General features: G+C 40.1%; 1 protein-coding gene across 1 annotated transcript; it reads left to right on the top strand.

Annotated features, from left to right (window-relative positions):
- The first annotated feature begins 16764 nt into the window (after window positions 1-16764).
- Window positions 16765-23583, top strand: LOC306643335 (serpin B4-like). The gene is made up of 8 exons (XM_079109393.1): window positions 16765-16846; window positions 17416-17602; window positions 18111-18167; window positions 19407-19535; window positions 20226-20343; window positions 21319-21461; window positions 21735-21890; window positions 22778-23583. Exons 2-8 carry the CDS (start codon window positions 17441-17443, stop codon window positions 23186-23188), a joined length of 1176 nt encoding a protein of 391 aa, XP_078965519.1. The 5' UTR covers window positions 16765-16846; window positions 17416-17440; the 3' UTR covers window positions 23189-23583.
- Window positions 23584-52836: the final 29253 nt, after the last annotated feature.

Below are 52836 nucleotides of genomic sequence, written 5' to 3'. Positions count from 1 at the left end.
CAGACCTACTAACTCATTACTTATGTTATATTTTTTTCATCTTTAAGTGTATGTTGTCATTGAATTCATGTTTACTACTTATTTTGCTTTAAAGTCCTTTTTGGTTCTGGAACCAAGGCTGTCTGATTACCTGCTTCTCACAGCACAGAGTCCAGAGCCTCTGAAAGGAGTCGCGGTGGTATTCACCAAGAAAGAGTCTACAAAGTGTTGGATTGCAAGATTCTGTAACTGTCCCGGGCACACATGTTGGAAGACTGGTCTGTTGCCTACCTGGTTGCTTCACAAGGAAGAGACAAGCTAGAATTTCTTCTTCCATTTACACAGCACAATGAACAGGGACAAGACAACGGCACTTGTAGTTCATGTTTGCACAAGTTATTAGAGAACAAAAGCTTGCAGATTAACTGGAGCTTGCTCATGGAGGCCAAGGAGTGCCGAGGCCTTGGGATTCATTGTGTTGAAACAATGGTGCCAGATTTCCTGGGCAGCTTCACAGACTAGTGCCAATATCTTACACTTTGAGTGGACACACATTCAATGCCTTGGCCTCTCAAGTTACTTATTCATGTTATTTAATGGGAATGTATTGGCAGACAGTGCTGAAGGAATGGTTGAACACCATGAAGGTAGACTCTGCCTCACTGTATTTTTTATGTTTTACAGAATACAATACCGGCACTGAGTAACTATGCCAAAACCAGAATTGGCTAGTGACAATAAACTAAATGAACTAATAAATTATTAATGAATAAATGAATCAGTAGTGGTTCCAGGGCACACAGATATACCAGACCTGGCCTCTCCTTCTGGTTTTCAACAACCCTAATTGCCTCAACAGCTGAGAGAAATTTCTGGAAGAAACCTGGCATATCCTTCTTACTTAGCTAAGTGTAACAAGAATACATTCCAGTTTGCTAAAGGAGTCCAAAGTTCATCTAGGCCAGACTACTCATTTTACAGAAGGAAAAAAACTGGAAACTTAGCGTAGACTAAATCCAATATATTGGTTAGGGATGGAGCTAAGACTGGAGCTAGTTCATACCTGATCTCCACCAGGCCCACTGGGTCCCTTTACCTTGGTATCTGAATCTTCTTTCATTCAGCAACTGTCTGTGTCCAATCAAACAAGACCTATAGAAAATTCCGAGGGTATGCTTTCTCATTTAAAACATTAACATCCTAAAAAGCAAAGAAATATCGTATATATTCTTTTATTTTGATTCATTGAACACAAAGGGGGTACAACTTTTGTTTCTCTGGTTGTACACAAAGTAAAGTCACACCATTTGTGTAATCATGCACATAGGGTAATGACGTCTGTCTTATTCTATTATCTTTTCTTCCCTCCACACCCTTCCTACCCCTCATTTCCTCTATACAATCCATTCTTCCTCTATTCTTGCCACCCTCCCCCATTATGTATCATCATTCACTTATCAGAGACATGATTCAGTCTTTGGTTTTGGGGGATCGGCTTATCTCACTTAGCATGATATTCTCCAACTCCATCCATTTACCTGCAAATACCATAATTTTATTCGTCTTTATGACTGAATAATATTCCATTGTGTATATATACCACAGTTTCTTTATCCATTCATCTATTGAAGGGCACCTAGGTTGGTTCCACAATCAAGCTATTGTGAATTGAATTGCTATAAACATTGATGTGGCTGTGTCGCTGTAGTATGCTAATTTTAAGTCCTTTGGGTATAGGCCAAGGAGTGGGATAGCTGGGTCAAATGGTGATTCCATTCCAAGTTTTCTAAGGAATCTCCACACTGCTTTCCAGAGTGGCTGCACCAATTTGCAACTCCACCAGCAATGTATGAGTGTACCTTTTTCCCCACATTCATGCCAACATCTATTATTGCTTGTATTACTGATAATTGCCATTCTAATTGGGGGTGAGATAGAAATTTAGGGTAGTTTTGATTTGCGTTTCTCTTATTACTAGAGATATTGAACCAGAATAGAGGGCACAGAGACAAACCCACATAAATACTGTAATCTCATACTAGACAAAGGTGCCAAAAACATACGATGGAGAAAAGATAGACTCTTCAACAAATACTGCTGGGACAACTGGAAATCCATATGTAGCAAAATGAAACTAAACCCCTATCTCTCACCCTGCACAAAACTCAACTAAAAATGGATCAACGACCTAGGAATTAGACCAGAGACCCTGCACCTAATAGAAGAAAAAGTAGGTCCAAATCTTCATCATGTCAGCTTAGGCCCAGACTTCTTTAACAGGACTCCCAAAGCATAAGAAATAAAAGCAGGAATCAATAAATGGGATAGATTCAAACTAAAAAGCTTTTTTTCAGCAAAGGAAACAATCAACAATGTGAAGAGAGAGCCTACAGAGTGGGAGAAAATCTTTGCCACATTTACTTCAGATAGAGCGCTAATCTCCAGGATTTATAAAGAACTGAAAAAAACTACACCAAGTTTACAAATAACCCAGTCAATAAATGGGCTAAGGAACTGAGCAGATACTTCACAGAAGAAGATCTACAAGCAATCAACAGATATATGAAAAAAAAAAAAAATGTTCAACATTGTATATTTAATACTTAAAAATGAAAGAGAGACTTGAGCCCAGACAAGATGGGGTGAACTTGTTTCTCCCCAGTCCTGATGCTAAGTAGAAATATAAGACCCAGAAATCACACAAGGAACAGCCTAGGGCATACTCTGAAAGACGCTGAGAAAAAGCCAGTTGGCTTGTGCCCCCATATCTGGAGGAACCACCCAGCAGCAGAGTGTCTTCTGTCCTCTCGCCCAACAGAAGGAGGGACCCAGACCCTGCGCTCCCTAGATGAGAACTTAACCCAGGTGGGCTCACTCCTCCCTCCTCCCCTGAAGGAGCAGAAGCACCTCTGTCAGCACCAGGTGGGCCACTGGCATGGGAGCAACTGGAAGTTCTGCTAATAATAATCAGCCAGGGATGTGCTGCCTCTCCTGAGACTCGACTGAGGTAGCCAGGCAGCACCAACAAGGTGCACCAACAAGGAGAACGATGGGAGGAGCTAAAATAGTACCATATACTGATTATTTACATTAAAGGTGCTTGGAAAACACCTGGGGCAAAAAGATCATTCTGACCTCCATGCTATTTCTTAAAAGCAGAAGATGAAATTCTTATGTAAAAGACAGCCGGCCTGTGGAAAAAGAAATAGCATCCTTAACCTCAAGGATGAGAAGCTGCCACCAAAGGAACTCTGCCCAGACCCTGTTAAAGCAATCTCACCTGTGAAACCCCTGCACACGATCTTTTTGCCTCTTCACAACCTACCATTCTTTGCTCAATGTGTTACATGAGTAACTAACTCCACCTGCTTCTTTGGGCCTTCATTCCTCTGTGATGGCTGCCATGCCAGGTAACGCTAGCGGTGGATTCATGCCTATGCTTTCCTCCTGTTCATCAATCTTGTGTCAATTTGATTCTCAGACCCAGCCAGGACCCTAATTGGATTGAGGTGGAGTTTAGAGTATTATCCAGTGAGAAAAGGAAAGGATTACTGACACCTGCAACAATTGAGATGAACCTTGAGGGAATACTGCTCAGTGGAAATCCCTGACCCCAAAGGTTACATATCGCATGATCCATCCATCAATTTTTATAACAGTGTTGAAATGGCAAAATTACAGAAATAGAAAATAGACTAATGGATGCCAGGGTTGAGGGACTGGAGGCAAGAGAAGAAGAGCAGAGTAGTTAGTTATAAGAGAAGTATGAAGTCTCCTTATGGTGATGGAACTGCTGTGTTTTCACAATCCTGGTGAATATTCAAACCTGCCCATGATGAATCGCAGAGAATGAAATGTGTATACACACCACACGTGCACATGCACAAACACACATAAAACTGAACAAGGTCAGTGGGTTGCATCAATGCCAACGTCCTGGTTGCGATACTGTACCATAATTTTACATCTTTAGCACTACCTTCTTTGCAAAGGGCACATGAATCTATAATTATCTATAATTATTTCAAAATAAAAACAACTTAGAAAAAGTGTGAAAACTGTTATATTTGTTTTCCTTTCAGCTTTTCTTGCACCCAAACCTGAACCTCTTCTGCTGTTAGAAAATTTCAAAGGAAGTAACTGGGAAACTTCTTCCTGCTTATCGCTCAAAGGATCAGGACTATTTCAGTATATTCAGATAATGTGAGCTTATACTGTCCTAGGCCAGCCTTTCAATCTTTTGGTTTAAAGATTCCTCTAAAAAAAAAAAAATGCATTGCCTCCAGATTCAATAGCTATAGAAAGAGGGTTAGAAAGACAAGCCCCAGGAAGTTTCCAGCTATTGGATATAGGTTGCCTGGACTTACCTCTGCTCTGGGTTTGACCATCCTCTGGGTGAGGTGTATGAGGTTTCGTGCAACTAAGCACCTTTGCCCTCAACCGTTGCTGGTTCTCACGTAGGAGAGCAGTAAATAGGTTCTGTTCCCTTTTACTGACCTTCCTCTTTCCTTCAGTCCCCTCTTTCCTGAACATCCATCTCTAGGCACCCTGTTATCCAGGATTTGGGGTTTCTTGTAGTTTTCAAGTCTGTCCTTTATATATTTAATCATGACATCAAGAGTGTTTTATGCATTTAATAAGTATGTTTACATAATAAATAATTTTATTAACTCTATTAGTTATCTAAATAAAAATACCGTTATCTGAAGTTGTTGAAGAGTTGAATCTTTTGTCTGTTCTGTTCACTAAATTTTTTGTTTGCTGCTTCCTAGTTCAACATTTCACAGCCCTAGGAAACCACCGCCTTGAGTGTTCTGTGATTTTGGATTTGTGAGCTCTTCTTCGAGGGAGAATTCAGTGCAGTCCAAGTTACCTGCCAGGACAGCTTTGTGCTTTCTTTTCCCAGAAACCCACTTTTTGTATGAGTTTTTCAGCCTGGTGGTTCTCAAGTTAATCCACTAATATAAATTCAAGTCTATAGAATAGCAGGTCAATGGTAATAATTTGCTATTGATTATTATTGTTATTTAGAACTTAGGCCAAGATAGTGATGCCTCCTTTAAATCTCTTTTCAGTGTAGTTAAATTATTTTCCTAATTCAACATCTCATCACTTATGGTTGCCCATTAAGGGGCTCTAGTTTGATGCAGTTTCTCAGTTCCAACAATTTTGAGTTTTGGTATAGTTTCAAAATATGATATCACAGTTAATTGAAAAGCCTATAAATATTCTTCAATTACACATGTGTGTGTGAGGCCAGATTTTCTTCATATACTTTAAACAACATACCCTAATTGATTGAATACTTGTGCAGAAATTTAAATCTAGGCAGACATCAGTTATACTGTCAACATGAAAGGGATCTGCAAAAGTGTAAATACAAATACCTCTTTTACCACTTTTTTGGGGGGTATTGGAAAACAGGTTCTTGAACAAAAAAATTGTATTAACATGCAATGGTTGCATTGTTACTTTAATGTTAAGATGTTATTTATATATTTAAGGTTTTTGGTTTAAATTTCTTATACAGTGAATATCATTAGAGAAATGCACAAAAACAAAAGTTCCTCAAGACCCTTAATTCTGAAGCCTGTGAAGGGACCCTGAGCCACAGTGTCTGGCACCGCCTTGCGGGACATTTCTTCCATTTCACAGGTGGCTCGTTCTCTCCTGTTGTCCCTTCTCACCTCTCTCAATGAATGACGCTAGCTCCTTTTCCTCTTTCCACCACTGGCTTCCTCCTAGTTTCCAACCTCCCCCCGCCCCCACTTAATTATTAGATCATGTCTTTCCTCAGCCATTCACATTGTTTTAACGACTTCCTGAATGACACCCAAATCTGATTACATCACCAGACTCTGTACCTGTAAAACCAGTCACCAGCACCTTTGATGTTTCTTGGAAAGCCAAATTCAAACATTCCCAAACTGAGTGTGCATAAATGGTACCATCATTAAATCCTGCCACCTAAGTCAGAAATTTGTGAGTCACCTAAATTCCTGTCTTTCTTCTACCGCCTCTGTCAGTCACCGAGACCTAAAGCTTTTCCTTCTTACGTATTTCTGGAATTTCTCTTCTTATCCATCTTTCCATCTATCGTATTTCTTCAAAACTTCTTGACCTAGATTACTACAAACCTTCCTAATGGGCTTCTTGCTGTTAATCCTTCAGCCTTCAAAAAATCCGTAGTTATCATTCTGAAATATAAATCCATGCAAGCTACCGGCTGCTTAAAACACTTCCATACCTCCCAGGACCTCCGCATAAAAACAAAACACAGCAAGAAAACATTAAAAACCCTCAGGCCTTCCATCATGACGCAGGAGGTGTCCTGGTCACCGGGCAATTTTTCCTTCCCGATCTTTCCATCTCATCTTCTACTCACGTGTCCCTTCCTGTATTTTGTTTGTTTTTGCTGTAACACATGGGAATCATTTTCTTTAACCAAACAGAATTATTTGTTTTTCTCTAACCCCCGTTTGCATCTCTGCTCCCTTCTCTGTGAGGCACCTCCCTCCCAGACTTACCGCTTGTTGAACTTCTATTCATCTTTTAAACTCTGAACAAAAAGTATTCTCTCTTCTTCCGAAAAGTCATTTGACCTGCACCATGGCCAGTGCCTGGCTTCTCTGTTTGTGCTCTAGTTATGCGAAATGTTACTATTCGGGAAAACTGGTGGAAGAGTACAGGGAACCTCCTGGTACAGTTTTTGGCAACTTCCTACAAATGTGTTATTTCAAAGTTTTAAAAAGATGCTTTATCTGTGTGCCCTTGAACCAGTTATTTATCCTCTCTGAACTTTTTAGCTTTCTTATCTAGATAACGAAAGCAATACTACCTGTTTTAGACAGGAAATTAGGGAAAGGTTCATTTTTTAAGAGTCTGGAGTGATATAGAGTGTTGATATTTCTAAAATGTGTACACACCATCAAACTCAAAGGGAAAAGATCATACTTTTTAAATCTGCACTGGGAAAACATAACTAATTGGCAAGGGAAATGAGAGATCTAGAGACAGTTTCTATAGCTAATAAAGAGCTCACATAAATCAACAAGTGAAGAACAATCATACAAACAAAATTATGAACAAGGAGCTCAGAGGGAAAAATGCTTGTGTCCAATACTATGGTCTGAATGTTTGCATCCCCCAACTTCTTATGTTGGGAGGTGAATAGCTCATGCGGGTTCCAGATTAGCACCCCTGTTGAATAGCCCAAGAGAGCTAGTTCACCTCTCCTATACAAGCACAGGCAAGAAGGCCCCATCTTTGAACCAGGAAAAATACCCATTCAGATCAAAAACTCCAAAGCTGGTGGCATTTTGCTGGTGGATTCCAATCTCTAGAACTGTGAAAAATAAGTGTCTGTTGTTAATAAGTCATTTAACCTATGGCATTTTGTTATGGCAGTTGAATTGAACAAAACAGTCAATAAACAAAAGAAAAATGTCAAAAAAAAAAGGTGCTTTATGTTTATCTTCCATTTTATCACACAAAGTATTTTAAAATGTACACTCAAAAGTTGAGCTTTAATAAAACTTAATTTCCATTGCTCCTTCAAGGACACTCCAAAGTGGAAGTGGCATCTTCCTGTACTGGATGTGTGACAGTCCAGCTGGGAGCCATGATCTGCTTCCTAATGAATTAACAGTGTCGTCCACCCTCTGACACCATCAGCACAAACCTCAAGAGTTTAAAGGCAAAGGATGTCTTGGTATTATCACGGAACTGTTTTGACTCTGTGGTCGCAGGAACCCGGAAGCACTGGCAGATAACACATGGAGAACCTTGATCAGCGATCCCATGCTGAACGTAAGGAAAAACAGAACCACCAACTGTTTGAGAAAGAAGCCAGATTGCAGGGGTGAAGAGTGAGGTTGCTGAGCCTGGGCTCCTTCAGAATTGGAATGATGACAGGAGAACGCCGTGGGATGGAGCAGCTGTAGAAATGGTTTGTTTGAGGACAGAAGAGTCTTCCAGCCGAAGCCAGGGAAAGACTCCCCCAGAGACAAGATTTATTTAGAAAACTTTGTAACTTGTGAAGTATGGTTGAGAAAGGGAAGAGAGGAATAATAGAACAGGAAGAAGAAAGAAGAGTGACGAGATGCTAAGCCTGTAGTTAAGGATTCAAAGTTCTGACTAATGCTCCTTTTGTTGTTGTTGTTGTTGTTGTGTTTTTTAATGAACTAGGAGGCAAGGGCGTCCACTAAAGTGACAGTGAAGTCATGGAACGAGTAGAGAATATGGAAGGGAAGAAAGTGTATAGAACCCTTGAAATAAATATAAAAGGGCATTGAACAATTAAATTTTTAAAAATCTGGAAACACCATTGAGAGAACAATGGAACATCAGACTACAGTGGCTGCAAATTAAGGCCATGTCCTTTTTCACAATCGGATGCAAGGGCATCACCCATCCCATCCCATCAGGGGATGATGTCATTCTCTCTCCAGGGATCCACCCTCTCCTAAGAACCCCAGGGGGTTGCCCCTAGGGTGCGGAGGGAAATGGCCATCCTGGCTCTTGCCTTAAAGAGGAAAAACCAAAGCTTATTTCCTGGCCAGGAAGTCTTGTTAGGTTTCTGCTGCAGCCCCAGCCACACAGTGTGACCAGCCCTGTGTCCTGCAGCATGCAGTAGTCACCAGCTCACAGCACCACCAAGGGGCAGGCTGGCTCCCGGAAGGATGTTCCTCAGATCCTCTGCTCAAGAACGCCTGTCGCTTTTGTTTTTTTAAGCAATGTGCTCCTTGCAAATTTCTAAGATGACATCTAAAATTTTGTTAATACTCCAAATAATTTCAAAAGACATCATTTCTGGCAAATTGCAAATGCTGCTGTTTCAAATTAAAGCAGTAATGAAACTAACCTAGGTGTCTTTCAACAGATGAATGGATAAAGAAAATGGAATATTACTCAGTTTTAAAGAAGAATAAAATCATGGCATTTTCTGGTAAATGGATGGATTTAGAGAATATCAGGCTAAGTGAAATAAACCAAACCCAAAACACCAAAGGTTGAATGATTTTTCTGATATACAGATGCTAATTCACAATGGGGAGGGGTAGGGAAGAATAAAGTTACTTTAGATTAGGTAGAAGGGAGTGAAGGGAGGTGAAGGGGTATAGGGTAGGAAGGAGAGTAGAGTGAAGTGTACCTCATGTACACATATGACTGCACAACCGACGTGATCCTACAATATGTACAATGAGAAATTATACAACATTTATGTGTGATCGACCAAAATGCATTCTACTGTCATGTACAACTAATTAGAACAAATTTAAAAATTTAAAAATTGTAAAAAATTAAAAGTTACATGCATCCAGCGGAGTATAAGCATGCAACCCCCACTATATCAAAAACAAATGAAAAGCCTCTTAAACAGTTGGATATTTTACATCATTCCTTTCTACCTTGAATTATATTTCCATTCGGCTTCCCCCAAAGAATTTTCTCCTAATTTAATATACTTTTATATTTGAAGGTCTTGTATTAACAACCCTGTTACATTCCTCTGCAGTAAAACTGTGTGTGTAAACATAAGATATGAAATATTCTTGTGTCTCTTGACCATATTATTCCCAATGTTCAGAGAGTTCTTCTGGATTGAATTAACACTACACTTGTTATTGGTATATGATTGCAAGCACATAGTAAATATATTTAGATTTTGGTTAATAATTTTTAAACACAAAATTTGGATTTTTACTGCAGCGTCATCTTTAATGTGATGAATGAGCACAAGCATTTTTTTCTGTGACAGTTCATTAAGGACATGGAAGGAAGTCCCCTCTCGTACTTTCCTACCTACATTTGTGCATTGTTTTAGCTTACTGTAGCAAGCATCTAGTATTTCAGTAATTAAAAAACTAACAATAACTTTTAAAGAAGCAAAGTTAACCATAGAGAATCATATTGTAAATCCAGGCAGAAAAGTTATCCTAGCTTCCACCTCCTCTTGTGTGTGGCTCTGTGAACATTTTAGTAGAAGAAATGTTGTCCTTTGGAACACGCTCTTTTAACCAATAGGGACAGATTTGTCTACCTGCATGAAATCTGGCCCCACTGGGAAGAGCTGATTGATGGACGCTGGGGTAGCTTTTCTGATGAGATAAGAAGGTATGGAGAAAAGTTTCACAGAGAATGTGTTGAAATAATGCAAAATACCCATCTAAAATGTGAAGTACTAATCCAAAACAAGTAGAAGGGAAGAGGTGAACTAAAGGAGCTAGAGATGGAAGATGTCCAAAAGGGATAGAGCACACAACAGGGAGAGAAGGAAGAGCAGAGGACGGAGCTCAGACATCAGCCGTGGAGCCTCCAGACAGAAGCCACTAGAGGGGACCAGACCGTCCCGCGATAATGAAGGAGGAAGAATGCCTGTGGTCATCGCTGTGCTGGGTGGCAGTGGACACAGTGGAGAACAGGAAGCCAGGGGTGTTTAGGAGAATAAGGACAAGTAGGAAGAGAGCCCAACACAGACAAACGCTTCAGAAATTTCAGTTAGGAACAGAGAAGGTCTTATCAGAAGGCTGTCGGTAAGTCACCCAAGGGCCTTTTTCATGATCATAGTAAAATACACATAACGAAGCTTCCCGTTTTCACTGGTTGGCTGTGCAGTTCAGCGACATTAAGTACATTCACATTTGGGCAACCGTCACCTACCCACCTCCACCACGTCTTCCTCGTCTCACACTGAAACCCTGGATCCGTCACACAACGTCTCGCCCCCCTCCAAGCCCCAGCCTTGCTGACCACTCTTCTACCTTCTGTTCCTATGAATTCAACTATTCTAGGTCCCTCAGGTGGAATTAAACAGTATTTGTCCTTTTGTTTCTGGCTCGTTTCCTTAGCAAAATGTCTTTGGTTCAGCCCTGTTTTATATCAGAAATTGCATCCCTTTTTAAGGCCTGATATTTCTATGTGTGTGTGTGTGTGTGTGTGTTACCTTGTGTATCCATTCACCATACACACAATACTCACATAGAACCAGGAGGCTGAGACAGGAGGATCACAAGTTCGAGGCCAGCCTTGGCAACCTCGCTTGATCCTGTCCCAAAATGAAATTTTTAGAAAAGGATTGGGGATGCAGTTCAGTGGTAAGGTATGCCTAAGTTCAATTCTCAGAACTGGAAAAAAATGCACACACATGTTTGGGCTATTTCCACTTTTTGATTATTGTGAATAATGCTGCTGTGTATATCAGTGTACATCTATATTCAAGATTCTGTTTTCAGATTCTTTGGGTATACACCTAAAAGCAGAATTGCTACCTCATTTTGTAATACTGTGTTTAAGGTTTTGAGGAAACACTGTATTGATTTCCACAGCTGTTGCATCAATTTACATTCCTACCAGCAATACATAAGGGTTCCAATTTCTTCACATACTCACCCTTCTTATTATTGTCAATTTTTTATAACAACCAACCTAATGGGCATTCATCGTGACTTTTTAATAGGTCAATATATACAGTGCATACTTTTTTAAGTTTTTAAACTGATTCATAAAAACATAAAAGTTGTACATGTTAATGGGTACCATATGATGTTCAATACAACGTATACATTGCAGGATGTTTAACCAGGTATGTGATTATCTTCTCAAGCATTTATTTTTTTCTTTATGGTGAAAACTTTAAAATTCCTTTCTTCTTTTTGAAACATCAGTACATTATTCTTATGTACAGTCACCACACTGTGCAACAGTGCCACACTGAGCTTATTGCTCTTGTCCAACTGAAACTCGGTTCGCATTGACCAACTTCCCCATCCCGTCTGTGGCCCCACTTCCTCCCCAGCCTCTGGTAACCACCCTTCTACCCTCAGCTTCTATTCAGGTCCTTCATCCATTTTTTTAGCCAGGTTATTTTGTTTGTCAAGTTGAGTTCCTTTTATATTCTGAAAATCAATCCCTTGTCAGATGAACAGTTTACAAGTATTTCCTCCCATTCTGTAGGTTTTCCTCTTCTTTCTTTTATTTCCTTTGCTACTGGTGCAGTTTCATTGGTTAGCTTCTGCTTCCATTGCCTGTGTTTTATCCACACCACTGTCCTGAAGTGTTTCCCCTACATTTTCCTCTAGTAGTTTCAAAGTTCTGAGTCTTACATGTAAGCCTTTCACCCATTTTGTGTTGATTTTTATATTTAGGAAGAGATAGGGGTCTAGTCTCTTTCTTCTGTCCATGGATACTACTTTCCCAGCACTGTTTATTGAAGGACCTTTCCTTTTTCTGATGTACATATTTTCTGTCTTTATTGAAAATCAGTTGGCTGTAAATATGCGGATTTATTTCTGGGTTTTCTATTATGTTCCACTGGTCCGTGTGCCTGATTTTACACCAGTACCATGCTATTTGTGTTATTGTAGCTTTGTAGTGTATTTTTAAGCTTCCACATATTCTTGAATTTTCCTGTTTTCTACTATTAATTTCCAGTTTCATTCCTCTGTGATCAGAAAAGATAGTTGATATTTCAAGTTGTTTTATAATTCACTAGGATTTTTGTGGTATAATATATAGTCTATCCTGAACTATATTGCATGTTCATTTGAGACACATGTACATTCTCTCTTTTGGGAAAGCATTCTCAACAGGTCTGTTTGGTCCAGTTGGTTTATAGAAAAAGCATATTCAAATACATAAGGAAATACCAGTATTCTCAAGAACAAAAAAGACAATTCACCAAAAGGAAACTGAACTGGAAAAGGGAAGTAAACATAAGAATGAGGTGCCATTTGTTATCAAGCAAACGAAAGCGTTGAAGTCACTCAGAATAGTGAAAGCAGTCAGATGAAAAGGAAAACCGGGGTGGGGCGGGGTAGGAAGGCAACTGACCACGGAGCGTGCGCGGGGGTTCCATGCGAGGCGGCGAGGAGTCCACGGCAAGGCCAGGAAACTAACAGCACAGGGAAAGGGAGGGGAGAGAAGAGTGGCCAGAGCCGGCCTGGGAATACAAGAGAAGACCACGTTTTCTGGATTCACGGTGGATGCACAGTGGGGTGAGCAGGTACTCATGAGAAAAGATCAAGGGAGATGCAGGCACGGGGGATCCATCTCAGACACAGAAAGAGCTCGGGGCAGTTCTAGAATAGGCTCCAAAGAAATCAGGGTGCCAAGAGGAATTGGGAAGGACTTATGAGAGATCAGTGAGGGGACAAGGTGAGATTTGCTTGAAAACGGAGAAAACAAGTCTGTCCTTTGTGTGGCTGGAGCCAGAAGAGAGGAGGGAGGGAGTGATGTAGTTTGATCCCTATTCCACCATCCGCTTCTCTCTGAGGCTCACTACCCAACTTCTTTTTTAAACTTACTGGAGTTATTTTTCCTCTGTGGAAACTGAAAGGAAAGCCCATTAATCTTGCTCTGAAGTTATTCAATACATACCTATCTATACCTATGCCTGCGGAGAGGTCCTAGGAAATACAGTCACCAGCACATACCCTATAATTTGACACCCGAAGAATCTTCCCATTCACCACTTCCCTGGAGAGAGGCCTGAGCACATCCTTGGGAAGAAGGAAGTAATAAAATGATCTCCCTGATTTATCTGCAACTTTACAATGTTGGGAATACTTCACACCCCTTCGCCAAGAAGTAAGGTTCTGGAAAAGCTAGGAGATATTTCTTCACCAGCCTGTCAAGGCATTAGTAATAGCAGGATGCTTCCTAAAAGAACAGTTTCCTGCGGGTTTTGTTTTGTTTTATTACTTGATTCCCAGAACCAATGAAATTGGCATGACTTCATTAAATATTGACAGACATAAGTTGGCAAGTGTTCACGTTGAAAACATTCTGAGGATTTCTGCATCTTCTTGACAATCCTATCACATGCCAGGAGCACTTTTTAAGAACAGAAGAAAAGAATGGAATGATTTTTTCATTTAAACTAACCCCAGCTCTGTCTATATTTAAGCAATCTCCTAGACATGATCAAGGAGTAACTTTTCTTCAAACTTAATCTCTTCAGAGCAAGACCCTCATCTCAGGAGAACTTAGATTTAGTCTGAAGTCATCTTCCAAAGATTGGCCACTTGGAACCTCAGCCTGTCTCAGTTTGATTTTCTACTCATTCCTTCCACCTCTAGGCTGAGCTTCTTATTTCTGTCCTACAGGGAAGCAAATCCCTTTCTCTAAGGAATTCAAGTGACCCCATCCTGCTCCATACAGAGGAAAAATCACTGTCATCTTGTGACCTTAGCCATGGATAAAGGCTCAGCGGAGGAGACCACAGTCTTGTGGGAAATTCTTCATCTTGATATCTTCTCGTTTCTTTTTCTTCTACCTTTGGACTAATCTTTAGTTCGTCAACACTCCATTAGACGATGCCCCAACTCAGCTCAGGGAACTGGTACTTCACAACCTCCTCAGGGATTCACACAGACACACTGATAAAGGAGACCCAAAAGCAGCATGCCTTGGTGTTCCCTCAAAATGTTAAGCAGAATTACCAAATAACCCAGTGATTCCATTTGTAGATATACATACCCAAGAGAAAGGAAGACATGCCACACCAAAGGCAAATGTCCATGAAAAATCAGAGCAGCATTAACAACCAAAAACTGAAAATAATTCACATTCCTATCAATGATGAATGGACAAAGAAAACATGCAAAGGAATATTATTCAGCCATAAATAGTAAGGAAGCACTGATCCATATCACAGCATGGATGAACCTTGAAAGCATGCTGAGTGGAAGAAGTCAGTCACAGGAGGACAAATATTGCATGATTCTATTTATGTGACATTTAAAGAAGGCAAATCACTAAAGGCAGGAGGTAGATCAGTGGTTTGCAGGGTCTGGAGAGAGGATAGAATGAAATGCAGGTTTTCTTTAAGAGATGATGAAACCACTGTGGAATGAGATTGTGGTGATGAGTCCTGACTTTTTTAATATACTAAAAATGAACTGCAGCCTAAAATGCTGAGTCTTACGGTATATGAGTTATATCTCAGTGAAAAATGGTTCCACAGAGCAAGCAGCCCTTCCCTGGTGTTCATGGAGCCAGATCTGCAGGGGACGATGATTCTCTCCCTAACCTCATACATCCTTCATTCCAGGGGAAACATTGTTTCTTTTACCCACCACTTTTCTCTCTCAGAAGTTCTCATTTCTTCTAAATTCCAAGTTGATAGAGCAGTTTTGGAAAAGAATCATTGGTGCTGTAATTCAGATGTTGAATGTCCCTCAAAAGATCCAGAAATAAAATGTTGGTCCCCATGTTGGTGGTATTGAGAGGTGCTATGGGTTTTTAACGCGTGGGACTTCATGGGAGGTCCTTAGATCATTGGTGACATGCTCTCAGCAGGATTGTGGGACCCCAGTCTCTTCCTCTTCTTTGCTTCCCAGCTCACAAGGTGAGTGATTTTCTCCAACACATGTTCCTATCATAATGTGCTGCCCTTTCCAGAGCTCCAAACAAATGTGCCACCTTACCTTGGACTTGAATCTTTAGAACTATAAGCCAAAAGAAACTCCCCCTTAGATCATAAGCAACCTGTGTCAAATATTTCTTTATAGTGATGAAAAGCGGATTAAAACAAGTGAGCCAGAATTAATTTTCTCTCTGAGCCCCACACTCAAAGAAAAATCACTTTTTCCATCACCACTCACTTCCGTACATGCCACATTCCTGGTTGTCTCAGGATGTCCCCCAGCCTTCTCTCCTAGCTTCTGTGTGATAGACAAATATTCAGGTTCCCCAGCCAGATGATCTGCCTTGAAATCTCACCTGTGCAATCCACTAGCTACGTAACCTAGTGTTTAACAGTTCTTGCCTCAGTTGGTCATTTGTGAAATGGGGATAACAACGATACCTACTTTCATGAGCTGTAAGGTGTAAGCAAAAATATTTTCCTACCCCATAAAGGCCAACCATTATCAATGTTAGTCTACGTGCAAGAACACCATGCATCTGCAGAGAACAAGTCTCCAGAGGAAAATGGATATAACAATGACATTCAAAGAACACCACCACCTTGTGCCAGTATATCTCATAAGTATTTGACCCTGGCGTCCAGTCAGTGTGCTAAATGGTGAGGTGACAGAGATAAAGTCTGACCCCAACACCTCGAGCAACTTATTTTTCTGCTTCATTTTATATGAGAAATTAGAAGACTACTGTTCAAAGTGGTCGCTTCCGATTGTTCTTATTGTTGCCAGCTTGTCACTGTAGCAAGGTAAATAACCGTCCCATTGACCTCAAGCAACAGAAAAGTTTGGGAGGTTGCTGGGGACGTGGGACAAGAAAGGGAGGCCCAGAGGCAAGACAGAGCCTGGAGGGAGGGAACCCCATTCTCTCAATGTCTCTTTGCACTGGAATAAGAAGTATTTTCCTAGTTACACGGAATAATTCCTACAGAAAACAGTAGGATGAACAAAGTCTTTCAGAACTGAAAAAATTACAAATATAAGTAAGCTTTTAAAGTTTTTAGTGTGTCCAAAGTGTGCTTTAAAAACAATTCAACATCACAAAAGAAAAAAAGATTTTTTTTTTTTAAGATTGGAGAAGTGTACAGAGGATGGAATGCAAGAGAATGAGGAAGTGGGAATGTTTAATGTATTGTCATTGGTCTTGGAAAAGCCACATTGCATATGTTCAAAATGAGTCAATGATTACCAAAGATTACAGATTCCTAACTGTCCCAACAACAAAAAGGAAATACAGCGGTAGGACAGTAGCCCTGTCTTTTCTCATAAATTGGCATGCTCAGGCAGTGTGGGCTAAGTGATTGAGAAATCTAAAGTTGATGTACTTGAAATGCTAACTGAAACGATGAGGCAGCAGCTGCAGGAGAGCTATATATCCCGGATCTCGCCCTCCACCACACACAGGCTCACAGGCTCCTTCCTCCTCCACTTCTCCAGGAACACAGGTAGGTGCTTCCAGCCACGACGGCTTCACAGGGATCATTTTTTGAGAATCAAAACAATGATGTGGTTTATATCATGCATATACTTTGCTTTGTCTTATTGTATTTTATTCTGCCGGGGAAAAAATTCAAGTACCTCCTTGACCTGATTTGGCCTTTACCTAAAAAAAATATATCTTAAAAAAAAAAAAAAGAATGCCCCCTTAAACAATCACCTAGGGAGAGTGTGTGGCAGCCTCAGATCTTCAAAGACAAGTCAGAGAGGTGCTTCTGGAGACCTGGCTGCGCCTGAGCCACAGAAAACTTTGTCTTGGCATTTGTAATAAAGCCCTTCTCCCCAGACCTAGCCCAGCCGACGATAAAGGAAAGACAAAGGTGTTCTATGACTTGTTTACAAGTCTTTTGTAAACAGTGCTTTAATTAGAAGATTAACACGTGTACCTTTAGAAGGCTTGAAAGTAAAAGGGGTAGAAACCTTAACTGCCAGAATTCCACAACCTAGATATGTCATTTTTAAAAGAAAAATTTCATTACGATAAAGTCGTTCTGAGACGGATCTAATGCTTTCCTAGGAGCTGCGGATCACGCCCGATCACCATGAGTTCACTCAGTGCAGCCAATGCCAAGTTCACCCTGGACCTGTTGCCGCACCTCGGGGAAGCGGCGGGCAACGTCTTCTACTCCCCGGTCAGCATCACCTCGGCGCTGGCCATGCTCTACCTCGGGGCCAAGGGAAACACTGCCCGGCAGATTGAGAAGGTAGGCGTCGGCTCCCCCCGGGCCCTGCTCAGCTCTCCTCTTCACTCTGCTCGCACGCATGGGTGCTCTGGTAGCTGCGGGGTAGCACAGGATGCCCAGCAGACTTGCCAGGGCTGTGTGATCACAGAGCTGTTGGAGGGACACCCCCGCCCCGACGGCGGCCCATCCGTTTCCTTGAAGACCGTCCACCACTGCCCAACGAGCAGAGATGAGCTTAACATGTGAAGACTCTGGATGAAGTCTAAATGAAACCCAAGGGACACATCACCAAAGGTCTCCTCAATGAAAAATGAAGGCACATTCTTCAAAGTAACAGAAGATAAACCAGCTTTTCTGTGGTTTTTCGAAGAACAAATTCATACCCTGATGTTTTGGGGTTGGGTGCTTTCAGAGTCTTTATGTTTGCTTGTTTCTTGCTTCTTTAAGGGTTTTGTTCTCCTTTTCTCTACTCTGAAGTAGGCAGATCTTTTGAGTTAAGTTGTCTTGACCCATTTCCTGTCTCTTCCAGGTCCTTCACTTCGATGAAATCACAGAGAAAGCAACAGGAAAATCTGCAGCCCTTCATGTAAGTCCCCGAGTACTTTGGTCCTAGGAGAGCTTCAGATATCTGAGAGGGTCATAGTTTAAACAGGGAATTTCACATAAACTGAGGAATATGGAAAATCTAAGATGAAAGAGATCAGGACACATGGAGCGGTTTCACATTTATTTTCATAATTATTATTTTTCAAGTTTTTGTTTTACTCAGAGAAGGTCAGCATTGTACTTAAGAACACAGGTCTGGCCCCAGAGAGACCAGGTACAAATTCCAGCCTGCTCTTCACAAATGTGAACATGAGCAAGACGCTACTACCCTGAGTCACACCAACCTCACCCCAGTCAATGAAAAAGAATCTGACCCAATATCTGCCAACACTGGCAACAGTGCCCAGCCTACTATAAATAAGAGGTCATAATAAATGGTAGCTATTACTATAAATAATAATGATCACACTCACAATAATGTTACTAAAATAACTGAGTGAATTAAAATTTTAACTGAGTTGTTAAAATATGAAGGAATAATCACAAGTTCAGTTGCATTTTGGAAAATGATGGCTAGCAGACATATTTATTTAGAACCTTGACAAGTGCAAAAGTCTTAGCTAGTAAATAGCAGTTTCCAGGTTCAGAGAGGCTTCGGTTGAAAACTGGGCTGTTAATTCTGTCTCTTAGGTTATCCAGTCACTGAGCTTTTTTACTTTCATGTCAGCTAGACTGAGACTGAAACGATCTGCGCAGTGTTCTTAACTAAGTACCAGGCGCAGGCTGTTCTTACATGCAGAGAATGACCGTCACGTGGGAGGCCACGGATCCCAGTCAACACATCTTAGAAGATGATCTCACCAAGGGGTGCAACAGGGCTTCACGTCACAACACTCAGAATATCCACACTTCAACCTGACTGTACACTTGATGGCTGTTAGAACTGAAATAAGGGTCTCGCCCTCAAGGAACTTGGAGTCTACCCGGGAAGAGAAACCTAATTATCTAAACTATTGAGAGGACACCCAATAGTACTGCACTTTAGCTCAGACGAGAACAGATGGGAGTATGTTAGAGCAGGAGGACAGAATTTCCTGGGAGAAGGTGAATGTAAGGTAAATTTTTAAGGGTATTTGAGAAAATACAGCAAATATCAGAGAATAAACCAAAGGTCATCTTTGAGATCACCGACGTTTAGGTACTGATCTAACAGATTTCTTGTGAGCTTAGTACATACCTTAACAGAGTGATTCAATTAGCATCTTTTTGCATGTTGAAGGCTGGAGAGTCAGGAAATGTGCATCAGCAGTTTCAAAAGTTCCTGACTGAATTAAATAAACCCAGTGACGCCTACAAGCTGGAGATCGCCAACAGGATCTATGGAGAAAAGAAGTTTCGGTTTCTTCAGGTAAATGCCACCTGCTCTCCACACCTTGAATCTGCATCCTGGGTCCTGTGTCTCTGAATGGCCAAAATGGGGGAAAGTGAGACAGGATCCCGGCTGACTCATGGGCAGGTCTGGCCCTCGGAGAGCCAGCTCCATGACAGCTTTGCCTACTGGGTCTCTCGTCCCTGATGAGGCACATCTGAAGCGTGGGTTAGGGGTCACCTTGTGAGGAAGGATAAGTCCTGAGAACAGGCACCGACTCCATCCCAAGGAGCACCCTTTGTGGGGAATGTATGACTAATAGGATGTTTCTGGAATGGGCAGGCTGGGATGAGTCCTGGAAGGAGCTGGGAAAGCACCAGGGAATACTGACTTCCCAGGATGGAAAATATACACCCAGATGAGAGGTGTAGCAGTAGGATTCACTGGTGAGAAGTCTCAGGGGCAGTTCACCTCCTTCAGTGTAACTTGCTCTGAAATTTGCAAACCACAGTCTCTTCTCCCCCTGACTTTTGCCAGATGGTACTGACCTTCAGGGACCTCCTGAACTCCCCTCTCATGTTGCCTACGTGGCACCTGTACACACACTCGCAGGTGCCGAAGACAGGGGGTTTGGCCAGGGTCTGGATGCAGCTTACTTAATTATAAGTAATTAAATTGGCAATGCATGAATTACTCTTAATTCCTTCTTTCTTCCTTCATTTCTCAAAGGAATATTTGGATGGCCTTAAGAAATTTTACCTGGCCAACGTGGAATCTCTTGACTTCCGAAATGCTCCAGAAGAAAGTCGAAAGAAGATTAATTCCTGGGTGGAAAGCCAAACAAATGGTAGAGTTTGGGAGGGCTACCCGCTGCAGAAACCTGTTCCATTACCCCATGAGGAAGCCCCAAACTTGACATGGCACGGAGTCCCGGGCAGGATGTTGAATGGGTTTGCAGAGAGGATGGAGGAGGCAGAGCAGCTGGTCCAAGTAAATGTGGAGCGACCCAGGGGAAGCAGGGGGAGAACAGGAGGTCAACTAGGTGGAAACACAGCTATGAAGTTCCTTGCACATGGCCCCGGATGACATGTCTTGGTGGAACCCAAGTTCCCACTCAGACCCATGTTGAGATTATATCCCTTTCTTGAAGTCGGAGCAGACTTTTGATCATGGATCTTTAGAAGAAAACATTAGACTGAGTTCCTTCTTCTTACTAATCTGGAAATGAGCAGCCCTCCTCCAGCCGGCACTGCCTGGCCCACCCTCCACCTGCCTCCTGTAGGGATTCTCCCAACTGTCTTCTCCGCCCATGGCAGAGAGCTTCGCGAAGCCTCCGTTCTGTGGACAGCTAGCTCCCTCCCACCTCACTACTGGCCACTCTTGCAGCAGCTCTGCCTGAGAATGAGGAGGAGGGGCGCGCCCAGGAGCAGCATCTGACAGCCCAGGACTGCCAGGGTGCAGCGCTCAAGCCATGGTCCTCAAGGACAACCAGGCCCGTTTCTCCCCACGATGAGCCCCAAATGGCAACACTTAGAAGGGGAGCAGAAGGAAGGAAAGAGACAGGTTGAGAAAATCAGTCCATCGTGTCCAGTAGACGGCCTGACCACCTTTCCCATCAGAGGAGGTGGATGGGGTCCCCACCCCCCGCAGTTCTGTGGGACTGGGACCAGGAGGAAGGCTGCACCTGGTAGGCGGTCAGCGAGTCCCTAAAGCCGTTGCGTATGAATAGAAAGGACCAGTTGCGAACTTTTGCAGAGCATCCTCCAGATAAAACCCTTGTACCTCGCATGATGACTTTTTTTGTTCCTTCTTCCTCCTACAGGAAAAATCAAGGACCTATTTCCTAGCGATACTCTTGGTGCAGACACTGTACTGGTTCTGGTGAATGCAGTCTATTTCAAAGGGCAGTGGGACCATGCATTTAATAAGGAACATACCACAGAAGCAAAGTTTCAGTTGAATAAGGTATTGTATGTGGAAAGTTAAATTTAGACCTATCTGAAGGAGTGGACCACTAAAGTAGAAAGTGGCGTGGCTATTGTTTTTTGTTGTTGTTGTTGTTGTTGTTTTGTTTTGTTTTGTAACTTTACTTAGGAATACCTGAAAAAAAACACTTCTGTCTTTACTTCACAAAATTCCTGAGTTATTTCTCCAAAAGAAAGGGGGTGTGTGTGGGTTCTCAGTAATATTATCTTTTTGTCTCACTTGGTATTTGTTTGACACCTTAATTTATTGCAGAATGTGAGCAAATCTGTGCAGATGATGAGAAAAAGCAGTTATTTTCATTTTGCCTTACTGGAGGATGTGCAGGCCAAGATCCTGGAAATACCATACAAAGGCAAAGATCTGAGCATGATTGTTCTGCTGCCAAATGAAGCAGACGGCCTGCAGAAGGTAAAACTCACATTTAAATTTCTTTCTTCTATTGCCTGATTTTTTTCCCCAAGATAACTTTGTATGTTTAAATAAGACAAAAACTTTGAGGCAAAAAATTCAGAACAAGGAACCCTGATTCAGTCACTGAATGATGATTCAGTGGTGCACACCTGTAATCAGCAACTCAGGAGGCTGAGACAGGAGGATGACAACTTTAAGGCCAGCCTCACCAACTTAGTGAGACCCTCAGCAATTTAGTGAGACCCTGTCTCAAAATAAAAAATAAAAAGTTCTGGGGATACAGCTCAGTGTTTAAGTGCCCCTGGGTTCAATCCCCAGTACCAAAAACAGAAAAAAGATGATTCACCCTAACACTATAAATATTTTAGCTTAGAGCCTGACACAGGCTTAATGAATTATTAAGTAGACCTGTACACACTAAATATCAATTTGATGGTAATAAGCAACAATTAAACCTAGAGAAATATATAGTGATGTGGAAAATGTTTAAAAATATGCCAAGCAAATCCAAGAGAAAAAATAGGTCACATACTATAACTGCAGTATGTAATAAATAATGTGGGCAAAAAAATAAAAAGTCTACAAAACGATGCATACAGTAGGTTGATGGCATAAGAAATAGTGATGTACAGTTCATTTTGTTCAAAATCATGTAATTCTATTTTTACATACATGTTTATATGTACACATGAACACATATAATCAAATAAATATTCATATATATTCATATATTTGCTTATTAGAATAATATCTAATACACTAAACCACCTGTGTATTGCATTTATTGCTGAACTCACAATTTCCCACATATTCAATTCATTGCTGAAGTATGCTAGAGTCCTAAAGTTAATCCTGCCAGTTCCTTTTTTTTTCCTTCTTTATAGCTGGAAGACAAACTCACTGCTGAGAAATTAATGGAGTGGAGCAGCCTAGACAGGATGAAGATGACCTATGTAGATTTATGCTTCCCTCGGTTCAAAGTGGAAGAGAGCTACAACCTGGAGGCCGTGTTGGGAGCCTTGGGGATGGAGGACGTCTTTCGTCCACTGAAGGCTGACCTCTCGGGCATGACAGGGAGCCAGGGCCTTTCCGTGTCCAAAGCTGTGCACAAGTCCTTTGTGGAAGTGAACGAAGAGGGAACGCAGGCTGCTGCTGCCTCCGGCATAGTCATTGAAGTCACATCCTCACCAGTGAGAGAAAGTTTCTGTTGTGACCACCCCTTCCTGTTCTTCATCCTGCAAAAGAAGACCAACAGCATCCTCTTCTTTGGCAGAGTCTCTTCCCCCGAAGCATGATCACTCTGTCTCTCTGTTGAGGACAGGTACACAGAGCGAAAAGTAAACTGAGCCTGGAAACAACAGGTCCTTTTTAATCCTTTTCCTTTTCGGCCTCAGTCACCACTAAGAAGTCAATGGCTGAACTGCCTGTCTCTCTTTTTCTCTCTTTCTGCACTTATGAACCAGGTTTTGAACCAGGTTTTTTTTTTTTTTTTTTCCTTATAAAAATTCCCTTGGGGAACAAAATGTTCAATATGAAGATTAAAAGACAATTCTATACCGTATCTTCTAAAATTTGACACATGATTGCTTGTGTGACCTATTCTAGATGAACCAAAGCAAATCACACTTTCTCTTCAAGCCCAACAACCTAGACACCCACTTTTCCTTCAATTTTGGTGATATTTGGGACCCTTCTTATATTTCTAAATTTTGTGATTCTGTAAAATACATTAGCAATAAAGTAATGACCTACTCCAATTATTTGTCACTTTAACCTTTTTTCTTTCCAACAAAGTGCAAGTGATCAACCACACTGAAGAAATAGGTCAGAAATATATCAGTCATATAGAAAGAAAAATTCAAAACTAGCTCAGGCAGGCTGAGTCTACAGTGGTAGGTAGATAAATTTCTATGGATGTTCATTTCGTAGTTCTTAAAACCAAGAAAAATTTATTTATCATTTGGTTGTTATCTTTTGAGGGCTTTTGTTTGTTTTCTTTTTGTTGTTGTCGTTTTTGTTTTTTACAGTCCTGGGGATCAATCACATCCAAGTGTTCTACCTCTGAGCTAAACTCCCAGTCCAAGAAAACTCTATGGTTCTACTTTATGACAAAATGGGCTTATTCCAACTATCCACATCTAAAAATACATTAATATAATTGACCATATTAACAGATTACAGTGAGAAATCTCTAAGACCTGCACTGTCCAATTCAGTAATCCTTAGCTACAGCGGCTGTTTAAGATTAACATTAAACAGAATTTAAAAGTACAGTTCTCTGTCTCACTAGCCACACATCACATACTCGACACCCACGTGTGGTTGGCAGATACCAGGTTGGACCACGCGATTGCTGAACACCATCAGACTCCATCATCACAGAGCACTTTATAGGGCAGCAATGCCCAGCACCCGGAACAGTATGTGACAAAATTAAACATGTGCTTTATGAGGGTTCTTAAAATAAAAACAGAAGGAGACTGATTCTTTAACATATTAAAATAAAGCTACCTGAATTTCAAATCCAAAACCAAGCTGAATCGGAAACAATGAAAGCATTGAATCCAAAGGGTAAAAAAGAAATCCAGTATTATCACTATTTCTGACACTCTCTGACAATGAATTAGTGAAAAAGGAAAAGGGGAGATCATTTTACACAGTATGATGCCATTTGTTTTTTTTTAAATAAAAATAAAAAATAATGAACTGCACACATGTGCTTGTGGGTAAACCCGTCCCTTGTCTCTGGAGGAATACATAAGTTGGATCATGTATTCTGGGGAGGGAACCCCATGGCTTTGGTGACATTGGGGGCAGAGACACTTTGAACTATTAACCCTTTTCTCCTTTTGTGTTTTGAATCATAAGACCATATCTCCTATTCAAAATATTAATAAAGTCTATATTTTTAAGAAGTCAACTGATCCTGATTTCTCTGTTTTACTCATAAATCAAGGTCTGGCTTTTAAAGTAATATAATATTTGCATTAAAACATGCCAAATCTCCATGAATACAGATTATTACAAAAATATTGCTACTGGAATAAGATATGACTCATAATAAACAAAACAGAATACTCTGTAATTATACTGTATTACTACTGTCTACACAGATTCAGTATTACACTGTATTTCTAATATGTGGTTTTGGCAACTACCATTTCCAAGAGGCGGTAAATCTAGTTCAAGATAATAAATAGCGATAAAGAAAACAATGTAATGAATTGAAATGAAATGAGAAATTGAAAATATATTAATGCCCACATTGGATTTCATAAATTTTTGATTGAAATATGACAGTTATGATAACAAGATTGTGGTTAATGGCTCTACTGTCAAATGATAACCCATGTCCATGTAACCTTTGCAAGAACAAATTCAAGTTAAAAATAAGAGGCTGGTGGAATGAGATGGACATTATTACCATATATACATGTATGATTACACTTCCTGTGTCACTCTACACCACGTTCAGCCAGTGGAAGGAGAAGTTGTGCTCCGTTTGTGTACAATGTGTCAAAACGCATTCTACCATCGTGTGTAAGTAATTAGAACAAAATAAAAAATAAAAAAACAGTAGGGTACTGACACAAAGACTGACATGTAGATCAATAAAATTTTAAAAAGCCCAAAAAACTCTTGCATATATGGTCAAATGATTTTCAACAAGGATTCCAAGACCATTCAGTGTGGAAAGGTCAGTCTTTTCAAAAAATGGTGTTGGGAAAACTGGATATATGCCTGCAAAAGAATGAAATTGGATTCTTATACCATGAAAAACTATGAACTCAAAGTAGATCAAAAACTTAAACATAAAATCTAAAACTTTAAAACTCTTTGAAGAAAATTTAGGAAAAAACTTGTGATATTGGAATTGGCAATAATATCTTGGATATGACATCGAAAATATAGAAAATAAAATAATGCATGGACAAATTCAGCTTCATTAAAATGAAAAGCTTTTGTGCACTAAAGAGCACTATAGAGTGAACCTCTAAATGGGAGAAAATACTTTCAAACATACATCTGATAAGGGATTAATATACAGAATATATAAGGACCTTCTATAATTGAATGACAGAAAAACAAACACTCCTAATTAAGAAGTGAGCAAAGCACTTGAACAGAAATTTCTCTAAATAAGATATACAGATGGTCAATAAGCACAGGAAAAGATGCTCACTCAGGGAAATGCAATCAAAGCCCCCATGAAATACCATGTCATATCTAATAGGATGGTTATTATCAAAATGCAACAAAACAACCAGAAAATGACAAATTGACCAGAATGAGGAGACTTTGGAATGCTTGTGCACTACTGGTGGGAATATAAAACGGTGGCATCCCTGTGGAAAACAGTGTGGTGGTACTTCTTCAAAAAATTAAAAATGGAATCATCATACGACCTAGCAGTTTTACTTCTGAGTATATACTAAAAAGATTCAAAGCATGGACTTGAATTTGTATATTCATGTTCAAGGTAGCAATATTCACAATTATCAAATGGTGAAAGCAACCCAAATAACAGTTGCTAGACAAATGGGTCAACAAAATGTAGTATATACATACTATGCTCTTTTAACCTTAAAAACAAAGGAAATTCTGATGTATGTTGCAACATGCATAACCATGAAGGCATTGTTCTAAGTGAAATAGGCCAGGCTCAAAAGGAAAAACACTCCATAATTTAATTTATATGAGCTAGTAGAGTGGTCACACTTACTGAGACAGGAAACAGAATGGTAGATGTCAGGAGCTGGTGGCAAGAGGGAAATGGAAGTTTGTTTGTGAGTACAGTTTCACTGTGAAGAGATGAGAAGCTTCTGGAGGTGGATGATGGTGGAAGTTCACAACAACATGAATGCACTTGAGGCCATTGAATGATACACTTAAACTAGTTTAAATGGTAAATTTTATGTCATGTGTATTTTACCACAAACATGCACAAAAAAAGCTAACTGCCAAAGTGTTTTGGGATATGGAGTTGCAGGAAAATGGCAAAACTTTAAAAATACTTGAGTATAATGCATATTGAAACAGAAAAATGAGTTATTGCAAGAGTTCTCTCTCTGGGCAAACCTCACACAACCAAATGTCATTTGTATTATTATTATTATTATTTTTGTCAAATATTCCACAGCCTGCTGATCAAGATTTCGACTTACAAGCACCTAGACAATTATCCATGGTAACTTTGGAACTGGAGTTTTGCATTCCTGCTGATTGGAAGCAAAGTCACTGGGCCTGAAAAGGTTTTGTAACAGTAGGTCGGTAAATAAAAACCTGTTACTGGGTTTTCAAGATGGCGGCCTAGAGGGTGGCTGCATTTCATGTTGCTCCAGGACTCAGGATTCAAAAGAGGAGATAATGAGACACTTGGGACCAACTCAAAGCAGCCGGGTGACTCTCACCCGTTGGGAAGGTGTCCCGGATGGGACGGTGGTCCCGGAACGCAGGAAACTTTGTGAAGTAGAGCTGCCGGCGAGACGCCCCTCCCCCCGCTGGAGCAGTGAACTCGGACAACTGGGAGCGGCATAAAGGAGGCCGCTCGGCACAGCGCTGGGACTCGGAGCAACCACTGGGGCTCTGGCGGCTGCCCAGGGGAGGAGTGGCGAGGAGAGCTGTGTGGACTCAGGACACTGGGGCCTGCCCTGAGGAGGAGGAGGAGGAACGTGGCCGCTTGGATTCGGAGTGACTGCACCAGAGCTACAGGCGGTTGCCAGAGGAGAAGCTCTGCGGCGAGCTGTTTGGACTCAGAACGACACTTCTGAACACCGGGGCCTGCCCTGAGGATGAGGAGGAGGAAGAGGAGCGCGGCCGCTTGGATTCAGAGTGACTAGACCAGAGCTACAGGCGGTTGCCAGAGGAGGGGCTGCATGGCGAGCTGTTTGGACTCAGACCACTTCTGAACCCCGGGGCCTGCCCGGAGGAGTAGGAGGAGGAGGAGGAGGAGCGCGGCGGGTCGTTTGGACTCGCAGTGACTGCATTAGCACTCCAGGAGGCTGCTCAGAGGAGAAGGCGAGTGGTGAGTTGTTTGGACTTAAAGTGACAGCTCCTGAACACAGGAGGGCTGTCTGGAGGAGAAGTGTGGTGGGTCACTTGGTCTTGAGTGGCCGCACCAGAGCTCCGGGCGGTTGCCCAGAGGACCCGTGCAGCGGGTCACGTGGATTCAGAGCCACTCAGAGCGACCGCTCCTGAACACCCGGGGGGTTATCTGGAGAAGGAGGAGGAACGGGGAGGGTCACTTTGACTAGGAGAGATTGATTGCTCAGGGCTACGGGTGGTTGGTGGGAGGAGGAGGCACGCAGTGAGTTTCTTGGACTCCTAGTGACCGCACCGGAATACTGGGCGGCTGTCTGGAGGAAGAGGCCTGTGGCGGGTCTCTGGGACTCAGAGCGATTGCACGGGGCCCCAGGTGGCTGCTCAGAGGAGGGGCCGCATAGCCAGGTGATTAGGTGCAGAGCAGGGTCCCAGGATCTAGGAGGCTTCTGGGTGGAAGAGCCGCACAGAGACAGGCTTAGGGCGGAGCGAAGGTTCCAGGCCTGCGGGCAGATTCTCTGAGGAGGGGCAGCCTAAGGAGATTCATCTGCGAAGGGTGAGGCTCCCAGGCCCAGGAGGTAGGGCCGGGCCCCTGGGAACTTTGCAGAGGAAGGCAGCCCAGCCCAAGCGGTAGCTGTAAATTGAGGGGAACCTCTAGGAGGGAACTGACCAGCGAGACCTCCCCACCGGGTGAGTCTTCCCTGCCGGGTGAGGTTTCCCCACAAGGACGGTAAAACCAGAGACTCAGGCCCAAACAGGCCTTGCCTCAGCCCGCAACCTAGGTCCCCTTTGGATGACCATTGGTCAACAAGTGGAGGCACCTCTGCCCACTAGCAGGGATTATACCCCACCTGAAGGCCACCACTCCTAGAGAGGCAGCTTCCTTGTGGAGCACCGCATTATCAACTTCCTCCAAGACTTCAGCCTACTGAAGGCTAAGGGGGGATATATATAGAAATCCTCAGGGACATTGTAAGTCAATAGAGGAAATCTGCAATATCTCAGCGGTCCACTGATACCTGAACAATATGAGAAAACAAGGAAAGAAAATGCCGCAAACAAATCTAGATGTTACATCAATAAAACCCAATGACAGCATGGCAGAAGAAATGACAGAAAAGGAGTTCAGAATGTACATAATTAAAATGATCAGAGAAGCAAACGATGAGATGAAAGAGCAAATGCATGCACTGAATGATGAGATGAAAGATCAAATGCAAGCATTGAATGATCGCACCAATCGACAGTTAAAAGAGCAAATACAGGAAGCAAAAGATCATTTCAATAAAGAGTTAGAGATATTGAAAAAAAACCAAACAGAAATCCTTGACATGAAGGAAACAATAAACCAAATTAAGAACTCCATAGAAAGCATATCCCATAAGATAGAACACCTGGAAGACAGAACCTCAGACATTGAAGACAAAATATTTAACCTTGAAAACAAAGTTGAACAAACAGAGAAGATGGTAAGAAATCATGAACAGAATCTACAAGAACTATGGGATATCATGAAAAGGCCAAATTTAAGAATTATTGGGATTGAGGAAGGCCTAGAGAAACAAGCCAAAGGAATGAACAATTTATTCAATGAAATAATATCAGAAAATTTCCCAAATCTGAAGAATGAAATGGAAAATCAAGTTCAAGAGGCTTATAGGACTCCAAATACACAAAATTACAACAGACCCACACCAAGGCACATTATAATGAAAATACCTAACATACAAAATAAAGACAGAATTTTAAAGGCTGTGAGAGAAAAGAACCAAATTACATTCAGGGGGAAACCAATACGGATATCAGCAGATTTTTCAATCCAGACCCTAAAAGCTAGAAGGGCCTGGAACAACATTTTTCAAGCCCTGAAAGAAAATGGATGCCAACCAAGAATCTTATACCCAGCAAAACTTACCTTCAAATTTGACGATGAAATAAAATCCTTCCATGATAAACAAAAGCTAAAAGAATTTACAAAAAGAAAGCCAGCATTACAGAACATTCTCAGCAAAATATTCCATGAGGAAGAGATGAAAAACAAAGAAGCAAATCAGCAAAGGGAGGAATTATCCTAAAGGAATTGTCAAATAAAGGAGAAAACGAGTTGTGTCAAACAAATAAATAAATAAAATTTAAAAAATGAACCAAATGACCGGGAAACCAAATCATATCTCTATAATAACCCTGAATATTAATGGCCTGAATTCATCAATCAAAAGACATAGACTGGCAGATTGGATCAAAAAGAAAGATCCAACAATATGTTGCCTGCAAGAGACTCACCTCATAGAAAAAGATGCCCATAGACTAAAGGTGAAAGGATGGGGAAAAACATACCATGCACATGGACTCAGCAAAAAAGCTGGAGTATCCATCCTCATTTCAGATAATGTGGACTTCAAGCCAAAGTTACTCAGAAGGGATAAAGAAGGTCATTTCATTCTGCTTAAGGGAAGCATAAATCAGCAAGATATAACAATCATAAACATCAATGCCCCAAACAGTGGCTCATCCATGTATGTCAAACAAATCCTTCTCAATTTCAGAAACCAAATAGACCATAACACAATAATACTAGGTGATTATAACATGCCTCTCTCACCACTGGACAGATCTTCCAGACAAAAATTGAACAAAGAAACCATAGATCTCAATAACACAATCAATAATTTAGACATAACGGACATTTATAGAATATACCATCCAACCAAGAGCGAATACACTTTCTTCTCAGCAGCACATGGATCCTTCTCTAAAATAGACCATATATTATGCCACAAAGGTAATGTTAGCAAATACAAGAAGATAGAGACACTACCATGTATTCTATCAGATTATAATGGATTGAAGTTAGAAATAAATGAAAGAGTAAAACACAGAAACTATTCCAACATCTGGAGATTAAACAATATGCTATTATATGATGAATGGATAACAGAAGATATTAGGAAGGAAATTAAAAAATTCTTAGAGGTAAATGAGAACAAAGAAACATCATATCAAAATCTCTGGGACACTATGAAAGCAGTACTTAGAGGGAAATTTATTTCATGGAGCGCATTTAATAAAAGAAGTAAAACTCAACAAATAAATGACCTAACACTACAGCTCAAAGCCCTAGAAAAAGAAGAACAGAACAGCACCAAAAGTAGTAGAAGACAGGAAATAGTTAAACTCAGAGCTGAAATCAATGAAATTGAAACAAAAGAAACAATACAAAAAATTGACAAAATAAATAGTTGGTTCTTCGAAAAAATAAACAAAATTGATAAACCTTTAGCCACACTAACAAAGAGAAGACGAGAGAAAACCCAAATCACTAAAATTCGGAATGAACAAGGAAATATCACAACAGACAGGATTGAAATACAAAACATAATTAGAAGCTATTTTGAAAATCTATACTCCAACAAAATAGAAAATTTCGAAGACATCAACAGGTTTCTAGAGACATATGAATTGCCTAAACTGAACAAGGAGGACATACACAATTTAAATAGACCAATTTCAAGTACTGAAATAGAAGAAGTCATCAAAAGCCTACCAACAAAGAATAGTCCGGGACCAGATGGGTTCTCAGCCGAGTTCTACAAAACCTTTAAAGAAGAGCTCATTCCAATACTTCTCAAAGTATTCCATCAAATAGAAGAGGAGGGAACCCTCCCAAACTCATTCTATGAAGCCAATATCACACTGATACCTAAACCAGACAGAGACTCATCAAGGAAAGAAAATTTCAGAAAAATATCTTTAATGAACATCGACGCAAAAATTCTCAACAAAATTTTAGCAAATCGCATACAAAAACATATTAAAAAGATAGTGCACCATGATCAAGTGGGTTTCATCCCAGGGATGCAAGGTTGGTTCAACATCAGGAAATCAATAAACGTAATTCACCATATTAATAGACTTAAAGTCAAGAATCACATGATTATTTCAATAGATGCAGAAAAAGCATTTGATAAATACAGCACCCCTTCATGCTCAAAACACTAGAAAAAATAGGGATAGTGGGAACATTCCTTAACATTGTAAAGGCCATTTATGCTAAGCCCATGGCTAATATCATTCTAAATGGTGAAAAACTGAAAGCATTCCCCCTAAAAACTGGAACAAGGCAGGGATGCCCTCTTTCACCACTTCTATTCAACATCGTTCTTGAGACTCTGGCCAGAGCAATTAGACAAACCAAAGAAATTAAAGGGATACGAATTGGAAAAGAAGAACTCAAACTATCCCTGTTCGCTGATGACATGATTATATATTTAGAGGAACCTGGAAATTCCACCAGAAAACTCTTAGAACTCATAAGTGAATTCAGTAAAGTAGCAGGTTACAAGATCAATGCCCATAAATCCAATGCATTTTTATACATAAGTGATGAATCTTCAGAAAGAGAAATTAGGAAAACTACCCCATTCACAATAGCCTCGAAAAAAATAAAATACTTGGGAATCAATCTCACAAAAGAGGTGAAAGACCTCTACAATGAGAACTATACAACACTAAAGAAAGAAATTAAAGAACACCTTAGAAGATGGAAAGATCTTCCATGTTCTTGGATAGGAAGAATTAATATTGTCAAAATGGCCATACTACCTAAAGTGCTATACAAATTCAATGCAATTCCAATTAAAATCCCAATGACGTACCTTACCAAAATAGAGCAAGCAATTATGAAATTCATCTGGAAGAATAAGAAACCCAGAATAGCTAAAGCAATCCTTAACAGGAAGAGTGAAACAGGGGGTATTGCAATACCAGATCTTCAACTCTACTACAAAGCAATAGTAACAAAAACGGCATGGTATTGGTACCAAAATAGAAAGGTAGATCAATGGTACAGAATAGAGGACATGGACACAAACCCAAATAAATACAATTTTCTCATACTAGACAAAGGTGCCAAAAATATGCAATGGAGAAAAGATAGCCTCTTCAACAAATGGTGCTGGGAGAATTGGAAATCCATATGCAACAGAATGAAACTAAACCCATATCTCTCACCATGCATGAAACTAAACTCAAAATGGATTAGGACCTCGGAATCAGACCAGAGACCCTGCAGATTATAGAAGGAAAAAGTAGGTCCAAATCTTCACCTTGTTGGTCTAGGATCAGACTTCCTTAACAGGACTCCCATAGCACAAGAAATAAAAGCTAGAATCAACCACTGGGATAGATTCAAACTAAAAAGCTTTCTCTCAGCAAAGGAAACTATCAGCAATGCGAAGAAAGAGCCTACAGAGTGGGAGAATATCTTCACCAATCATACTTCAGATAGAGCACTAATCTCCAGAATCTATAAAGAACTCAAAAAACTCTACTCCAAGAATTCAAATAATCCCATTGACAAATGGGCTAAGGAAATGAATAGACACTTCACAGAAGAAGATCTACAAGCAATCAACAAATATATGGAAAAATGTTCAACATCTCTAGTAATAAGAGAAATGCAAATCAAAACCACCCTAAGATTCCATCTCACCCCAATTAGAATGGCGATTATCAAGAATACGAGCAACAACAGGTGTTGGCGAGGATGTGGGGAGAAAGGTACACTCATACATTGCTGGTGGGGCTGCAAATTAGTGCAGTCACTCTGGAAAGCAGTGTGGAGATTCCTTAGAAAACTTGGAATGGACCCTCCATTTGACCCAGCTATCCCACTCCTTGGCCTATACCCAAAGGACTTAAAATCAGCATACTACAGAGATACAGCCACATCAATGTTCAGAGCTGCTCAATTCACAATAGCCAGACTGTGGAACCAACCTAGATGCCCTTCAATTGATGAGTGGATAAAGAAACTGTGGTATATATATACAATGGAATATTACTCAGCCATAAAGAATGATAAAATTATGGCACTTGCAGGCATATGGATGAAATTGGAGAATATCATGCTAAGTGAGATAAGCCAATCTCAAAAAGCCAAAGGATGAATGATATCGCTAATAAGTGGAGGATGACACATAATGGGGGGGAGGGAAGGGTTAGCGTTAGGGTTAGAGTTAGGGTTAGGGAGGGGGGCAAGTATGGAGGAAGGAAGTACTGTTTAGAGGGTAAAGAGGGGTGGGAGGGGTGGGGGGAAGGGAAAAAATAACAGAATGAATCAAACAACATTACTCTATGTAAATTTATAATTACACAAATGGTATGCTTTTACGCCATGTACAAACAGAGAAACAACATGTATCCCATTTGTTTACAATAAAAAAAAATAAAAAATAAAATAAAAACCTGTTACTTAGTAAAAAGAAAAAGAAAAAATAAGAGACTGGATCCTCCCTGTTGAAAATAACTATATTTTTAGAGTATTTACTTTCGAAATTTTGTAATTCTATTTTCCTCCTTTTTCAAAATGTAGATAACTTTTTTTGAAGACTGAATAGATTTTTTGTGAGTGTAATGGCTGAAGAATGTCTTCCTTAAGGACCTGGGAACCACCTCCTTGAAATGGAAGCATCAGAGAAGATAATGCCCCTGTGTCCAGGAGGAGGCTAAGAGCCTGACTTCAGACTGCAAAACTCCCTCCTGTCCTAAAGATGGGGTTGTGTTTTTCTTTGGGTAAAGTCAGTTCCTTAGCACAGGTGGTCATCCATTCACCACGTGCATCCAGGATGAATCATGAGTGATGAATGGAGATGTCAAGTTCTCTTACAAGAGGACCAGTTATTGTTTATCTCGAGAACGATCATGTATTGTGGATCTGCTTGACTAATACTGTTGCAGTTTAGCTATAAGGTGTCCCCCCTAAGCTTCTGTTTCATTGCAGGAATATTCTGAGGTGAAGCGATGAGATTATGAGAGCCGTAACCTGATCAGCCCATCCTCTTCTGAGTGGAGTAACTCCAGGCAGGTGAGGCAGGGCTGTAGGAGGGGGTCCCTGGAACCAGCCCTGGAAGGGTGCGTCCTCCATGTGGCCCCTTCCCCTTCCTCTCGCTTTGCTTCCTGGTGGCCTTGGGGTGAGCAGAGCTCCTTCACCACACCCTTCTGCCATGATATTCTGCCTCACTTGGGCCTAAAGCAACGGAGCCAGCCAACCATGGACTAAACCTCTGAAACTGAGCCAAAATGAACTTTTCCTCCTCTGAGCTGTTCATGTTGGGTATTTTGGTCACAGTGACGCTGACGAACTCAACTATGTGAAAGGTGTCATTGTAATCTCCTAGCACATTATCTGTGATGTACATTACATTCTGATTTAATGTTTATTCAATAATAAACATGTTTCCCTTCTCTACTTCCACTGTGCAGAAGATTTTGTAGTTGGGAGAAGATTCTGTTTTTACTTCTATTTCCCCAACACATCACATAGACCACCCCCAGAATCCTGTCATAGGTCACTTAAAGAAAATGTGTGTGCTAATTACAACAGTGAAGAGAGAAGGTCCTGTTCACCCAGGAGCATGCGATGCCTTGTGGGATGGAGAGACCTTTAGGTGTCATCTTCCTGGGACACCTGGGCCTCAGTGTTCTGAGGGACCTGGAGGCAAGTGTGGGACCCCGTCAAGACTGAAAGGGCTCAAGGGAACCTGAGCCTTGGGTGTCTTCACCTCTAAATTCTCATTTTTAGAGCAACTGACTACGTATCTAGGAAATGGGGCCCTCAGACTCCCAGGACAGCAGAAGCCAACTCCCTGGCCACAGCTCTGAAATTTTCATCTCCCAAATATATTAAGAACATGAGGGCTGGGGATATAGCTCAGTTGGTAGAGTGCTTGCCTAGCAAGCACAAGGCCCTGGGTTCAATCCCCAGTACCGCAAAAAAAAAAAAAAAAAAAAAAAAAAAGAACATGAGAGGAGTCATCGGCAGGGTCATTAAGAAAGAGAATAAAATCTCACATGAAACTCTCAATCTTAGGAAGGATCCTGGTACCTTGCTGTTGGGGTCGACACTCAGTGCCCAGAAGCTGTGCCATGTCTGAAGGTGAACTAAGGGTTCCTGCCAATGTGCTGGGGGAGTTAGGAAGAGGGAAACTGGTCACATCCCTATCTCCAGTCTTAGACCGGAATCAAAGCAGTGGGACCTGGGTGGGAAATAAAGTCGTATACTCATAAAACATCTGAAGAAACCCATATGAGCAGCTGGCACACAACCTATCCCGTAGATTCTTTCCCCCGCATAGAGGAGCGGCCGAGTCCTGCGTAGTCCATGAGTCATAGAATGTCCAAAACCTCTCTGCTGAGTCCCCCAAGCTCTTTCTTTGGGATTAGAAAACGACATGCTTGGGCCTTTGCAGCCCCGGGCTTGAATATTTACACAGCTTGATGAGCATTAAAAAGGTTTAACATTATCTTATGGGTTTTTTTGTATTTTATTAATCATGAGAGTAGCAAATGTAGCTCAAAATTATGAGTATTTATAAAATTGATTTTTTAATTCACAAATCATGTTTTACCCTCCATGAAATTCTCTGTTTGAATGTTCACCATGAGCCGGATATTCATGATTAGGGAAAGAAGAAGTCCCCCGGGGGAGACCAAAAGTGACCCCTTGCCCCTCTTCTCCCGGCCTGGCCCCACTACCTCTGGTGGCTCAGCTCCACTGTAGCCCTGGCACACGGGCTTCCCTGATTTTAGACATCTTATTCCAGGGTTTCTCATAAGTCCTGTCAACTGCCCAGAATTCCTACTACTCACGGGACGAACGTAGGCAATATCAGATGGTCAGCTTGGTGGGACTGATGTAACTGACCAGGATCCCAGAACTGGGAAAATAAGGCCACCTCTGGGGCTGCATTCCCACCTGCTCCAGGACTGAAAGACCGATCTGTGTCTCTGAGAGTGTCACCCACACAGGTCTGAGAAATCCAGTGCTGGGTGAACCCAGTGAGTCCAGATCAGATGTGGCGTGAGTTTAACTGACAAGACTACTTGTTACATTAACTGCCAGACAAGAGAACAAACCAGTGAAGGATTCACTGAATAGCTGAACTTGAAGGAAAGTCAGGGAGTGTTAAGGGCTAGAAAGAATGGCAGTTATGCTAATAAAAATGAAAAAGTGGAGAGTGTTATCATAATTATGACGTATTCCTGTTGTACTGTTAACCTTTCTGGCTTCTGTTTCTCGTTGTTTAGATAAGGAACTAAATCAATGAACTCTGATGTTCCTTCCAACATCCTATTGGTTATTACTTTCTTTAAGAAGTCTTTTGGCACAATGTAAGTACCTATTCTTCTTAAAATAAGTAAACTAGAGCACCAGAAAAAATTAAAATTAATACATTAAAAACCTGATACATCCTGAGACAGGAATACAGCTGCTGCAAGGAATGAGCTAGGAGGTAAATTGCCCAGCTCTGGTTGACCCTTGAGGTGACTGCAGCACTAATGACAGTGTGTCTGCTGCCTTGGGAGAGACCCTAAGCCAGAGGCACCAGCCAGTCTGCCCAATCCTGACCCATAGGAGAAGTGAAGACACAACTGTCAATCACTTTCAGCTGCTACATCAGAACACCTTTTATGCACCACTAGATAACTAACAAAGGAACTGAACATTTCATTTTACTTCATTTAAATCAGTAAAGCCATATTGAGCTAGTGGTTACCCTACTGAAGAACACAGATTTAAACTTCATGATCTGCTTTCAGTTTCATATGTCCATTCAGGAATTTGGAGTCTCAAATAACATAAGAAGGATCCGGTAGTAGAGCCCTGTGAGTTCAGCACATATACCCTAAAGGGCCAGATCGCCTGCATACTGCTGATCAAGAGTTGTTTGAATTTCCCCTAAAATATCTTCAGACAGTAGGAAAAGTGGTAACTAAACAGAAACTTTAATCTACAAGAGGGACCAAAATAATAAATATGTGGGTAAATATAAAAGATATTTGCTTATTTTTAAAAGATAATCGACTACTTAAAGCAAAAGAATAGTTGCATACTGTGAAATTTATAAGAATTGTAAAAATGACATCTGTAACTACCATAGCACCAAGGACGGAAGGAAGAAAGGGAAGCACACCGCTGTAAGGTGTCACAATAAAAGTTAAGTTGTGTGATATCACTTGAAGGTAACCTGCGATAAGTTAAATACACATATTTTATCAGTGCATTTTAATTACACATAATAGCAGCACTTGTATATATGTGTATTGTAAATTCTAAAGCAATCATATATAATTCAGAAGTGGAGATGAAATGGAATACTAAAAATAATCAGAAAGAAGTCAGGAAAAGAACAATGAACAGTTAGAACAAGCAGGAAATATGTGGGAATACGGTAGCTTTAACCCCAACCACAACAATAACCATAGTCGGTGTTAATGGTCTAAACACCATTTAAAAGATATCGTCAGACTACATTACAGAGCAGGCCCAGTGCAATCAAGTCTGGCTCCAGGTTTGATGTTTGACAGTTGACAGCATGAAACGCTACCCTCCCTCCTTTCCTCTGAGCCCCATCTGGCTGGTAAGAAAGCCCAAAGGCTCCCCCGCGTGGTACCTGTGGGAAGTTCAAACCAGGCAAGCCCAACCACCTCAGACAGACAGGCCAAGCCCAACTCCTAACCACAATAAAAGCCAAACCCAGTTGACCCTTCCTGGCTCCCTCAAGCCTGATTGAGAGCCTGTCCTGAGCTCCCCAGAAAGTTGCATTCAACAAGTAACAGCCTCTTCTCCTCTCCCTGGTGTGTATGCAGCATCGTGGGTCACAGCAGCTCACTAATTGGAGTAGAGGGGATCTACCCATCCTCCATGGAGAGACCACAACATCCAACTATATGCTGTGTACTTTAAAATTTATTTTAAATGTAATGACATATTTAAGAGTAAAAGTATTTAAAAATAAATACTATACCAACCCTAATCAATATAAGCTTGCGTGGATACATTGATAAAAGATAAATTAAACTTCAGCACAAGGACTATTATCAGGGTTGATGGGGAATTGAAAGAATGATAAACATCAGTAGAAAAGTAAATGGTACAGAAATAAAGCACATGTATTTACATGCCACAAGTGACCAAGGTAAGTAACCCATTAGGGCAAAGAGTTTTTTTAATTAACGATGCTGGAAAATAAATGAATATGTCATAGTGAAGCCAGAAAATAGGACAGATAGTGTAGAAATAGGGGATCGGGTCAAATCGAGGAAATGAAGCCATGAAGCCATCTGCCTCTGGAGGTTGGAGACTGCCCCTGGAAGAATGGAATGTCAAGGATCTCCAGAGCCCATTGATTACCAAATTTACCTGCCTTTATCAAGGACTGCAGGCCAGGAGCTGCTAATTAATGCCCCCTGGGCCCTTACCTGCCTGAATCACTTGGTCCTCCCCCTGCCCCATCCGCTTCTCACTTTTTACATCTCACCTGCAAAACCAGGCCTAGTCACATAGGCAGGAAGGGGAGATAAGGGGGAGAGAACTGGAGAACAAAAGAGACCCTAACCTATAAAAGATGTAGGGTGTGCTCACTTCTGGGGACTTAAGAACATCAGCCATGGCCCCCTTCTCCCTCCCGGGAGAAGTCTGTATTATTACCTTTAAATAAAACCTGCTTAATATGCTTGCCTTGGTGTGCCTCTATAGTATTCAAACTTCAACATTAGAGGTAAAAGAATGGACATTTTTTAAAGCTGTCTGTTTCATCTCAACTCCCTAAGGTCTCCCTCCCAGTGATGGGAACAAAGCCCTTAAAGCTATTCCAGGATGTAAGATTACCAGAAACTGTTGACCAGAATCTACGCCCTGTTGTAAAACATTGTGAAACATGTTGTATGTTATCAGCAAACCCAGACCCCCTTTGGAATTTCCCGGCGGCTTTGTTCCCCTTTTCCCTTCCGTGTGCGACCCCTCCGGATGTGCGGTTTCTGCCTTTATAAACTTGTAAGATTTTCTGCTCAGGACTCAACTCCTCGACTCCTGTGTGAGTCACGAGTTGGGTCCCAGCGCGCTGGAATAAAAGCCTCTTGCGGTTTGCATCAAGTGACACCCCCTGCGGTTGATTGGGGTTGCCATCGATCCATGAGACAGAGTTAGGGTCTCCTTTTTGAGGGTCTTACAGAGGGAGCTGAACTCGTCACCGGTAAACAGCGGTATCAGATTTGGAGGTCCCAAAGAGACTTATGCCGAGATAAGTTTGCTTCTCTCTCCACACACCCCACATCTGTTTGAGGTGCATCTTTCTGTCTCTTTATTTTTGGAGGGCAAAATGGGCACCGTCGGCTACTTAAACACAGTGCAGCCGCCATCCTTCAAGACTCGGGTGAGAGGTTCCCGGCCCAGGCAAATTTCCAATCACCTGCTCTGTACAGACCAGGCATGTTGGAAACTGCCAAAGCCATTTCCTATTTTTCTGACCAGGAATGCAATTGCTGCCAGTACACAGTGTCCCTTGTCCTGATCTGCCCAGGATGCGTGGAACAACTGCGGGGTTCTCGGCCCGGGCTACTCTTGGGTGGACCTCAAAGGTTCCTTCTCCGGACTTCCCCCTCCCGACCGCCCTGAGGGGTATTCAGGGTGATGGATAGACGAATGGCACTGAGGGAAAGCGCCAGTCACCTTTGCCTCCATATGGGCCGTACAGCGCACAACACTCCCGCACACCCACTCCCTCCTGGATGCTCCCCTTCCCTTGCCAGTCAGTAGGAATTCAGATTGCAGGATTAAAACCTGGGATGATTAGTATGAAAATGACCAGGTTCCCTTTGTTTGCATAGTTAGCCTTCACCAGTCTATCTAGAGTCTCCCCATTACTGTCCCTGTGCTTAAATGTGTTCACTGTGTTCTCTTTAAGCTGCAAGAGGGAGACATTTAAAATCAACCCCTCCCATGAGACCCTCCAAGCAAAGGGTGTTATATGCCTAACAACCAATAGATGTCCCCTCACCCTCCGGAGATTCCTTTAGTCTACAGGGCAAAAAGATAGGCAAAAGGCACACTTTTTACTTTTGTCATCATTTTCATAATTAGGAGTTTATGGTGGCAGGAGGAAAGCAGTAATGCCCTTCAGTCTGAATCCTCCCAGGGTCTCTAGCACAGGGCAAACTAGGACCCTAGCACTTTGACAAAGAAGGCCAGAAATAACTTTGGCAGAGCCAGGTAGTGAGAGACAGGTTTTTCTGGACCGTAAGGAAGCTCAAAGTTAGGGAGACGTCCCTAATACTTCTAACTCAGAAGGGAGCTTCCCTCTCAACAGTATTGCCAGGTTCACCACTAACCTGCATACTGCTAAATTGCAAATGATCAAGAAAAGTGCCTTTCATATGTTACCATGCTTGACATCAATAATCTACCATGAGAGGAGAAAGCCTTGGGGAATCGCCCACTAAGGGAGGAAGACCACGGGGACCCTCCCAACTTAAGACAGACTAAATAAATTTAGGGAGGTTTTTGGAGGATCCCAATAAATATTGAGATGTTTCAAAACTTATGCCAGGTATGACGTCACCTGGAAAATTATGCTATTAACCATCTAGAGCACAGGCAGTTCTCAGAAACCATCCTAACTGGGATTCAAATAATGAGTAGGATGCCTAAAGAATATTATGAGGTCTTCAGGAAAATCCTGAATCCTGAATCCATAAAGGGCCACCTACTTTTAAAGTATAAATTTATTATTCAGTCAGTCCCAAACATTTAGAGGAAATTACAAAAATTGGCACATGGCCCTGATCAATCCTCAGATGATCTTCTCAGCTTGCATCTTCCATTTTTTTAATAGAGATCAAAAAGAAAGAAAAGGGAGCATAAAGACAAGAAAAAGGACTTATTAAAGATCATTCAAAATGACAGAAACTTTTAATGCCTTGCAATAGTCCATGCAATTCACCCATTTTAGGAGTTAAAAAGTAAACTGCCTAGTTCAAAACCTTAGAATAATTTAATGAAGCATAATTTCCCCCACCCTGTAGTTCTTAATCCATACACTTTTATCTTGGATTCCAACTGCTGCTCGGTTTACTAAGTTAGCTTTAAAAAATGGCTTTTCCTGTATATGCTAGACTCTGAATAGCAATTTGTTTGCCTTTGAGGAACCAGATACTGTATCCCAACCAACCTAGACAGTGTTGCCTCCGGATTTAGAGATGGCCCTCACCTGCTCCAACAAACCTTAGCTAAGAACTTAACAAAATTCAGAGATAAAACATCTGTAATTGTTCTCCAGTGTGTAAATGACATCCTTTATGTGCCTCCACCCAGGAGGAATGTCAAAAGGCCATTGCAAAACTCCTAAACTTCTTAGCTAGTAGGAATTATAAGATCTCAAAAAATAAAGCTTAATTATGCCATCAGCAGGTTCAATATTTAGGATTACAGCTGTCTCAAGGAACCCACAAACCAAGACAGGAAAATAGCCACCATAAGACAATATTCTGACCCAGGAATATCAAAAAGGGGACTTACTTCAAGCTCCTGTCCTCAGCTTACTTATGAAGTGAGATTTAACCTGTTTGTCACTGAGGGGAAAATAAATCTTGGATAGGCAGCTCAATAACCAATGGCATATCTCAGTGAGGAGCTTAGCATAGTAGCTTCATTCTCAAAAGTAATGGAAAATAAGGTCTCAGAATTTTCTTTGACATTCAAGCTTGTCCTGATAGAAATGGTTAAAATGCCCTAGGCACAAAGTTTCTGCTAAAACCTGTTAGCTCCTTCCAGATCTTAGTCAAGGTTTACATTGAAATGTAAATAGAGGAAGCCTGAAGGCTCAGTAGGAGACCAGTCTCAAACCCAAGGGGAAAAAAAGCAAAAAGAGTCTTACCTGAACTCCAGCAAAAGTAAATTTTATGGTGTTTTACTAAAGTAATTAACAGCCATATCATTTTTCCAGGACTCTTGTTTTTTTTGAATTCTTTATTCTTTTGAGCTCATGACTTTTTGATCAGTTGATTTTTTTATTCAACTAGAGTTTTTGAACATCTGTTACATTGCAATGGAGATTCAACTATAAAGTTACAAGGCCTTTGATTCTGTGTTATTTGTATGTCGTGCTGTCTGACGTCATGTTTTGTCTGTATCAAAATTGAGCTCTCCTAAAATTAAAATTTTAAAAACGGATCCAGATACTTTTAATTCATGTAATTTAAAAAGGTTCAATTCAAATTGGTTAAACTAATAAAAGTAAAATATCTTCAAAAATAACTCGCAAGTCTCTAGGTGGTCAAACTAATAAAATGCTGATGTTAATAAAATGTCTAATATCAATTGTTTCTAGGACTTTTCCTCAATAGGAAAGAGATGGCAAATACTGTTCAGGATACTTGTCTGATATCTTGGTTTTTACAAAAATAAGTGAATTAGAGTTAACATGTATGGGATTACTCAAATGTGTTTGTAGAGAAAGCTGATTAATTTACAAAGTTAAAATGCTAATTGTTAAATAACATCGAGTACTTTTTGTTAGGAAAATTTTAAAAATGCAAAAATGCATCACCAGATGTTAGGGGCAGTTGTGGCTCGCCGATAGCTCCCAGAAAAACGCTCCACAGACACGAGGTCTCACACAAGGGACTTTATTTATGCGGTCCACTCAGGGAGAAAAGAAGGGGCGAAAGAGCAAGATGGCATGTGGCTTCTCCCAGATATTGGAATCTCACGGGCTGGGAGGAACCTATAGCATGTTAGGACGCAACATGGGAGGCAGCAAGACCGCGGCAGTGTAAGCCGGAAACTCCTGTTACGTAAGAGGCGGGCAAAGTGCAGATTGACAAGTGGTTGGGAGGCAGGAAATTCCTGTAACGGGAGAGGTGGGCAACTTTATACCTTACACTTTTAACTCCTTAAATTCTATGGGGTAACATACTTAAACATTATTGGTATTTTTATAGGTTGGTAAATAAAAGGGTTTAAAATTGCTTTGTGTCATCACTAAATTAAAAACAAGTTTACTAAGAGTTATGTCCTAACAAGTTTAATTCTATATAAAAAGGGTTCCAAAAGATTCAACTGTGTTTCAATTAGAGTACTATAAATAACAAAATATTTAATCTTATTAAAATGAAGTAATTTATCTAAATTCAGAAATTTCTTAAGAGTTGTTTAAGAATGTGAACAAAAAGGGGTCAACAGATAGAAAAGAGAAAATAAAAGATTCTAGATATGGAAATATATTTAGTGAAGAACAATCTTTCTGGGTAAGAAAGTGTTTATGTGATGAAATACATGAGGGTCTAAGTAAGTGCTAAGAAAGTCTGTGTGTAAGTAAATGGCAAGTTTCAACAAGTTTGCGTGTAACTAAGTTGGTTGTATGTATGTGAGACAGCTAAAGCTATTTAAGGTTTTTCCTAAGGTGAAATATTAATATTCTCATATAAACCAAAGTTTAATCTATATGGTAAAATGACAAGGATTTCTTAGAAACACTAATTTACTCTTAACTTTGTATATATTAAGTTTTATTCTTTAGAACAATTAGTCTTAAAAATTTGTGGTTATACAATTATGGTTAAACAACTGTTATAGTACTATGCTACAGGGTCTAAATTTTTCTTTAAAAACTAAATTTGGTAAGATAAAAGTGTCAAGGTAATTGTGAAATGGTCACTCTTTGTATATTAAATGTGTTCATATTTTCCAGGTATACAAGTTTTAAAGCGGGAATTTATCAAGCTGCTATTCTCCGGATTAAACTTTCTGTAATGGTAATTTTAAACTTATAAAGAGTAAATTTTATGGGGAATTTATTTCTATCATTTAATATTCTATTACAGGATCTGTTATCAATAGGGTATATGTAAAATTTGTTACTTTTTACACTGAGATAAAGAATTTCAAATGTAAATGTATTTCTAAAAGTTAGAGCCTGATTTGTTTAAAGGTTAATATTGTGAAACATGAAAACATTTTGCCACTTTGCCACACAAAAGGAAAGTTAAAAGCTCTCTCAGGCTTTCTTTAATTCATGTTTTAGATATAATGTTGAATTGTGTTAACTGATGTTCATATAGACCCTGGGATCAACATATGTAAACTTCTTAAAATGATATTAAGAAAGAAGCAAATATCAGCATCAGAATTAGAACACTTCATTTAAGATTTGTAAAGAGCAGCACCTTACTTGAGATAAGGCTGTGCCTCCCACCTTACTGCATGTTGGAGTGACTCCAAAATAAGCCAGACTTCAGCTTCTTTAAAGTTATATTCAAGAGTTTGGTTTTTGTTGTAAAATTACTGTGATCTCAAACAGGGGATATAATGTATAGCTCAACCAAAATTTAAGATAATTATTATGCAAGCTGAATATATAGTTTTACTCTTGCTAATTCCATTTTGTAAAACTGTTACCTGTTAATGTTTTGCAGAAGTAGCTGCTTCAAGAACACACAACCTAGGTAATTTGTGATAATAAGCCATCACCTATAGAACAGATAGTGGTAACTTCCAGTACTAATACAGACTCCAGTTAAATAAAAGGGTAAATAACTGTAAAGTTATAGACATTGAAGTTAAAGCCCAGTACTCTTACCTTATGACTGGTGAGGTTGGCTTGCTGGATGGTTAAGATCAAACTTAGAGATTGAGATTAAATGCAGAGGCCAAGAGAAAAAAAAAACCAGTGTCTTGCCCTCAAAGTCAACCTGAACCCGGGAAACAAGAGGACTTCTAAGCAACTTTGCAACTCTGGGTGGGTCACACAAACTCCCGATCAAGGAGATTGCTGAGACCAATAGAGGATGAAAAGTCAATCAGTGCATCTGCTACAGAGGAGGGTCATGGAAAAAGGGAGACATCTCTTGATGCTTCCAAAGGAAGCCGCCTCATCAAGGAGACCCTGCCTAACCAAGGGTACTAATGGAGCTAAGAAGCTGCTCTTAAGTTCTCTACAAGTGACCCCTGTGGGAACTCAGCTGACTCTTTAACAGACAGGAACAGGTCAATTTGACCGGCTTGATCTTAGATACCCAGCAAAACAGTTAAAACCAAGATATAGCCATTCTTGGGCATGTAAAAGAAATAATAGTTAAATGTAACTTAAGATGTACACTTGTGTTAGCCCACTAGAATAAAGACTGGAAGCTCCAAATGAAAGATTCTTAGGCAAATGTGCCTGAAAACTATCAAGAGAAACTGACAGAGTCAGAAATTTTTAGTCAGTTTACACAGGTAAGCTTAATTCTATTTGCTGCTAGTATGATCATCTAGCCCTAAGTAACAGAAGTACAGAGATGTCTACTAAACACAGGTTATACCAATAAAGGGATATTTTACAAAAATCAGATGACATTAAGTAACTTAACTATTATTTTCTGTGGACATCAATGACATTAAGAGTTAAATGTTGTGTTTACATTCCTGATAACCTGGACAATATTAAAGTTCCCAAATAAAGGCCTTGTCCTCTCCAGCCTTTGTTAGGCAGCATTATGGGAACAATTTCTCAGTTCTTCCACCTCCTGGTGAGAGATTGACTTCTGTCATTTTCATGATACTCAGTGGCATGTTCCAAATGCTGCAACACTTACTTTGTACTAATCTCATTTCAGTATTCATGTCTTTTTGTTCTTCTCTCACAGAAGCACCCACCCCCAGATGACTTGACAACCTGCTCTTCCCCAACCAGATTTCTACCTTGGACCCTTCGATTGACCTGATTTTTAAAAGGGAACTCCAAACTGCTTGCCCCTCGCTGCCCCCTTTCAGTTTTGAAGCAGCCAGAATGATCGGCACCCCCTTTTCCTTGCAGCAGTAAGGAGTTCCTAAAGCAAAAGGGGGGAATGAAGCCAGAATATAGGACAGGTAGTTAGTGTAGAAATAGGGGATTGGGTCAAATCAAGGAAATGAAGCCATGAAGCCATCTGCCCCTGGAGGTTGGAGACTGACCCTGGGAGAATGGAATATCAAGGATCTCCAGAGCCCATTGATTACCAAATTTACCTGCCTTTATCAAGGACTGCAGGTGAGGAGCTGCTAATTAATGCCCCCTGGGCCCTTGCCTGGCTGAATCACTTTGGCCCTCCCTCCGGCCCCATCCGCTTCTCACTTTTTACATTTCACCTGCAAAACCAGGCCTAGTCATGTAGGCAGGAAGGAGAGATAAGGGGGGAGAGAACTGGAGAACAAAAGAGACCTTAACTTATAAAAGATGTAGGGTGCACTCACTTCTTGGGACTTCAGAACATCAGCCATGGCCCCCTTCTCCCTCCCGGGAGAAGTCTGTTTTATTACCTTTAAATAAAACCTGCTTAATATGCTTGCCTTGGCATGCTTCTCTAGTGTTCAAACTTCAACATTAGAGGGAGCAGAACTCATCACCGGTAAACAGCAGTATCAATAGCATAATTTAGATTGGCAAAGATTTCTTAGCTATGACAAAATAGAAACCATAAAATGAAAAGTTAATGAATTGGACTTCATCAAAATTTAAAACTGCCCTTCAAAAAACACCACAAAAATTGTAATTCATGTATCTCACATAGAACTCTTACTCAGGAAGGTTTTAAGATGGCACAATAGCGGCACTTCAGGACCCTGGCCTGCCCATGCCCCACATGCTGTGTGGCTCCCCATTGACCAAAGTGTTACAAAACTGGTGCAGCCATCTTGGATTATCCCTGAAGCAGAAGCCACCATCTTTAGGTGGAGCAACTCCCATCCTGAGACTCCTGCTGGAGATAGAAGCTCATTGTCAGGTATCTCTCATGCATCAGGCTACTGAAGACTGGAAGGTTTGAATACTATATGACTGTTGTGTAGATTTTTTTTTCTTTTTAAAAATATTTTTGCTCTATTTTCCTTATGTTTCCCTGTTTCCTAGGAATCTCTTTCACCCTTTTCTCATGCTAGCCACCAGCATGTTTTGATTCCACTTTCACTCTTCCTACAATCTAGTATCTCTATGTGCTCTCTTCTTATCCCATTAACAGTTACATCCTACACCCCTCCCCATCCTCTTTGTCCACCATTAGAAATCATAGACCTCATTGCAAACCTATTGGTTATACTGTAGATAATAATCAAACTCATCGTCTCTGATTTTATGACAATACTATTAATGTTTTCATGGAGACTATTTGGTTTATGACTGAATATTGTTTGTAGTTGGTGCTGCTAATATTGATCTTCCCCTTAAAGGAGAGGTACTGGAAATGTATGGGCCACTATAAGCCTATGGAGGGAAAATGCAATACCTCAGATATGCACTGCTAGAGGGGATGATACAAGAACAACATGAAAAAAACAGGGGAAGAAAGTATCCCAAATAAAGCAAGATGCCATATTAATAGAGAATGATAGCATAATAGAAGAAATGTCAGAAAAACAGTTCAGAATATACTTAATTAAAATGATGTAGGAAGCAAAGGATAAGGTAAGAGAGCAAATGCAGACAGTGAACAATCACTCCAATAAACAGTTAAAAGAGCAAATGCAGGAAGCAAAAGAGCATTTTGAAAAGAGATAGAGATTCTGAAAAACAACCAAACAGAAATCCATGAAATGGAGGAAAAAATAAACCAAATTAAAAACTCAATAGAAAGCATCACCAACAGACTAGATCGCTTGGAAGACAGAATTTCAGACAATGAAGACAAATTATTTTCTCTTCAAAATATAAAGTTGACCAAACTAAGAAGATGATAAGAAATCATGAACAGAACCTCAAAGAATTATGGGATATTATGAAAAGACCAAATTTAAAAATGATTCATATTGAGGAAGGCACAGTTATACAAACCAAAGGAATGAACAACCTATTCAATAAAATAATATCAGAAAATTTCCCAAACCTGAAGAATGAAATCAAAAATCAACTACAAGAGACTTACAGAACACCAAATGCACAAAATTACAACAGATCCACACCAAGGCACATTATAATGAAAATGCCTGACATACAAACTAAAGATAGTATTTTAAAGGCTGTGAGAGAAAAGCATCCGATTACATATAGGGGGAAACCAATATGAATATCAGCAGATATTTCAGTCTAGACCCTAAGAACTAGAAGGGCCTGGAACAATATATTTCAAGGTCTGAAAGAAAATGGATGCCAACCAAGAATCTTATACCCAGCAAAATTTACCTTCAAATTTGATGAAGAAATAAAGTCCTTCCTTTATAAACAAAAGTTAAAAGAATTTACAAATAGAAGGCCTGTACTACAGAACATTCTCAGCAAAATACTCCATGAGGAGGAAGTGATAAAAAACAATGTAAGTCAGCAAAGGGAGAAACTACCTTAAAGGAAAAGTCAATCAAAGGAGAGGCAAAGTCAAGTTAAAAATCAAAAATAAGCCAAAATGATCAGGAATACAAATCATATCTCAATAATAACTCTGAATGTTAATGGCCTAAACTCATTGGATTTAAAAGAAAGACTCAACAATATGCTACCTCCAAGAGACTCATCTAATAGAAAAAGACATTTACAGACTAATGGTAAAAGGATGGGGAAAAACATACAATGCCCAGAATAAAAGAGGGAATCTCCATCCTCATGTCAGATAAAGTGGACTTCAAGTCTAAGTTAGTCAGAAAGAATGAAGAAGGACATGTCATACTGCTTAAAGGGAACCATAAACCAGCAAGACATAATGATTCTAAATATTTATGCCCCAAACAATAGCATGTTCATGTACGTCAAACAAATCCTTCTCAATTCCAGGGAACAATAGACTGCAACACAATAATACTTGGAGACTTTAACATACCACTCTCACCACTGGATAGATCCTTCCAACAAAAATTGAACAAAGAAATTAATTGATGATTTAGACTTAACAGACATATATAGAGTGTTTCAACCACCATCAAGCAAATATACTGTCTTCTCAGCAGCTCATGGATCCATCTCTAAAATAGACCATATGTTATACCACAAAACAGCCCTTAGTAAATACAAAAAAAAAAGAAGATAATACCTTGTATTCTATCAGATCATAATGGAATGAAATTAGAAATCAATGATAAAATAAAAAACAGAAACTAATCCAACACCAGGAGACTAAATAATATGCTACTGAATGATGAATGGATAAAAGAAGACATCAGTGATGAGATAAAAAATATTCTTAGAGGTAAACAAGAACAACAACAATACAGCATATCAAAATCTCTGGGACACTATGAAAGCAGTAGTAAAAGGAAAATTCAGTACATGGAGCACATTCAATAAAAGAATTAAAAGTCAACAAATAAATGACCTAACATTACATCTCAAAGCCCTAGGAAAAAAAGAACAGATCAACACCAAAAGTAGTAGAAGACAGGAAATAATTAAAATTAGAGCTGAAATCAAGGAAATTGAAACAAAAGAAACGATTTTTAAAAATTGACAAAACAAAAAGTTGGTTCTTTAAAAAAATAAACAAAATTGATAAATCCTTAGCCACACTAATGAAGAAAAGGAGAGAGAACTCAAATTACTATAATTCGTGATGAAAAAGGAAACATCATGACAGAAACCATTGAATTACATAACATAATTAGAAGCTATTTTGAAAATCTATACTCTAACAAAATAGAAAATCTCAAAGACTTTGACAAATGCCTAGAGACATATAATCCTCCCAAACTGAATCAGGAGGACATACACAATTTAAACAGATCAATTTCAAGCAACAAAACAGAAGAAATCATCAAAAGCCTACAACAAAGAAAATTCTGGGACTAGATGGATTCTCAGTTGAGTTCTACAAGACCTTCATAGAAGAACTAATACCAGTACTCCTTGAAGTAATCCATGAAATAGAAAATGAGGGAATCCTTCCACTCATTCTATGAAGCTAGCTAGTTTCACCCTGATACGAAAACCAGACAGAGACTTATCAAGGAAAGAAAACTTTAGACCAATATCCCTGATAAACATAAATGCAAAATTTCTTAACAAAATTCTGGCAAATTGCATACAAAAACATACTTTAAAAATAGTGCACTCTCTCTTGCTTTTCTCTCCTGCTGACTTGTTTTCTTTCTCCTCCTCGATTTCCACTCTCTCTAGCATGTGCCCTTTCTCTTTCCTTTCTCTTTTCCTCTCATTTTCTCTCTTACCCTGCAGGGAGACACTCTGTTTGCTTAATAAACGCCCTTATGTGATTTCCCATGTCCAGCGTGGTTTCCATGGGAACCCTTACATTGGTGCCATGACTCTGATGGGTTCTTCCACTGTCTCTTAAGCAAGTGAAACACCATCTGAGCCCCAGTGCCCCCCAGACACAGCCTCACCTTCCATTCTGCCTGGACGCTCCGCTCTGCATCCATCAGTGGACTTCAGATTGGTGAAAGCCAACAAAATTCATTTGTGTAATGGCACACAGCTTCCGTGAGCAAGCAGGCAGATGGAAAGAGATTCCTTATCGTCAAGTTTCTTCTTTCTTGCTTCTTGGCTTTTCCTGCAGGCTCGGGCACCTCCAGACCCTGCTTCTCCATCTTCCCCTGCTTCCCCATGTAATATAAGCAGCCCCATAGCCACAAGTAGTGGGAGATAATTGTTTGACAATTTTCTGTGTCCAAACCTAAGTTAATTACTAACCAGGAAAAAGGGTTAAAAGGACCTAAGCATCAAGTTTCTGCTAGAACATTTTAGCCCCTTTCAGATCCAGATCTCAGTCAAGGCTTACATTGAAATGTAAATGGAGGAAGCCAGAATACTCAGTGGGAGACCAGTCTCAAACCCAAGGAAAAAAAGTGTCCATTTTAAATTTCTGCTGGGCTGCAACACAACACTTTATCTCTCCCTTTTCCTCTTCTCTCTACCCTTCTCTTTCCCATTTTCTCATGCTATAATTAATGGCCATTATCATTTTTCTTCTAGGACTTTTGTTTTTCTTAATATTTTTCCTATATTTTTGAGCTCACAATTTTGATCTTACATACCTAGGTTAATGAATTTTTGATCAGTTCTTTTTATTCGACTCTAGAGTTATTTTTGAACATCTGTTACATTGCAATGGAGATAAATATTACAAGGCCTTTACTTTTGTGTTAAATATAAGTGTGCATAAAAATTAAAATTTTAAAAATGGATCCAAATATTTTTAATTCACATGATTTTAAAAGGTTCAATTTAAATTGGGTAAACTAATAGAAGTAAAATGTCTTTAAAATTAACTCACAAGTCTCTAGGTGGTCACACTGATAAAATGTTGATGTTTATAAAATGTCTAACATCAATTTTTCTAGGACTTTTTCTCCACAGGAAAGAGATGGCAAATACTGTTGGTACACTTGTCTGATATCTTGGGGTTTTTTACAATAAGATGAGTGAATTAGGGTCGACATGTATGGGATTACTCAAATGTATTTGTTAGAGACATCTGATTAATTTATAAAGTTATTCCATGGAGTAACATACTTAAAAACATTATTCTTTGTATATTAAATGTGTTCATATTTTCCAGGTATACAAGCCTTTAAAGTAGAAAATTTATCAAGCTGCTATTCTTCAAATTAAACTTGTCTGTAATGGTAAACCTATCATTTAATGTTCTATTATAGGACCTGTCATCAATAGGGTATATGTAAAATTTGTCAAATGTATTTCTAAAAGTTATTGAAAGCCTGATTTATTTAAAGGTTAAACATGAAAGCATTTTGCCACTTTGCCACACAAAAGAAAAGTTAAAAACTCTCTCAGCCTTTCTTTAATTCATGTTTTAGATATAATGTTAAATTGTGTTAACTAATAAACTGAGTAAATTAGAGTTGACATGTATAGGATTACTCAAAAGTGATTGTTAGACAAATCTAATTAATTTGCAAAGTTATTCCATGGAGTAACATACTTAAAAACATTATTCTTTGTATATTAAATGTGTTCATATTTTCCAGGTATACAAGCCTTTAAAGCAGAAAATTTAAACTCGTTTGTAATGGTAGAACTTTATTTAATGTTTTATTATAGGACCTGTCATCAATAGGGTATATGTAAAATTTGTTATGCTGAGATAAAAGAAATTTAAATGTAAATGTATTTCTAAAAATTAGTGAGAGCCTGATTTGTTTAAAGGTTAATAT

The sequence above is a fragment of the Sciurus vulgaris genome, assembly GCF_902686455.1.
Source record: "Sciurus vulgaris genome assembly, chromosome: 13".
In the NCBI taxonomy this organism is placed as follows: Eukaryota; Metazoa; Chordata; class Mammalia; order Rodentia; family Sciuridae; genus Sciurus; species Sciurus vulgaris.
This window is presented reverse-complemented; position numbering and strand designations above follow the sequence as displayed.

Bases quoted from the DNA above. Each gene is read 5' to 3' on its own strand.
- LOC306643335 (XM_079109393.1), top strand. From the start codon at position 17,441: ATGAGTTCACTCAGTGCAGCCAATGCCAAGTTCACCCTGGACCTGTTG. The intron at 21,462-21,734 runs GTATTGTATGTG...AATTTATTGCAG, and splicing joins CAAAGTTTCAGTTGAATAAG to AATGTGAGCAAATCTGTGCA. The intron at 21,891-22,777 runs GTAAAACTCACA...CCTTCTTTATAG, and splicing joins AAGCAGACGGCCTGCAGAAG to CTGGAAGACAAACTCACTGC.